The sequence below is a fragment of the Vulpes lagopus genome, chromosome 5 (assembly GCF_018345385.1).
Source record: "Vulpes lagopus strain Blue_001 chromosome 5, ASM1834538v1, whole genome shotgun sequence".
Taxonomy (NCBI): domain Eukaryota; kingdom Metazoa; phylum Chordata; class Mammalia; order Carnivora; family Canidae; genus Vulpes; species Vulpes lagopus.
The window spans coordinates 95,660,316-95,718,559 of NC_054828.1; the positions used below are offsets into that span (position 1 = coordinate 95,660,316).

At 42.5% G+C, this 58,244-nt stretch overlaps 2 protein-coding genes and 1 pseudogene across 6 annotated transcripts; 1 reads left to right on the plus strand and 2 right to left on the minus strand.

Moving 5' to 3' along the window:
• Nucleotides 1-1,184: 1,184 nt before the first annotated feature.
• Nucleotides 1,185-16,469, minus strand: CD8B (CD8b molecule). Its single transcript, XM_041756526.1, has 6 exons — nucleotides 16,017-16,469; nucleotides 12,718-13,077; nucleotides 8,916-9,005; nucleotides 5,777-5,866; nucleotides 4,219-4,255; nucleotides 1,185-1,906 (listed from the first exon to the last, which is right to left on the minus strand). Exons 1-6 carry the CDS (start codon nucleotides 16,390-16,392, stop codon nucleotides 1,894-1,896), a joined length of 966 nt encoding a protein of 321 aa, XP_041612460.1. The 5' UTR covers nucleotides 16,393-16,469; the 3' UTR covers nucleotides 1,185-1,893.
• Nucleotides 16,470-23,597: 7,128 nt separating this feature from the next.
• KRCC1 (lysine rich coiled-coil 1) lies at nucleotides 23,598-53,116 on the minus strand. 5 transcript variants are annotated; one of them, XM_041756127.1, is made up of 4 exons: nucleotides 52,879-53,116; nucleotides 41,868-41,970; nucleotides 41,316-41,428; nucleotides 36,476-37,819 (listed from the first exon to the last, which is right to left on the minus strand). In XM_041756127.1, the coding sequence occupies exon 4, from the start codon at nucleotides 37,798-37,800 to the stop codon at nucleotides 37,045-37,047; it is 756 nt and encodes a 251-aa protein (XP_041612061.1). In that variant the 5' UTR covers nucleotides 37,801-37,819; nucleotides 41,316-41,428; nucleotides 41,868-41,970; nucleotides 52,879-53,116; the 3' UTR covers nucleotides 36,476-37,044. The 5 variants fall into 5 exon arrangements, 3 of the variants coding, with proteins under 3 accessions (XP_041612061.1, XP_041612060.1, XP_041612059.1); XR_005987937.1 differs by lacking the exons at nucleotides 36,476-37,819; nucleotides 41,868-41,970 and adding an exon at nucleotides 23,598-24,682 and having other exon boundaries at nucleotides 41,316-41,490; nucleotides 52,879-53,113; XR_005987936.1 differs by lacking the exons at nucleotides 36,476-37,819; nucleotides 41,868-41,970 and adding an exon at nucleotides 23,598-24,679 and having other exon boundaries at nucleotides 41,316-41,490; nucleotides 52,879-53,111.
• On the plus strand, nucleotides 39,985-41,296 carry LOC121491327 (annotated as a pseudogene).
• Nucleotides 53,117-58,244: the final 5,128 nt, after the last annotated feature.

A 58,244-nucleotide genomic window follows, 5' to 3' on the forward strand; every position in this document is an offset into this window, starting at 1 on the left:
ATGAGATGTCTAAGAGCAAGAAGCCCACCTTATTTTTTACTTATTTATTATTTAAAAAAATTTTTTTAAATGTATTAATTCATGAGAGACACACAGAGAGAGGCAGAGACATAGGCAGAGTGAGAAGCAGGCTGTCTGAGGGGAGCCTGATGTGGGACTTGATCCCAGGACCTTGGGATCATGACCTGAGCCAAAGGCAGACGCTCAACCACTGAGCTACCCAGATGCCCCAAGAAGCCCACTGTAGATGTGAACCCTAGAGGAGTCGGGCCCAGGCCACCCTGGCTCCTTTCTCCCCTCTCCAGGGCCCTGGGAGGCAGCCTGTCCTGTCGTCCTCAGAGCTGATGGACAGGGGGCGTTTACTTTCCAAGCACCTCCTGCATCTACACCCTCCTAATTCCCACTCACCATACCTAGTCCTGTGCCGCTCACTCCACGGGCAGCATCTCAGATACTGTGAGAGGGCCACACTGCCCCCTCCCCTCGAGCCATCTTCCCTTTCCTGGTTTCTGTGGCTGCCAGAGGCCTCTGAGCAGAACCTGGTTTACCATTGCCCTTCTTCAAATGGACCTCCGAGGTACCTTGGAAAAGCAGGTGAGGCTCTGTTTTCTGTTGGCCTGTGCATGGTGCTTCTGTCAACAGATCCTAAGGCTGCACTCATTTTTGGCTCAGAAACTCTTATACTGCAAAAGCCCTGGGCGGGGAGCTAAGAGCAGATCCCCGGGGGTTTTTCAGAAGGCACAAGATCTTCATCTCAACTCCCTCTTCCAGCTCAGTGTTTTCCCCCTGCATTTTCTGTCCCTGTCAAAGCCAAGAGAGAGACTCTTATGCCCCTCACCTTCTCTTTAGGATAAGGTCACCAGTCTGTGGCTAGATGTCCATCGGGTTCCACTCTGTAGAACTGAACAGGTGCTAGTGAAGGTGGCATGGAGTGGCCAGAGGAGGTCAGCCCCTGGGGCCCCAGCTGCCTGGCTCTGGGTGCTTTGGGCGCTTCCCAACCTCTCAGACTCTCTCTGTGCCTACAACACAGATGACAACATGTTGTGGGGGCAAATGAGGACAGGCACATTTTATCCTTGTTATTTCTTTTCAGCTGAGCATCAACATCTTTGCCGTACAGATGGGCTTTGTGCTTTTACATCACAGGAGCCATTTGCATCTTTTCTTCAGGACTTTATTTTTACAACCAAGACATTTTCATAAAAAGAACAGAAAGGGAGAGAAGAAATATACAAGCCATGGGAGGGCAGAAATGAAAGCCGGAGAACTTCCTAATAGGAGATAAAATGACTTTCCATTCTCAAAGCCACAATTTCCCAGCTGCAGAGAACGTCCCCGAAGACTGAAATAACTATGGGAGTCAGGCTAGTCCTTCACAGAAAATGCATTTCCAAGCTGGGTCTGGTCTTTGAGGTTCCCGGTAAAGGTAGTCAGCCCCAGCCTGGGAAGATCAAGGAGGAGCCAGCCCAGCTCCATCCCATGAGAGACTCAGGACTCCAAGTCACTGCCCTACAGGGCAAAGCAACTTGAGAGACGGTGGCTGGACGGCCAACACAAAGGTCCTGGCCCAGCCCAGGGGGACTATGGGAGCTGGAACTGGTGTCATGGTGGCATTTCTGACTCACTCCTCCAGTGTGCTCCTAAGTTGCAGGAAGTGCCCTGGGGCCCTGAAGCTTTCTTTCTGAGACTTCCTAGGACCAACTAACAAGTTGCTCCTGTGCAAGAGGCCCATGGAAAGAACTTGCAGCAATTAAAAGCAGGCAACTTCAGCAGGTCTGTGAAATTTCCACATTGAGTGAGTTGAGCGTGGCCCTTCTCTCTCATTTTTCCAGATCTTTCTTGTTACTGACCAAAGTATTTTTGTAGCAGGACACCAAAAGCATATTTCTTTCCTCATTTATAAAACCTAAAAACAACAGCAAATCGAGACACCATTTATTTTCAGGGAAATGATATGAATTTCCTGTAACAAAGACAAATGACAAAGGAAGGATGCAGGGCTCCACTTCCAGTAAGGAGCCCAGGGCCAGGAGTTTTCTGTTAGTATGTTTTAAGGGCCCAACTTACTCATTAAAAAAATATAAGAAGCTCAAAAAACAAAGCCCAAAGAACTCTAGCTTTGAATAGTGTTACTTCCTGAAGTACCTTCTAAGATAAGCTATTCACAAATGTACATTAAGGGGTCAGAAGAAGGTGGCTGGTTGATGGGAAGATTTTCTAGGTTCAGTTACGGGCTGGGGAGTCTCTGCCCCAAATTGCAACTGGCGTTTGGCATAGCTGATCTGTGAGGCCCGTGGACTCTTTTGCCCACACCTGGATTACAGTAGTAAACCTAGAGGTGGTTTCCAAACTTTTTTAAAGCTGCAAACCCTCTTGTTCAAATGATATCTCACAGGGGAGTGTAACTACAGGTGGCTGATGACAGTGGTACTGTGAGCAGAGGATGAGGGAGTTCACGGCCCCCCATGACCATCCCCCAGTGCCTTCCCCACTTCAGTGGATCCTCAGAACCCCTGGGTTTGCCAAAGCATGAGGTTCCCTAAAACTGGCATCAAATCACTGGGGGAACAAGTTAAAATGATGGGGAGTAGTGCCTCAATGGGGACTCATTCTCCATTAGAAGTCATCATGGGGAAGATATTGGACAGGACATTCTGCAGATCTAAGCTCAGATGAATACACTCAGGTTACTATCTCTTAGGTAGAGGATAATTTCTAAATTCCAGCCCATAAAATTGTGAAAACTGTACAACATCAAAATTATAATTGAAAATCGCCCATAAAATACAGCAGACATGTCTCAGTGACTATCAAATAATCAAGCAAATATATATACAAATATAATGTATATAATAATGTAGAGAATATAATACAGAATTTATATGGAGATTAAATTTTTAAGTATTTAGAAATACATTTTCATCTTGGTTGTTTGGCTTGTAGAGTTGACTTTCGTAAGTGACATGAGTTTGTGTTTTGACTCCATGGGACCAAAGATTTTTACTTATTTATTTTTGAGAGAGAGAGAGAGAGAGAAAGAGAGAGAGAGAGAGAGAGTGAGCAGGAGGAGAGGCAGAAGAGAGACAGGGAGAAGCAGACTTCCCACTGAGCAGGGAGTTCTAAGAGGGAGCTTGATCCCAGGACTCTGGATCATGACCTGAGCCAAAGGCAGATGCTCAACAGACTGAGCCACCCAGGCATCCCAGGGCTGAGCACTTCATGAGTATTATCCCAGTAATATCCATAAGTCCTCACAAGAGCCATGAGGTTGGTCCTGTTTTCCTATTTGACCGATGAGGAATCAAAGGCTCAGAAGGGTGAAGTGACTCGCAGTCACATGGCTGGTGAGTGGCAGACAAGATTCAAACCCACAGCTGGAGCCAGACATCTTGAGCACAAGGCCATGTTGCTCTCTTCCATCTAGAGGCATGATAGGCTTTCTTTTTTTCCCAAATACCTCTAGATGGAGGGGATTGTCATTAATGAGCTAGGTAGACGTGAAAGAGTATTTCGAGGAAGAAAAAGCGATCCAATAAGACTGCCTGTGGCCCTACTGAGGCCTGGAAGTCCCTGAGGCTGGGAGCAGCCCGTGGCCGCTGGCCTCCCAGGGCCTCTGGGTGTCTGCTTGTGCTCACACAGCTCAGTGGGCCCAGAGAGCCAGTGCTTTTTAGCTCCCATGTCTATGTGACTCAGCCTTTTGATCTGCCAACTCCTGGGGCCCAGGTGGGGTGCAGGGTGGAGGCCAGGACCAAGGCAGCCCAACACCCCACACCAGCAGGGAACCGACTCATCTTCCAATCCAATTAGGTTCTTTATGATCCCAGATGCTTGAGCAAGTCTTTCAGCTGGTCTGTAAAAGTAACCCTTCTATGTTGTTTGGGACCAAGTCAAATGAAATGCTAGGTGGAAAGAATTTGGGGGTATCCTAGTGTATTCTATGCTAGCAAGAGTTGATTGTGATCATAAAGAGAGCTAAGAACTAAGTCTTTCTGTGCCTGAAATACACTTGAATGACTCATCAGTATTTTTGTTTGTTTAGACGATCTCTCCTCCTGAACTCTATCGCTCCATCTATTTATTCAGTCTAAAATTGTTTGCAGGTGGTGTCTGGTTTTGGCTCCCTGTAGGGGAGGCTGTGGCTGCAGCAGGGGCTGAGGAAGCCAGGGACCCCACCCAGGGCCACGTCACAGGCACTTTTCTGAGGCCCCAAGCACTTACTGTTGTAGGAGGCGAAGCCGGGCTCTCCTCCGCAGGCCTGGAAGAAGAAAACAAGAATGCGGGTTGGCATGGGCTGTGGGCTGCTGACAAGCCCCAGAAAGCAAAGAGGGAGATGACGGGGGCCGGAGTGGGGGGCAGCCGGCACCTCAGACCACTTCCCTGGTGCCAGGCTGTTTTCCAATGTTAACTCCCTTAAAACTCACAGCAAACCTATGACTACTACTCTTACTCTTATTACCTCTATTTGGTAAATGGGGAAACTGAGTCACAGAGCATGCGTGGTACTGAATAACTTGCCCAAGGTCATGCAGCTAGTAAGAAGTAAAGTCAGAATTTGAACTCAGTTAATCTACTCCTATGTCCTTAAACATGCCAATTTGTCCTTCACAGCAGGTCAGGAATGAGGGGTGTGCAGTCCGGGGGTCTCAAGCTAGGGGATGTGCATTCAGGGCATGTGCAATGTTTCCCATTGGGATGTGGGAAGGAAGTGTGAGCATGTCTATTTACAGGTCTGTATCATCCTTTATTACATTTAATAACATACTTAACATATGAAATAAGTACACCTAATTGCAGTTCGAGTTTATAATTTAACAATTTTTTACTAATGAGATCTATTTGCAGTTGGGGTTCATAATTTAAAAATTTCTTACTAATGAGATCTTTGATCAAAAAAGTTTGTAGAGCACGGAACTTTAACGGGGGCAAATGGATCCTTTTGTGAATGGCAATTTTATGCAAAAACGTGCTCTTGACACATTTCTTTCAGGAGAGGATCTATAATTGCTCTCATATGTTTAAAGGGGTCTGTGACCTATATAAAAGAGCCACTTATCTTGTCCATGCCCCTGCGAGCCACCATCTCCTATCTTATAGAAACCCAGAGAGGGTCAGTGACTTGCTTGTGGTGGCACAGGTAAGCAGAAGAGCCAGGGGTAGAGCCCAGGGCTCTTGGGCAGCCATGCCAGCCTCTCCTGAAGCTCCCCCCCTCCTTCTTATGAAGCCTGGGAGCCCAAGCAGATGATCTCAACTCCAGGTGGCTGAGGGAGGCTATCACCTACAGTCTCCCTGCAGTGTCACAGAGGAGAGCAGCTCAAGCTTCTGGGAACATAACCCAAATTCCACTGCAATGTCTCTGTGTACTGCTTCCATACTGACCACCCATGGGAGTTCCCACTTCCAGAGCTCATACCCCACAATGGGCCCTCTGGGTGGGACTTTACAAACAGCAACCCTAGGAGGTAGGGAACATTGCCACTCCTGGATGGGATGGCTGAGGCTCAGAGAGATCAGGGCATGTGCCCGAGGTCACTAGATCTGCAAATAGTGGAGCTGGATTCAAACCCAGGTTTATCTGACTCCAGAGCCAGGATGGTTTCTGATCCCAGCGGCAAGGCCTCTGTCCAAGAATCACCTCTGCAGCTAGCATGGGGTGGGGGTGGGTGTAAACTTCCACCAGATTGCCATCTGGCCTGCTTCCCTGGAGAAGGAAGGACTCTCACCGACACCTCCAACAGCAAAAGGAGTCACCATGGTGGCCCAAGAGGACACAACTTACGGTGTAGGTGGATGGCCACACCCAAGGACACCAGTAGAACCAGGACTCCCGCCACCAGGAGGCTGAGGGTGAGGAGGCCACAGGATGGGGCTGGAAAAGATGCACAAACCGAACATCTGAGTCACGCATATAAAAATACAAAGACCGAAAAATCACCTGGAACTCCCATCGTTTGCATACTTTTCTCATCTCTTTTTTCTCTGGATAGTTTATACACATTGAGATAATTTTACATAGAAAATTTTATGTCCCACACCATCATTTTAAAAATTAATTAAACTCAGGAGCTGCTTGTGTTCAAAGGAGATAATTTTCATGCCTGGTAATGAGATTTTTACGATTTATTTTTAAAACTTTTATTTTAATTACACAAGAGATAGCTGAATATATTTTCATGATAAAGGATTCAAGTATATGGTGAGAGTGTTCTTTGGCATGCTATCTCCTTCACAGGAAAAAAATGCCATGGTTAATTTGGGACCTTTCTCTGTGCATTTACACATACATAATTTACACAGACACATATAGGTTTTTCTAAGCATACAGTAGCTGCATATTGTACAAATTGTTTTCCAAACCATTTTTTTCCCTCACTTAAATATATCAAGGGAGCCTGGGTGGTGACTTTTGGTTTCATCTCTGGTCGTGATCTCAGGATCCTGACATTGAGACCGGAATTGGGCTCCACACTCAGCACAGAATCTGCTTGAGACTCTCTCCCTCTCGCTCTGCCCCTTCCCCTGCCTGTCTCTAAAATAAATAAATAAATAAATAAATAAATAAATAAATAAATAAATAAATAAAATTGTTTAAAAGAATGTGTCAGCACACTTTTTCTAGCAGAGTGACATTTGAAGTATGGACACACCGTGGATTATTTAGCCATCAGATGGGTATTTTTGTTTCCTATGTTTTACTTTTACAAATCACTCTGCAGAGAACATCCTGGTACATTTTTCCTAATGTGGGGGCCTGCCTGAGGCAGATACAGAAAACAGGAACCACCAAACCATAGACTGTCCATTTGAAGTTGTAATAGACACCGTGAAGTGCCTTCCCAAAAAAGCTGCACTGATTTTTTCATTCCTAACCACCAGTTGTGCACCTTGCTGGCCCTCGATATTATCAGAGTGTTTTGTTTTGGCCAGTATAGTTGGTTCAACATGACATTTCACTTCAATTCCCCGATTATTATTATTTCCACCCCTCCACCCCATCTTGCACCTCTCAGTGTCATCTCAAGGGACAGCCCTAAGCCTTAGGAAGCTGGTTCTTCTCTAGGGTGGCCATACAGTTTCATTCATGACAACACCTTTGAGCTCTATCTGGGTGCCCCTCAAGGTGTCCTCTGTTAGTCATGCCTTCCCTTCAGCCAGGCAAACATCCCTATTTTACAGATGAGGAAACAGGTTCAGAGATGCTGAATCACCTGCCCAAGGTCACATAGTATAGGTGTGGTAGACAGGGGTTCAGACCTATGCTTGGCTGACTTACCACTAGGGTACACTGTCCCATGGCCCCCACCCCCAAAGCAACCTCCCCTATTTCTCCCCCCACCCCCCACTTAGCCACTTTCACACACATCCTGGCTATTCTTACTGACCTATTAATATTGGATTTGCATTTTTGCCCTGGGATTTTACTGAGGGTCGATATAAGAAATGATGCAAGAACTTCAAAGACCTTCGTCTTCATCACTTATAAAAGTGTTAGTGAATTCACTATTGTTCAGTAGTCCTTACAGAAGATTGAACAGAGCAGATTTCTTCTCTAACTTAACATTGGGATGAAGGCTTTGAAGCCTGGAGCCTGGGGGTTGTTTCTTTATATCACTATGGGGGACAGGGGTTTTGTGCCATGTTATTAGGAGTATGGTCTTTGGTGCAGCTGGCTTTGCTGCTTCTCTAGGGCCACAGCACAGATCAGTTTTGGCACCCTCACCTTAAGGGCCCTGTTGTATTTGCCTTTTGTGTTTTTTTGTTGTTGTTGTTGTTGTTGTTGCAACCTACCTGAAATCCTATAGGCTAAGTTATGGGGCATACATACTTTATCAAATGAGGTCATTCTATCTCCACTTTTATGGTCCCTAAGACTTTGCCCTGTGGCATATGGGTTCTGATTTTCTTTTTTTACTGTGACCTCATGGGGTAGCTTCCTGCTCTCATCCCCTGAATCCCATTATATGCCTCTCCTAAGGCTCTCTCTGTTACTTTAAGTATTTAAGACCAAACAACCCCAGGTAGCACAAGTCAGCTCTAATGTGGTGGCTTGTCACCTGCTCCAACTACATAATTGAATGGTTTTTAGTATATGCACAGAATTATGCAACTAACAATCACCACAATCTAGTTTTAGAATATTTTCATCTCACCCCCTCTAAAAATACTGCATCTCTTAACAATCACTCCCCATTCCTTTCTAACCCCCTCCACCCCGGTTTTAGGCAACCATGAATCTACTTTCTATCTCTATGAAATATCATATTCTGGACATTTCTTACCAATGGGCTCACATAATACATGATATTTTGTGTCTGGCTTCTTTCACTGTGTAATATTTTCAAGGTTCATCCATATTGTAGCTCATATCAGTAATTCACTGTTTTTATGGGCAAATAATATTCCATTGTATGGATGTTCCATATTTAGTGGATCTTTTCATTAGTTGGTGGACTTTTGAGTTGTTTCTACTTTCGGGTGATTATAAATAATGCTGCTAAGAACACCAGTGTGCAGGTTTTTGGGTGGACATATCTTCCTTTAGGTTTCGCCTTGTGATGATTTGTGTGAGCGTGTCCCCCACTAGACTGTGAGCTGTTGAACAGCAGCACTGTGGTCACCCTCAACTTCCTTTCTGGCCCCAGCTTGCCAGAGAAACAGGCTGGAGTCCACACATGGGAAGGGCTGAAGGAAGGAAAGAAGGATAGAAAGGTGGAAGAAAGGATGTTCAGGATGGAAGGATGGAAGGAAGGAAGGCTGGATGAAAGGATGGATGGAACAAAGGATGGACAGAAGAGAGAATAGATGGAACAGAGGATGGAAGGAAGGAAGGATGAAGAAAGGAAGGAAGAATGGAAGGAGGGAGGGAAGGAAGACATCCTGCTATGCTTCTGAGGGTCCAGGAGGATGCGAGAACTCACCCTTTTGGGTCACTTGGCTGGGGAACCGGCACACTCTCTTCTTGGGGGTGGTCTTCCTGGTGGGCTGGGCTGTGGTGGGAAGGACATCAACTACAGGAAGCAAGTAAGACACATTTCTTAGCTAGGTAAACAGTGTGTAGATTTCCAGACAAAAGTTAAAATCTCATGTTTTCCATCCAGGTACTAAAGGCCCTATGATTGCTCCCTGGGTTGCTGCAGGGCTCCAAGGTTACAGAGCAATAGAACTTTCTAGGTGTTTCCTCAACTCTCATATTATCTGAGGGCATGGGCAGGGGGTTGTTTTGGTGTCCAGGAAATAGAGGGGCTCTGCACCCATGTGCTCCTGAACAGAACCCCAGCAGCCCTGATTAACCACTGTGTGACTTGGGCCTATCACTTTTCTGTGCCTCAGTTTCCACATCTGCTGAAATAAAAATGACTCTCAGTTCCTGCTCGGGGTTGTCATGAGAATTAAAGGGGACAGCATGCCCAGGAAATTGTGCAGTGGACATGGCTCCCCCTGGCCGAACACCTTGAGCTGAAGCCAGAGTCCCCAAACCCTTGAGAAGACCAACCCCTCAGCCAATCTGCCAATTTCTAAGTGATGGGAGAAAGCTCATAGAAAGGAGGTGGGTGCTCTTTACCGTAGGTCCAATACCATGCAGCTTGCAGTGGGGATTTTCTTTCCTTCTCAAGTGTCTTTACAAATCATTTACTATCAGATCTGGAAGGACCTCTAGTCTCAACCTTTAATTTCAAAGATGAACACCAGCCATGTGAGGGGCTGGCCCTGAGGCCCCATAGTTCAAAGCCCCCGCCTGGGCCCTCCGACCCCTCTCCTGACTCCTGGGTGGGTCACTCCTCTCTTTCATTCTAATCCAGTGTCACATTCTGATGTGTTGGGGCAGGGAAGTGGGACAAGCACACAGAGCAAAGGGAGACACTTGAGGCTTGGAGGTGCTAGGAATGTTAGGAGCGCTGGGTGCTGCTGAATCCAACACTTTTCTGTGTGTTCAACGTTGAGCAAAGACGTTTCACTACAATGATTTTCTGCAAAATGGTGAGAGAGTGATGGTGACACCATAAATTTAAACTCTAGTGTCAGGGAGACAGGGAGGGGCACTCTGGCAAAATGGTCATTTCGGAGATGGCATCTAGACGTAAAAAGCGCACATTTCGGGGCAGCCCGGTGGCCCAGCGGTTTAGCACTGCCTTCAGTCAGGGGCATGATCCTGGGGACCCGGGATGGAGTCCCGTGTTGGGCTCCCTGCATGGAGCCTGCTTCTCCCTCTGCTTGTGTCTCTGCCTCTCTCTCTCTCTCTCTGTGTCCATCATGAATGAATAAATACAAAATCTAAAAAAAAAAAAAAAAAAAAAGTGGACATTTCGGACCCTAGCCAGCCAAGCACTTCAACTTAAGCTTATTTAACCCAACAATTTGGGGACGGGTGCTAGTACCCCATTTTATCCCCAAGGTGGCCTAGGCTCAGAGAACTGAAATAGCTTGTCTGAAGTTCAGGAAGCCTTTCACAGGACTACCAGGATCTGAGCCGAGAGACTCGATTCTAGGCTCTCATGACACCACACTGCCTCAGGAGCAAATGCTTTTTGACAAAAAGTTAGGTACTTTAGGTCAAGGCCCTTGGCCACTGGAATGCTGAGGGAAAGGAGTATAAAAGAGAAAAAGACACTCAGTATGGTGCTCACAGACTGTGTGGGAGCCTGGCCCTCTGCTCAGGGGGACCCAGTATTGTTTTCTCCTTTCCTCCTCATGTCCCGAGAAAAAAAAGCCTTTTGCTTTATACACAAGAAGGCACAGAGGTCTCTTGGCTGATCAGTGGGAAGCCTGCAAGGGAGCCAGCTCTATAGGACCTTAGTGTCTTGGCTGGGCTCGGTGGTCTGGATCTGATGAGGGGTTTGCGGGGTGACTTGTTTCATTTTAATTTTCTCTTCCCCAGAGCTGGGTCCCCTTGATTCCTCCCGACTACCCCTGCTCCCTGTTCAAAACGTCCCACTTCTCTTTGAAAAGGACATAACTTTTGAGTCCATGATGTAGCTAAGCGGCCTCCTAAAGGCCTTGTCTTTCCTAGATGCTTTCTTTACCACCTGAGCTTCCTCCTTCAATAGGCACTGACCTCTGTGGGGAGGGGCAGGGTGTGGCTCTGGACACCCTGTCTCTGGGGAGGTGATGCAGTTGCAAGCACATTCTTTGGGAAGGGTCCTGCTGTTCTCAGGGAGCTGTGCAGTGTGAGGGGAGTTTTGGAAATAACAAAGCCAGGAGTGAGTGGGTGGTGGTGTAGGTAGAAGGGAAACTTCTAGAAATCAGTTTTGTTTATTTCATCATCTACCTTTCTCAGACCCCAAAATCTCATGAGTGGGAAAATGTGGGGCTTGTAGAGACAAAAACAATAAAACAAATAAAAACCCCAACTCCCCCCACCCAAAGCCCAATTTTCAGTACAGGAATCAGGCGACATCCTGCTGAGGATGTCTCAGCTTCTCGCCCAGAGATCTCACCCCCAACCCCTGCCTCCTGACCCACCGAGGACCCAAAGCTGGTGAGATGTGACAGCAACCTCACTCTGTTTCTGTCTTCCTGATTGTGCTGCTGTCCCAGCCATCCCTGCTCTTCCCCTGCTGAGTGGTCTAATTCCTGAGGGGGGGGGGGGATGTCATTCTTCAGCCCCCAGCCTGAGATAACCCAGGCAGGAGGTAAAGGCAGGACCCCCAGAGGAGCACAGGGGGTGGGCCGGCCATTGGCTACCCTGGGAAGGGAGGTAAAGCCAGGTGCAGGCCTTTGAGAATTTCTACCATGATTCCTTCACACCTCCCAGAGCTTAATCCTCACTGTCCAAGGGTGCAGCTACTTGCCACGTGTGCTACTGACCAGTCTGACTCAAGGTGTGTTTTGAACACTTAGTACGAAAAGGGAATGTGAGATATTTCTGTAATAATCTTTATATTGATTATAAGTTAAAATGATAATATTGTTGATACATTGGGTTAAAAATACAGTATTTAAATTAATCCCACTTGTTTCTTTTTATAATGTGGTATTAGATATTTTTAAATCACATCTGTGGCTTATAATATATTTCTATTAGGCACACTGACTTAACTGCCAGAGATGCAGCTTCTCAGGGTTCGAGGGGGTCATGGAGGCCAACAGCAGCCACATGATACAGATGGCAAAACTGAGGCCCAGGGAGGAGTGGGACAGGTGCAAATGCACACAGTGAATACACAGCAGGATTTGCAGCTAGGCCTGGGCTCCATTCTCCTACTCCCTATACCTCTGGGAGTAGGTTTGAGCCATAGCACCCCATTCAGAACATAAGGACAACTGCTGGCCCTAGAAATGCTTTCTCCGGGGATGTCCAGGCAGTAAGGACATTCTTTTCTGATGTGCACACTTGATGGGAATTTCTAAGGCCACTGTCAGGTCAGGGAAAGAAGCCCCATCTAGGTAGAGCCTCAGGTAGGGCTGATGTAGCTGAAGGACAGCACTGCCTTGTCCCCAGAAGAAGCAGTAATGCTTCTAGTCACCCTATCTGCAATAGGAATCGGTTTCCTACCTCCCAGGGTAGATGGCAGCAGGAAGTAAAATGCCTACATGAAACACTTGCATGTGCTTGGCCCTGGGTGAGTCTGTTCCTTCTAGCTACAGCACTATTGCTCCTGGCTGGCATCTGCTCCTGTAGACGGGGGCTCCCTGAGAGTGGAGGCAGCTCCAGTGCCAGGCACACACCCAGCACACAGTAGGTGCTCCACACTCCTCGATATCACTGAGTTAGATTCTTACCCACAGTCAGCCGAGTTCCCTTCCCGAAAGTCAGCTGGGGGTTCCCAATGGTCATGCAGAAGTAGACGCCACTGTCTGCAGGATTCAGTCTTGTGAGATTGAGAATGGACCGAGTTGTTCCCGGAAACACAGTTAGCTTCTCTTGCTCCGCCATTTGGTCATACACAATCCCTTTTGTGGGATCCCAGAAGGCCAGAAACTCGTGGTGGCTGTCCGGGCTGGGGGCCTGGCGTTGTCTCAGCCAGTAGACACGAGTGCTGGTGGGGGAGGTTCTGACTTCACAGGACATTGTCACCATTTGGTTGGTCTGAACCATTATGGACACAGGGACCTGCTGGAGTACTGAGCTGCCACGGAGAGCTACAAAAAGCAGAAGGAGCAGACATCATCAACGCGTTTTCCCTCTGAGTCAGACAGAGTCAAGCATCGAAAGGAAAGTTGTGGAAGAATCTGCCCAGTTCCAGGGTCCAGCTAACCGCAGCTGATGGCTCGTGGACTCAGAGCTCAAGCGCCCCACCTCCCCAGAGACCATCTGCAAGGCAGGTGTCTCCTATGGTCAGTTTGACAGAGGGGATGGGGAAAGAGCTGCTATTTATCAATTGCTTGCTTATATGCCTGGCTCTGCATAAATTATCTTAATCCAATCTCAAATTTATTTGGGGATTTTTTTATCCCCATTACACAGATGAGGATACCAAGGCATGAAATCACTTGTTCAAAGTCCCACCAACAGCTTGTAAGTGACCTTACTCAAAGATTCAAAGTCTGAAGTCAAAGCTGGTTGCTTTTCACCTTGTCCTGTTGCCATCTGTATACAGATCATCAACAGGCTCAAAGTGGGTAAAGGAGACTCAGGCAGCCCAGAGGAGCCCTGAACCAGAGGCAGCGCCCAGCGCTGGGCTGGCCAATCTTAAAGAGGACCAGCCACGCTTTCTGGACAGTGATGACAACCAGCAAGAGGAACTCATTATTGCCATAGGTGCAACTATAGCCTGTCACCCCTCAGCCTAGCAAGTGATAGGTCACTGGGTCCCCATTCCCAAGGCGAAGGGCAGACACCCCAGAAGCAGCACCACTGGGGTTTCATTTTCATCTCAAGATGGGAAGCACTGGCAAGTAGGGTGTAGTTCGTGGAGAACTAGACCAGAACTCCGAGACCTGGCCTTGAACCCAGGTTCTGCCCACTATCTGCAGTGGGATTGCAGGAAGTCAACTAGTTTGTTTCTGCCCTTTAAGAGAAGTGCAGCTTGGGGTCATTGTCTTGCTTGCCTCTGAGGGTTAGAATGTCCAAGAAAACCTACTGCAAACTGTAAAATACTCCACATGGGTAAATCATTGTCTAAGTGTCTCATTCAACAGGGGTTGTTATAGGCAGCAGATGACATCTTAGGAAAGATCTGAATGGGTCCTTCACAGCCAAGTCCAACAAACAGAATCTAGCCTGGTGAGCCTTCCATTTTAGTTGTGGGGCAGAGGGAGATCCTACAGACCCAGACAGAGACCCAGGAGCAGCAAGGAATGGGAGGGCACAGACTTGGGTGGGCAGAGGAGGCCAGAGGATGTGTGTGTGTGTGTGTGTGTGTGTGTGTGTGTGTGTGTTTACCCAAGGGGAGCTGGCCTATTGAGGTTGTGGCCTAGAGTCACACTCCTGCCAATGCTTGTATCTCAGGCTTCATGGCCCCATCGTGGGCCACAAATGTAAGCTTCTTGACTCCACTCACACACCACTCCGAGCTTCTGCGTTCATCAAGAATGAAATGGTACCTAGTGCCCAAGTGCCTAATGGCCCTGCTCTTTTCTCCCTAAACCCCATACTGTCTTTTCAGCAGAGCAGAGGTTCTTCACTGCTTGGGGGTCATTGGCATCTTGGGGAAGATAATAAGAAACTGTGATGCCTATCTTTACTGAATTGTGCCCAGCATTATGTCACTTAATCCTCACCAGATCTTGTTTTACACCCATTTTACGCATGAGGAAACAGAGGCTCAGGGAAGTTAAGAGCATGCTCAAGGTCACACAGCCTGAATATGGTGGATCCTGATTCAAACTAAGGTCTGGGACCCCAGAACCTGAGCTTTGACCTGCTTCCTGAATTGAGGAGACCTGTGATCCTCTCCTGAATTGCTGTCATGTTCCCCTGTGCACATAGTGAATCTGCAAACACACAGACGACTGAAGTTCTTCCAAGAAAGCCCGGAAGTGTCTTCTTAAGGGACAAAGGGACCCCAAAGGACCCTGGGCTTTTTGTGTATGTTCCCCTGTGTCCTGTGTCCTGACATGCAGACTTGTAAGCTGCGACACAGCCTGGTCTCTCTGTTGTGTCCCTGTTGTGCCACCGGGCTGTGGCTAAGCCCCATCAATGTGCCAGACACAGAGCCAGGCCTTGCTACCCAGGTAATCTCACATGATTCGTTTGACCCTCTCCCAGTGATTCCATTCTCAGAGGGACCTGCTGTTTCTAAGATGATCAGCTATAACCACTAGCTTTGAAGAGCCTCCATTAGCTTCTACTTGAGATATGGTTGAGCTCACTGGGTCAGAGCAGGAGGCTGACAAACCTTGCCACCTTTGGCAGGATGGCCAGCTTTGGGCTTTTAGGGTAAGAGAGCAATCAGCCACAGGTTAGGGGGCCATTTGGGTGCCTCCAAAAGGCAGTCTGATTGGGCTTGTGAGAGAGCTGGTGGAGATGCCCATTTGCAACATTCCAAATGGAATGGGCTTGTTCTGGGGGCCACACCACGCGGCGCACACACAAGCCAGGGAGTACTGGCGAAACGGGGAACCCCCAGACAATACTCAGTCCTACCTGTCCCAGAACTGGCAGTAGACTGGTGTTCAGCAGATTGTACCCCTGGAAGTACTAAAAATGTGTCTATGGACCCTGGGCCAAGTGTGGGACACCAAGGCCAGAACAGAGCCTCTGGAATCTTCCTGGGGTCACATCCGTGTAGGAACCCTAGACGAGGGCGTTTTTTCCTTCCTCTCTATTTCTCCTTCCCCTTTCTCTTTTCTTCCTTCTTAAATCCTATCCCCCTACCTCCCTCTCTTCTCTCTTCCCTCCCCCTCCAGGCTTTAGGGGCAAGTAGCCTCAATCCTGGGGCTCCAGGGATTCCTGAAGTAATGAATTCGGGGAATGGATTTCTTTTCCACCCTCAGGGTCTCTGCCTGCCACGCCGCCTCCTGCCTCTCGAGGGTCCCCACAGTCCTGGCCTCTGGGCTCTTTATCCTACCCGGACAGCCCTTCCCGGGTCCAGGGCAGACCACCCGCCCCGCGCGCCCCGCGAGTCTCGGCGTCTTACCTGTGAGCTGCGCAGCCAGGAGGAGCCAGAGCCCCGGGTGCATCTCGGCAGGCCTGGGACGCCAGGTCCCGGCGGGACTCGGCTCAGACAGTCCTGGCTGGCGGTGGGTGGGGAGCGGGACGGGGCGGGGCCGCTGGGGTGGGTTGGTTGTGGTTGGGGGGTGGGGATGGGGGGACGGGAAGGACGGACCCAGCTGGGTAGGGGAGGGAGTCTGGTGTGAGGCTGGCAAGGTCTCCGCTTCATCCTCCCGGTATTTCAGAGGTCTTGGGTGCGTTTCCAAAGAGCCCGCTGGGATCTCTTGCTTTCCAGTGAGGAGGTGACACCGCCGTCCTGCGCCAAGCAATTGCACGATCGCCTCCTGCCTTGGGCGGGTCATGACTCCCCAAGACAGCTGAGGCGACTGAGGCTCAGAAAAGTCAGGATACTCAAGGTCCCACAGACGTGAAGGGTGGAGCTGGACCCTAATTCTGGTCACTCTTTTCTCTTCCTCCTCTTCTCTCTGCTTTTTTTTTTTTTTTTTTTAACTTTTCTTCTTTTCCAGAGGCCTTCAGGCTCAGTGGGGTATAGAGTTACCAAGGCCCAGGCTTTGGCCTCAGAAGACATGAACAGATATTTCCCCAGAGAAGAAATACAAACAGCCAACAGACACATGAAAAAATGCTTAACATCACTCAGCATCAGGGAAATAAATACAGATCAAAACCACAATGAGATATACTAACTCACATTGGTCAGGATGGCTAAAATTAACAACTCAGGAAATAGCAGATGTTGGCAAGGATGCAGAAAGGGGAACCCTCTTACACCGTTCATGGTAATGCAAACTGGGGCAGCCACTCTGGAGAACAGTATGGAGATTCCTCAAAAAAGTTAAAAATAGAGCTACCCTACCACTCTGCAATTGCACTACTAGGTATTTATCCAAAGGATACAAACAAAGTGATGCACATGCGCCCCAATGTTTATAGCAGCAATGTTCACAATAGAAAAGAGCCTAGATGTCCACTGACAGATGAATAGATAAAAAAGATGTATTGTGTGTGTGTGTGTGTGTATATATATATATATATATATATATATATATATATCCTAAAGAATGTTAGCATCAAAAAGAATGAAATCTTGCCACTTGCAATGATGTGGATGGAACTAGAGGATATTATGCTAAGTGAAATAAGTCAATCAGAGAAAGACAAATACTGTATGATCTCACTCATATGTGGAATTTAAGAAACAAAACAGATGAACATAGGGGAAGGGAAAGAAAAACAAAATAAGATGAAAATTGAGAGGGAGGGCAAACTATAAGAGATGCTGAACTCTAGGGAACTCGAGGGTTCTCTAGATATTGAGGGTTGCTGGAAATGTGAGTGGGGTAGCTGGGTGATGGGCATTAAGGAAGGCACGTGATGCCATGAGCACTGGGTGTTATATGTAACTAATGAATCACTAATTTCTACTCTGAAACTAATTAAAAAAAAAAAAAAAAGACCCAGGCCTTGCCCTCAAGGGCTCACATTTGCGAGGGAGGAAGGGCTGCTCCTACAGCCCAGCCAGAGGCCTGAGTCTCCTTCAACAGTTTCCTTGTTCCTGTGAGCAAGTGTGAGACTGAGTACACACAGGGCAGACAGCCCTGGGGAGACCCACACTAGTGAGCTTTTTTTTTTTCTTCTTAATTGAAGTGAAATTGACATAACATAAAATTAACCATTTTAAAGTGTACAATCCAGTGGTAGTACATTCAGATTGTAATGCAAACACCTTCCTCTGTCTAGTTCTAAAACATTTTCATCTCCCCCAAAACAATCCCTGTACCAAGTATGTAGTCACCTTCTATTGTCCCTTTTCCACAAATCTTCAGTTCATCTCTATGGATTTACCTATTCTGGACATCTCATATAAATGGAATCATATAACATGTGGCCTTTTGTATCTGGTTTCCTTCACTCAGCATAACATTTCTGAGATTCATCCATGCTGTAGCATCAGTACTTCATTCCTTCTTATAGCTGAGTAATATTCTGTTGTATGTGTATAAGATGACTTGTTTATAGATTCATCTGTTAATGGACACTTTGGTTATTTCTACCTTTGGCTATTGTGAATAAAGCTGCCATAAACATTCTTGTACGACTATGTATTTGAGTACTTGTTTTCAGTTATTTTGGGCATATGCCTAGGAGTGTCATTGCTTAGTTGTATGGTATTTCTATGTTTAACTTTTTGAGGAGCTGCCCAACTGTTTTCCATAGGAGCTGTTACATTTTACATTCCCACCAATAATGTATGTGGGCTCTAATTTCCCACATCTTCACCAACACTTGTTACTTTTTTAAAAAATATATCTATCCTAGTGGCTTTGATATGTTATCTCATTGTGGTTTTGATATGCATTTCCAGAATGATTAATGTTAGATATCTTTTCATGAGCTTATTGGCCATTTATATCTCTTCTTTGTATGTCTATTCAAATTCTTTACTCATTTTAAGAATTGGGGGATCCGGGGATCCCTGGGTGGCGCAGCGGTTTGGCGCCTGCCTTTGGCCCAGGGCGCGATCCTGGAGACCCGGGATAGAATCCCACATCGGGCTCCCGGTGCAAGGAGCCTGCTTCTCCCTCTGCCTGTGTCTCTGCCTCTCTCTCTCTCTCGGTGACTATCATAAAATTAAAAAAAAAAAATAAAAATAAAAAAAATAAAAAATAAAATAAAAAGAATTGGGGGATCCCTGGGTGGCGCAGTGGTTTAGCGCCTGCCTTTGGCCCAGGGCGCGATCCTGGAGATCCGGGATCGAATCCCACGTTGGGCTCCCGGTGCATAGAGCCTGCTTCTCCCTCTGCCTATGTCTCTGCCTCTCTCTCTCTCTGTGTGTGACTATCATAAATAAATAAAAATTTAAAAAAAAACTTAAAAAAAAAGAATTGGGTTGTCTTTTTTTATTGAGTTATAAGAGCTCTTTATATATTTTGGATACTAGAGCCTTCTTTGATATATGATTTGCAAATATTGTCTCTTGTACTGTTGGTTGTCTTTTCACTTTTAATGTCCTTTAACACACAGAAATTTAATTTTGATGAAGCTCAATTTAAGTATTTTTCTTTTGTTCCTCATGCTTTTGGTGTCACATCTCAGAATCCATTGCTAAATCCAATATTTACTTTGATGTTTTCTCCTAAGAGTTTTATAATTTTAGCTTTTATATTTCAGTTGATCCATTTTGAGTTTGTTTTTGTATATAGTGTGAGGTAGGAATTCAACCTCACTCTTTTGCAAGTTGTCTTGGCATCAGAAGAGACTCTTCTTTTCCCACTGAATTCTTTGCAACCTTGTTGAAGGTCAATTGACCATAAATGTACGGACTTAGTTCTAGATTCTCAATTCTGTTCCACTGATCTCTATGTCTATCTTTATGCCAGCAGCACACTATTTTGATTGATATAATGGGATGCTCAATTTTATGTCAACCTGGCTAGGCAACGAACACCCAGATATCTGATTAAACTTTATTTCTGGGTGTATCTGTGAGGTTGTCTCTGGAAGAGATTAGTATTTGAACTGGTGTACTGAGTAAAATATACTTTACTGAGTAAAGTAGATTTCCCAATATGGATGACTACCCTCCAATTCACTGAGGGCCTGAATTAAACAAAAGGATGGAGGAAAGTTAGATTTGTCCTCCCTCTGCCTGTATGCCTAGCTAGGACATCTGTCTTCTCTTGCCCTCACACACTCCTGATTCTCAGGCCTTTGAGCTTGGACTGGAATTCACATCACTGGCCCCTAGGCTCTTAGGCCTTCAAACAACACCCTCTGCTTTCCTTGGTATCCAACTTGAAGATAGTATTTCATGGGACTTCCCAGCCTCCATAATTGCATAAACCAATACCTTAAAATAAATCATATGTGTGTGTGTGTGTGTGTGTGTGTGTATGTGTATGGCTCTAGGATCTGAAATATATAAAGAGCTCTTATAACTCAATAGCAAAGACAACCCAATTTTTAAAATGAGTAAAGAATTTGAATAGACACACAAAAGAGAGATATGAATGGCCAATAAACACATGAAAAGACGTCTAACATTAATTTAGTATCTCTAGAGGACCCTGACTACTACAGGTAGCTTTGTAGTAAGTTTTAAAATCAGAAGCGTGAAAAAAAAAATTGGGAAGTGTGAGTTGTTCAACTTTGTTCTTTTTTTTAAATGTTGTTTTACCTAGCTGGGGCCCCTTATATTTTCATACAAATTGTCATTTCTGCAAAAAAGCCTATTGGTATTTTGATGGGATTGCACTTAATTTGTAGATTGCTCTGGATAGTATTGCCATCTTAACAATATTAAGTTTTACGATCCATAAACACAGGATGTCTTTCCATTTCTTTGAATCTTCTTTAATTTCCATCAGCAATATGTTTTTTAGTTTTCAATGTACAATCTTTGACCTTCTGGTTAAATTTATTCTCCGGTATTTTTTTGGGAGGGGTGGATTCTATTATAAATGAAATTTAAAAGCATTTTCCTTTTTAGGTTGTTCATTGCTAGGGTACAGAAACAACTGATTTTTATGTGTTGCTCTTGTACCCTGCAGGTTGCAACTTTGCTGATTTTATTAGCTTTAGCAGGTTTTGTCTTTTTTTTTGGGGGGGGGGGGGATTGAGATTTTTCTATGTATAGGATCATGCCATCTGAGAGTATAGATAGTTATACGTTTTTCTTTCCAATTTGGATGCTTTTCTCTTTCTTCTCTAATTGTTCTGGTAAAACTAGCAATGTAATATTGAATAGGAGCAATGAGGGTAGGTATCTATCTCATTGCTGTTCTTAGAAAAGTTGTTAGTCTTCTGTCATTGAATATGTTAGCTATGGTTTTTCATAAGTGTATTTTATCATGTTAAGGAAGTCCCATTTATTGTTAGTTTTCTGAGGTTTTTTGTTTTGTTTTGTTTTACCGTGAATGGCTATTGGATTTCGTCAAATGCTTTTTCTGTTCAATTGAGGCTTTTTCCCCTTTGTTCTATTAATGTGGTAGACCGATTGATTTTTAAAGTAACATTTGGAAACAAAGGTGAGTGTAAAGAACAGTGGGTCAGGTCTCAGAGCATCTTGGTTAGACTAATTTCCTGGTTCTTCCAGTCCCCCAGCCTTGATTTCCTCATCTGATAAATGGGGATAAGGTACCAGCCTTGCCTCTTGCCTACATAACTGGGTTGTCACTGGGGACAAAGGGAATCAAGGTCTAATTTTAAACTCTCAGTTGAGCTTCCAGAGGCTAAGTCAGGCTTTCTCAGAATGAAGAGCAACCTCTGGGAGGGGGCCTGTGTTGATTGTCTCAACATTTAGGTAGGGAGAAGGAGCTACTGGCATTTTGTAGATGGGGATTAGGGATGCCAATGTTCAACAACTGTGGGATGGTGTCAATCAGCAAACAATGAGTACTCCCACAACCTCCAAGATCCTCAAAGTCCTTCCAGGCCTACATCTTGGTGAGTTACTTGCTCACTATGCCCAACAACTCAAGCCCAGAAACGAGTTCCATTTTATACATCAACAAAGCCTTCCTTTCTGTTCTCCGTCTGTGTTTCTCATCTATATTTCATTTTCTGCTTTATCTTAGTACCTGAAACAATATTTAATATTTGTTAACTAAATGTATAGGTAAATGCCTACTTTCCCCTTGAGTTGTATATTTTCTTATTAATTGGTAGGTGCTATTTGTCTATTAGGGCTGTATCAGTTAGGGCTCAATCAGAACACAAACCATTCCAGTAATTAATTAATTAAATCAAGATTTTATTTATTTAAAAAAATTTTTATTCATTTATTCATGAGAGACACAGAGAGAGGCAGAGGGAGAAGCAGGCTCCCTGCAGGAAGCCCAATGCAGAACTCAATTCTAGGACCCCAGGATCATGCCCTGAGCCAAAGGCAGACATTCAACCAAAGGCAACATTCAACCATTCAAGCAGATATTCAATCGGGCATCCCCCATTCCAGTAATTTAAAGAGAAAATTAAATAGGAAAAAATGTAAACAAAATGTTGTTAACTACCAAAAGTGGTACAAGAAGTCTCTGAGGCAAGGATTGCAAACTTTTTCTGTAAAAGGTCAGGTAGTAAATATTTTAGGCTTTGTGGAATATCATGTATAATAATATAGAATACAAATCTCCACAATATTTTATTGATAAAAATATAGTAGGGGTGCCTGGGTGGCTCAGTCAGTTAAGTGTCTGACTCTTGATTTTGGCTCAGGTCATGATCTCAGGGTCATGAGATGGAGCCCTGACTGGGATTCTGGGCTCAGGGTGGAGTCTGCTTAAGATTCTCTCCCTCTTCCTCAGCCCCTCCCCCATTTGTACTTACACTCACATGTTCTCTCTCAAATAAATAAAATCTTTTAAAAATTATTTTAAAAAAATAAAAATAGAATAGTAAGTGAGTACCAGCTTTGGAATAAAGTTCTTTAATGAGAAGAATGGGAATGATCCATTTTGTTGGGATAACATTTTGCTTGGTTGGGGTTCAAATGTAAGAACTATTCTTAAATAGGGGGCAGTACAGGAGCCAGAAGGCATCTAGATTTGGACTGCAAGCTGCCGTTTGCCCACCCTTGACCCTTTGAGGGAAGTGAACATGGAAGAAAGTGAGAAAATTAGAAGAGGAGTTCCCCACATGCCTGAGATTTGGACCTCTGCAGAGAGAATATGGAACACATTGATCACACAGTTCAATAGGGACCAAAATTTTGTCACAGGGCTTGGACTGCTGGTACATCACACACACAGAGGCAAGAACTTGCTGCTATGGGAAAACCAGCAACCTTGGGAAAAGGAAGGTCCTCCTGTCCCAGTTTACGGTGTCCCTCCAGCGCCCTCTACTGGCTGAGAATAACATCAAGCCAGCTGGCAAAGGAGACCAGTTTCTCTGTCCAGTTGCATGGAGGGGCAAAGGAGCTCTTTGGAGCTAAGAAGCAATAATTTGATAACTGACACAAAGATATTAATATAGATTGCTGCAAATGTTTTTTTTCCCAGTGTGTTGCTTGCCGTAAAAAATATTTGTTTATTTAAGTGGTAATAATCTTGGGGCACCTGGCTGGCTCAGTGGGTGGAGTGGGCAGGCGACTCTTGATCCCAGGGTTGTGAGAGATTCCTTAAAAATTTTTTTTAAAGATTTTATTTTCTTATTCATGAGAGACACAGAGAGGGAGGCAGAGACATAGAGAGAATCAGGCTCCCTCTGGGGAGCCCAATGTGGGATTCGATCCCAGGACCCCGGGATCACGCCCTGAGCTGAAGGCAGATGCTCAACCACTGAGCCACCCAGGCACCCCAATTCCTTAAAATTTTTTAAAAATATTTTTTAAAAAATAAAAGGTAACAAATATTACCAAATTCAAAACAAAAATAAGTGAACACTTTGAAAATTTAGTCTACTTGCCACCTCTGTCCCTTGCCCACTTGGTTTTTTGCCCCCAGAGCCAACAGATCAGTGTATCTTTCTGGAGGTGTTGTTCTGCACATATATACAATGTTTGTCTTTTAATTTGTTCTCAGAAGAATTTACAAAAAGAAATTCAGTTCTATAGATTTCAAATGTCTCTGCAATTACATTTATTATTTTTTCATCTTTATGGACCCTGACTAATGTGTCTCATTCAGGAAGGCCATTCACAGTCCCAAATTAAAAGCCCCTTCTCCTATCTTTTCTCCTAATAGTTTTACATTTTAGTTTTTACACTGACATCATTGAAACCATTTGTGTTTTACATTTGAACAGAATCTGAGGTGGGGATCAAATTTTATTTTATTTTTTTGAAGTGGTGGCCATTGAATTGCTTCAGTGTCATTTAATCCAGCCTTTCCAACATATCCACATCATTTTATATCAGGGCCCCAAATCCTCCAAAATCAGTAACAACTGCCGAGGATAGCTTCATCCCACAGATCCCTCTCCTGCGTGCTTTCTTTGCCAGGTTGCTTCTTCTCTCTCTGAGACCTTCTTCCCTCCTTTGTGGTATCTTGGTGGTGCTTCCTTCTGTGTTTCGGCTTCTCTGCGCTGACTGGCTGCACCCTGGCCTTCTTGCTCTCTTTGTGGGAATCTCCATCCTCATGATGCTTTGTCTTCCCCTCAACCTGCCCCTCCTTGCTGCGTCCTTCTCTCCCCTCCTCCCTGGACCTTCGCCTCCGGCCTTCTTGATCTCCAGCCTGATGGGCTCTAGTGGGATCCTGCTCCCAGAGGTGGCTGGTATCTTTTCTGTGTTGTGCAGCCTGAGGGACGGGGGTCTTTCCTTGCACAGGTGGGCTTGGAAGCCACAGATTCTTGAAGAAATGGTCATGTTTTTCCTGACAGTGGTTTAGAGACTCCAGTCTTTGTCTGGAGTGATGAAATTTGAACCATGGGGGTAACTGATTTTCCACCGCTCTCTGCCTTTCATGGGAACTGGAAAATGCGTGGGACCTCCTGAAGAAGGGTCTCTGCTCCAGCATTAGAGGTTTGGGTGCAGTGTGGCTCCTTTCTCTGTATGCAGAATCCTCTGTCATCTTTCTAAAGCAAACCTCTGGTTGTAACCCTCTGGCTTTCTGCTTTCTAACATAGTCCTCAAGTTCATGTTGAAAAGAGTCATAAATCTTAGAATTTTCCATTATGTTGACTATAGATGAATCTCTGCTAGGGAAGATGGAAGAAAAAGTTTATTAAATGTATCATTTTGCTACAAATACATTCTTTTGCCATTGAAAAGACTAGGCTCTCAAATTTCTAGTGGAGATTATATTATGTTCATATACTATAAATACAATGTAGCCATTGATATTGAAACTGCATATTTTTGACATAGGCTGAGAATCATAAAATGTAACAGACTAAGAAAACAAGTCCTAAAACACTATAAATCCAAGGATTAGAAATATAAAATTGATGTCTAAAATTTACCAGTGGTTATGCCTAGGTTTGGGCATTATGGATGTTAGTCTTTCTTAATTGTTTGTTATGATTTTTTGGCATAAATGCTATTAGTTGTGTATTGAAAAAAATCAAGTTATTTCTAAGAAAACAAAAAGATATCAAGCAACTAACTGAAACTAAAATCATTCATAAGTTCTATAAAGATAGAACTGGCTTGTCCCTGTGCTTATGCACCAAGAAATAATAGGGGTCCTCAAGCATTCTCTCTCTCTCTCTCTCTCTCTCTCTCTCTCACTCACACACACACACACACACACACACACACACATAACTTCATAGCTGGATGAAAGAAAAGGAAGATGCTATTAATTGTGGTAAAACCTGGACCTATCATGATTTTTTTTTAATTTTTATTTTTATTTATGATAGTCACACAGAGAGAGAGAGAGAGAGAGAGGCAGACATAGGCAGAGGGGGAAGCAGGCTCCATGCACCGGGAGCCCGATGTGGGACTCGATCCCGGGTCTCCAGGATCCGCACCCTGGGCCAAAGGCAGGTGCTAAACCACTGCACCACCCAGGGATCCCTGATTTCTTTTTTACAAATGAGGAAACTTGAGTTGGAGTTCAAATAACTTAAGGTCACACGACTAGGAAGGGGAAGAGCCAAGGTCTGAATCAGAGAGAGAGGGTCCAGAACCTATTCACTTAACTGCTCTAATATTGGTACCAACCTTATAGGTGTTGTGAGGTTTAAAGAGTAATTACAAATGAAGGGCTTGGAACCGTGCTGGGTACAGAGCAGCCTGTCATTGGCTGTTAATGATTAATACTCCCAGAGGTTGTTGGAATGATGTGGCAACATCCAATGGGCTACTGGTGGTCTAAAAGTTTGGAGAACTTTTATCAGTTCTACCTTATTTTGTCTTTCCATTTAATCAAAATAAATACCTGTTTGTGCTAAAAGTAAAAAACAAAAAACCCCACAAAAACCCCTAAAACAAATTAAAAAAAAAAAATCACAGTGACAATTATACACTGTAAAATCAGTTTTCCCTGGTTTCCCCTTCCAGAAATAACTACTGTATTCCTACAGACTTTTATCTAAACTCTGATCCAACAGGTGTGAAGTCAGATGGCACATTCTGGTTCTCGACTCAGCTTTTCATCCCAAACAATGTATTTAGGCTCATTTCCTATTTCAGTGCACAAAGGGTCATTTTGAGGAAGGGTTCTTGCCATGACAGAACAGGTGTGGACTGTGATTTAAAAAAGAGAGAAAGAAAAAGAAAGAAAAAAAGAAAGAAGAAAGAAAGAAAGAAAGAAAGAAAGAAAGAAAGAAAGAAAGGAGAAAGAAAGGAGAAAGAAAGAAAGAAAGAAAGAAAGAAAGAAAGAAAAAGAAAGAAAGAAAAAGAAAGAAAGAAAAAGAAAGAAAGAAAATTTATGTCTCACCTAAACTGAGACCTTTGTAGAGGTTCTTAAATCAATTCTGGATCCTGGCAAAATGAAATAACTTCAGAGAGGCCTCAGGTCCCCTCCTCAAGATGGAAGAATAAGGAAGAGTGAATCCTCCACCGGCAAAGGATCTGTTAGTACAGGATGGTGGTGAAGAGCACAGGGTGCCTAGCCTAAAAGAGGAGCGCAGGGTGCCAGAGTATATGCTCTAGGGCGTCCATGCCCTGGGAGGACTTGGCCCACAGGTGCTGGGCCAGGGCTGGGTTTCACTTCTGGTATGAGTGCCTTTGGGCAGGTCACAACTGCAGGCAGACATGGATTTGATTTGCAGCTGGGTTGGTTGCTTACCCATGGGTTGACTTGTATCATTGTCTTATGCTTTCAGGGTCTCTGCTTCCTCCTATATAGTGTCCCCTGTGGTGTGAGGTGTGCTACTGATCACTGCCCAGCTGGGACGCATGCTCAGTGGAGCATACACCCTGAGCCAGGTGGTATGCCTGGTATTGGGCAAGTATGTGAACTCAACAGGCATGGCCTCTGCCCTGGGGAAGCTGACAGTCTTGTGTGATGGCTGACATACCCCGCCCCCTCAATATGCAAAAGAGCCGAGACAAGTGCTGGCAGGGAGAGGAGAGGTCCTGGCTGTGTCCTGGAAGGCTGATGGAGGGCATGTGGGCAGGGGGAAGGCACACTGAGCAGAGTGAAGTAGGCCCTGCTTACAAAAGACTCAGCTGTTGGCAGATGTCTGTACCGTGAGATCCATCAAGTCTGGCCTATTTTACCTATGAAAAACACCCCTGCAATGTACTGCCTGCCTTCCATCCTCGCTGTCCCCTCCCTGTTCAAGCCCAGTCTTCTCTCACCTGCACTACAAATCAGCTTCCACTTTAACAAACTCTTGAGTCGTGCTCCAGGAAGCAGCCAGAGGAATTATATACTTTTTTCATTGTTTTTTTGTTCTTTGTTTTTAAAGTCAGTCTGATTATGCCTTCTCTATCAGACCCCCTATGTTTCCTATTGTTTTAAAATAGTTCCTTGTAAGACCCCAGGTCCCCCGCTGCTGGCCTGTACTGATTCCTGTCTCCAAGTACAGGCCACAACTATACCCCCTTTTTCCCAGACGCCAGCCTAAGAGCCACGTTTCCTCAGGCCATGGAACTCTGCTCCCTTACCTCAACTTCTACTTTTCTCCATGCTCTGCTAGCTTGTCACAGCCCTGCCTACTTCTCTGCCTCGTCTCTGCCCCTCTGGCTTTGTTTTCTTAGTTGGGGTGCTGTATATTAAGACAAACAGGGCTACACCATAGAGTAGAAAGCTGAACTGGCAAAATAACATCCAGGTGAAATCCAGTTCCCTAAGGCATTTCCTTCTGTGTAAGGCTATCGGCCCCAGACCCAGGCAATTCTAGTCTGAGCCTCTCCAAGGGAATTTACAGGATGTTTGGGGAGCTTCCCAGCAGCCAGAATAATCCTTTACATGATCCTGCTTAAAGTCACCCTTTCCCTCAAAGTCCATTAGATGTCCTGTCCTCCCTCACACAGAAGGAAGCCCAAATCCCCAAGTGCCCAAAAGCCCAGACACCACTGGTTGTCCCACTGATGGGAGGTTTCTGGTTTCTGACAGCATTCCCATGGCTCCTCCCGGGAAGCCACACCGTTTTCCAGGCTGGAGGGGAACAGGCAGGCACACCTTGCCCTCAGGGCCTTTGTCCTTCTCCATCAGAAGCCTACAAAGCTCTTTACCTACTTATCTCCTTCTGAAGACTCCTCCTTCTTGCCCTAGTTAGAATGTCACCTTCGCACAGCTTTGACTGACCCTCTCAACCCCTGGGACACTCTATGCTCCTTCCCCATTTGTTTTTCCCCCTGGCACTTTCCATGATCTAACACCATGCTTTGAGATTATTAAAATGTTGATTCTGAGTCACTGGTCTGGGATCGGGCGGGGTGGGGGGTTGGGGGCTGACATTCTACCAAACTCCCAGATGATGCCGATGCTGCTTGTACCCAGGCTACACTTTGAGTAGCAAGGATCTAAATACAACTTAAGTTGGATATTTGGTCTATTTGCTATCTCCAATACTTGAATAGAAGTTCCTTACCATATCAAAGTGTGTTTGACATACAGTTGATGCTTAGTCCAGATGAATGAATACGTGAGTGAGGAGAGGCCCTGACCTCCCCTGACACTTCATCCTCCATGTATGGGCCCAGTAGGAAGCCCAGATCCAAGAAGTCCTACCTGCCTGGGCTGGCCCTTCCCACCACCCTCCTCTGAGGTTCACTCCTCAGCCACCTTCCCTCCCAACTAGTGCTCCAAATGACACCAAACATAGCAAAAGACCCACATGTTTGGTTCATCTCTTACCTGCAATGTACTAGCTTACTGAAATTTCCACAAACAGATGGAACCCTTACCTCCTCAAGCTTACAAGTCTTTGAGGTCGTGTAAGGAGAAGTCCTGTGGTCCTACAGAGAGCAGAGGCCACCGAGCTAGAATCTCAAAGAGGAAATAAGAAGCCCTAGCATGGAAGGTGGAAGTTCTACTCTGAGCTCCAGGAGAAGAGTCCCAACTTCCTCATTGCTGACTTCTCAACCAGGTTCCTAGGAGCCGGGAAGCAGCAAGCCACGCCCCTTCCTTTGTCTCAGGGTTTTGGGTTTTGGACTTCATCATCCTACAGATCCAGGCTATCAGGAGAAACAAATCCCATCACAGTTTTTAAAGTGATTAAGGAACACCCAAGCCACCCAAGTGCATTACCTTGAAATGCAATCTGTCTCTAACCTAATCAACACTATTATATCTTGTTTGAAGCTTATTTTGAAAAAAAAAATTAAATTAAATTAAATACACCATTATATGGTAAAATGAGGCACACATGCAGAAATGTGCACAAAACAAAAATATAAAGCACAATGATTTATGACAAAGGAAATATCCACCAAACCACATTCAGGTCAGTAAATAGAACACTGCCCACACCCCAGAAGTCTGACTCCTTCCCTTCCACATCTTAACTGTGGGGCAAGAGCTTGACCTCTGTGGTAATCTCATCCTTCTGTATAGCTTATCACTTGAATAGACATTGCAAAATACAATAGTTTAGTTCTTTTGTTTGAACTTTACATAAGCCGAATCATACAGTATGCATTTCTTTATTCAACACACTTCTGGGGATCCCTGGGTGGCGCAGCGGTCTAGCGCCTGCCTTTGGCCCAGGGCGCGATCCTGGAGACCCGGGATCGAATCCCACATCGGGCTCCCGGTGCATGGAGCCTGCTTCTCCTTCTGCCTATGTCTCTGCCTCTCTCTCTCTCTCTCTCTCTCTCTGTGACTATCACAAATAAAAAAACAAAAAAAAAAACCAAAAAAAAAAACAAAAAACAACATACTTCTGAATTTTACCACATTGTGTTCCTTTTTAGGTTGCCTGGTATTCCATTCTTTTTTTTTTTTTATAAGATTTTATTTATTCATGAGACACACGCAGAGGGAGAAGCAAGCTCCTCAAAAGGAGCCTGCTGTGGGCTTGATCCCAGGACCCCAGGATCACAACCTGAGCAAAGGCAGATGCTCAACCACTTAGCCACCCAGGTGCCCCACCATTCTATTAACAAAATACATAATCATAGATCATTTATCCTTTTGTGGGCTCACAAATGTTTCTAATCTAGGGCCATTTTAAACACTGCTGTCATGAATATTCAGGTATACATCTTCTGATATCCATAAGTCTGCATTTCTAGAGGCTGTTTGCTGAAGAGTGGAATTTCTGTGAAATACGACGTTGCATATTCAGTGTTATCAAACACAGTAACACCAAATATTTTTTGAAAGAGGTTCTACTAATTGCAATCCTCCCCTAGAAGTGTTTGAGTGCTTCCCATTCTGTCTAATGCTTGGTATTATCAGACCTTAATTCTGTATCTAATTGTCAAAGTGAAATTTGGAATAAGAAAAGCCAAACCAAACCAAACAAACAAACAAACAAAAAACCCCAGGAATTTCCTAGTTTCCAAGAATATTGAGTACCTTTCTTACTATCTGCTGGCTTTCTGGATTTTCTCTTGTGAAATTCTGGTGGAGGTCTCTTGGACATTTTTCTGCTTGCATTTTCCCTATATTCTGCCAATGAGCCCTTTGCTGGTTCTACAGTTGTGAGATCTCCCACTCTGCCTTATGTTTTTATTCTCTTGGTAGCATCTTTTGATGGACAGCTCATAATAAAATGTGAAATTTCATGGTGCTTGGCTCCATTCTCCTCATTTGGAGGGAAACCTTCAAGACTACTTAGTCCAAGGCACTCTTTTTCTGCCTAGAAACAGCCCATCACCCCTTTCCCATCAGACTAAGACTATGACGTCACTTTTCAAGGCCTTCCCAGGCCTTCCTTGCCCTCACATCCTCTGCAGTCTCTCATATACACTGAGGTGACTCCCTCCTTTCCTTCAAGGTCTATGGTAACCTGTTTCCTCACTCTTGGTCCTTCTAGGAAGCCCCTAGATCCTCTGAAGTCCAGCTAGTACTCATCTTCCAGGTACCCCCATCCACCACGCCTCCTCCTGGATTCTATCCCAGCTCCCTAAAGGTCTAGGATTCAAACCTCAAACCTGGACGGAGATAGGGCTGGGTTCCAGTGTATCCCTGGACAAATTAGAGTGATTCTCAGAGTCTTGCTCTCTTCCATGTAAAAGGGCGCAAACAATGGCAGTTTCCTTTATGGTAGCTACAGGGATGAGTTGTAAAACAAAGTCAAATGGGCCCAGTTAGCATGCACTGTTAATAGGGACTCTGGTCTCAGGCAATCCAAGATACATTTGGATATCCATGCTGCCTATGAGGGTTGTCCTTTTCTTTGGTTTGTTTCCTGTCCATGGAGGTCCATACTTTATGCTCCCGGAGGAGCCAGCTGAACTGCTGAGTGCCCTTGCATCCATTGTTTCTGGGGCAGTAGCATGGGGGTGGGTGCCAGGGAAAAGCCTAGAGTGCACTCCCTCTCTTTCGTGACTAGAGTTGTGACCTGAAGCACACACCTTCATATCTTAGCCGCTACTGTCCCTTCTTCCTTCCAGTTCTTTCATATGCTTTCCCTCTGGCATCTGAGGCGTGAGGACTGCTTACAAAGTACTAAACCAGTGTGCCCCAGCCTGAGGGCTGCCCTCATTCCAGCCTGTAGAGATTGTTTTTATTATGTTAAGTATTTATGTTGTGCCCTGCTCTTTGCATATATCTTCTTATTTAATCCTCAAAATAGCCATGCAGGGGGGTATACTTGTCTTATCTCCAGTTAAGAAACTCATCTAAAATCACGTAGTGTATAAATCAGTTTTTGCAGCATCACACACCAGCCAACAACTTATAATTTAAAACAGCAAACATTTATTTCTTACAATTTTGTGAGCTGGCCAGCCTGGCTCAGTGGGGGTTGGAAGGCCTAGGTGCCTGGTATCTGGTGAAGAGGAGGAGGAGGAGTTAGTTCAATGTCAGCTGGGTGATGGAGACATGGCCACGAGTCTGTCATGATTCAACAGGGCTTGTAAAAGGTGGATGAGTTCCAAAAGTAGCATGAGAGGCAAGCACAGGCACTTTCCAAATCTAGCTTGCATCATATTTGCTATTCTCCCATTGGTCAAAACAAATCCCATGGCCAAGCCCACCAGCATGGGAAGGAACTAACTCAAGGATAATACAGGGAGAAAGAATTATTGCTGCCATTTGACCCAACAAAGAATGAACCATACATAGCTTTTAACTATCCAACTGGAGTTCAAAACCAAGTTTGTTAGATCTGAAAGTTCAAAACTCTCTTGGGGGTTATTGTCCAGAGTCTGAGAATCCAGAACACTCCATGCATTGCCTAAACAAGTCAACAACCTTTTGCATGCACACCCGCAACTGTTTTGCAAATGTATATACATATTGCCATTAATAAACACAAATTATACCCAATAAACAGTTTTAAGTGTTTGTTCTGCTTCATTGCTTGTTTTCTGCTTTAGAGACTCCAAGTCTGTTGGAGTTTCCTTTGCTTACTTTTTATCTTTATCAATTTCTTGCAAGTCTTTTGTATTATTTTACTTTTGTTGCATTATTTTCATTATCCTCCCATTTACCTTTTATTTTTTCTATGTTGTCTATACTGTCTTGTATTCCGTTTATTTCCAAAATGATTTTTTTTTCTTTTGCTAATTTTTTTCCTGTGTCTGTCAGGGTCATTGTTTTGTAATCAGGTCATTGATGTTCAATGAATATTTCTGACTGAAAAACAGAATTATTTTTAACTGTATTACATTTTATTTTCCCTAGAATTATATATATTTTTTCAGTTGTATAGTTGTCTGGCCATTTTATTGCAGAGCTATTTTTCTGATTGATGCACTTTTCTCAAAGCTTTCATTATTGTCTTATTTCAGCCCTTTTTGAAGTGTTAGGTCAGTTTTCATCTGTTTTGTGTCTGCATTTTTCTGGTATCTTCTTGTCAAAATATTTTACAGTTCATTTTTCTCTTGTAATTACCTTATGTGTGGCTAGATCACATTCTTCTCTTTTCCAAAATTTAAGCAAAATGTGTTAACCTTGACTACTGGAAGGACATTTCTGAGGAGAAAGGAATGGCTTGGGGTATTTTTCCCAGCTTCATAGCTCATACCTCTTTTTTACTGTGAAGGGTGCCAAACATGGTTACTTCTCTGCCTCTCAGGGCTAAACTACTTCAGAAAAGTCTGCTGTATTTCCTATTTTGGCTTCCAGGTCTACCCTGCCAAGGGGAGAACCTTAGATGTCGTATTTTGCTGTGATAGTAGTTTCTGGGTTTTGTTTCATGTAGGACCTTTCCCTGCTCCCTATTTGAACCTTCTCTTCTTCTTACTCCTAATGTTATTTCCCTGATCAATTTAGTTTCTCAATCTAGCAGGTTTTTTTGTTTTCTTTTGTTTTAAGGCAAAGTTTTGTCCTTTTAAAGGAGATAGTTGCTGGGTATTTCTGAAATCCTCAGGGTGGAGATGACCATAACAGCAGTTGATCTCCGGGTGCCTCTGTTGCAGTTTTACACTCACCAACTCAGAACCTGTGATGAGTTATTCCAGTTTTGCAGTTCTTTTTAGATTTATCTGTCCTGATGCAGAGTGCATCAACCAGAAAAACAGCTCTGCAATAAAATGGCCAGACAAGTATACAACTGAAAAAAAAAAAAAAAAAGTTCTAATTCTAGGGAAAATAAAATGTAATACAGTTTAAAAAAATAATTCTATTTTTCAGTCAGAAATATTCATTGAACATCAAATTTGAGCCAGACCTGGTTACAAAACAATGACCCTGACAGACACAGGAAAAAATTAGCAAAAGAAAAAAAAAATCATTTTGGAAATAAAAAGAATACAAGAGAGGTACAGGATAAAATGATGGTTTGGGACAGGATGGTGTCAATGAAGATGCAGAGAATTGGACAACAGGAGAGAGAATTTGATGATAGAACCAAGAGGAATGACTGATGGGTCTCATGTAGGAGAGGAAGCCTTGAACAATTGAGTTGGTGTTATTATTCACAGAGATGGAGAAACTGGGTGGAGAGGAGGTTGGTAGGAATGACTGGTGATAAGGGAAGCAAGTACTCTTTAGAGTTGCTAAGTGTAAATATCAAGTGCAGCTGGATATGAGTCTAGAACTCAGGGAGAAAATCTAGTCTAGATAGAAATTTAGAGGTCGTCTTAGACACTTTGGGCTACTATAATAAATTACTATAGACTAGGTGCCTAAGCTACCTCTCTTGCCTTCTTACAAAGGCATTAATCCTATCCATGAGGGCTCTACCCTCATGACCTAATTACCTCCTAAAGACCCTACCTCCATATACCATGACACAGGGGATTAGATTCCAACATAGGAATTTTGGGGGTGGGGAACATGTAGTCTACCACAACATACAGGTTACTTTAAAGCCATGGGTCTGGATAAGATCACTTAGGATGTGTGGTTACCGACTGTGGTCTAGGATTGGCTCCTGATGTACGATACATGGTGATGCATTTAGAGGTAGGTGGAGGAGGAACCAGTATGAGAAGGAGGAACCCATGAGAAGGAGGAACTATGGAGGTAAGGAAAATCAGGAGAATGTGGTGCTATGAGCCTAAGGGAAGAGCATTTCAAGAGAGAGGGACTGAACAATCACATGGGAGTTCTGAGAGGCTGGACTGAATACAAATAAAAACTATCCATTGGATTTGACAACATGGAAGTCATTGGAGACCTTGACTGACAAGAACAGCTTCAGAGAAGGGAGAGGGATAAAAATTAGATGGAACAGGTGGAGGAGAGAATGAGAGGTGAGGAAGTATAGATAGCTGGTATAGACAGTTTCATGTGAAAGAGAAAGAAGGTAGCTAAAAGAGGATATAGGGGTCAAGGGAGTTGTTTCTGTTTTTTGTAGAGGGGAAATAGAAGCATGTTTGCATACTAATGGAACAATCCAGTTAAGGGGGAAGAGATTCATGGTACAGGAGAGATGAAGATCTTGAGAAGGTAAAAGGGTGTAGAATCCAGTGCATGAAGGAAGACTTGTCTTTTTTTTCTTTTCCTTTTTTTTAAAAACTATTTTATTTATTTATTCATGAGAGACACAGAGAAAGGTAGAGACATATGCAGAGGGAGAAGCAGGCTACCTGTGGGGAACCTGTTGAGGAACTCAATCCCAGGACCCAGGTGTCCCGACCCAATTTATTTTAAACTAATGACCACAAACCTCCAATCCATTGAGTTTCCATATTAAGTTTCCACTCAAAGATACCATTTTTATACTCTTCTCTCTCCTCAAACCTTTCTCTTCCTTGTGCCTCCCATATAGGCGTCCTTTCTCAGCTGATGACCTCACTTCACACTTTAGTGAGAAAATAGAAGCTTTCAGAGGGGGACTTAACTCATTGTTGTACCGCCAGATTTATAAACTTCCCTCAAGGACTCTACTCTGTCTTCTGTCCTGCTACAACAAAGGTGTCCTGCTCTTACTAAAGACAAGTCTCCCCTCTGGGCACCTGGGTGGCTTAGTGTTTGAGCATCTGCTTTTGGCTCAGGGCATGATCCCAGGGTTCTGGGATCAAGTCCCACATTGGGCTCCCTGTGAGGAACCGGCTTCTCTCTCTGCCTGTGTCTCTGCCTCTCTCTGTGTATCACTCATGAATAAATAAAATCTTTAAAATAAAATAATAAAATAAAATGGGCCATCTACCCTCTCTCCCTCCCTTCACTTCTTCTTTCCTTCTTTGCTATTTGGGGCCCAGGGAGGTAGGAGATTAGGCAAGGTGGTGACCTAGAGAAGGGTCAGGGCTGAGTAAGGCAGCAGCCCAGTAAGGGTAGGGAGACTGGTTACATGCAAGGGGATAGGTTGGGGGTGTGTGTGGGGAATACATATATTTATATATTTTATTATATTATTATTATAAATATTATATATTTATTATATTTTAATATATATATACATAATATATATATATATTACGTATCTTTAAGCATATAAGCTAAAAGTGGTTTTAACAAATTAATCCTAATGTTAAAATTAAAATGGATGTGTAAGCACAGCATTGTGAATGCAAAGAGAGTTTTCGTATCACAGAATTTTGTTATCCAAGACATTTTAGAGGCCAATCCATCCAGTCATATTTGATAATGAGAAAAATGAAGTTAAGTGACTCTCTCTAGGTCACATACTGGCAGCATAACTGAGACTAGAATTCTGGGATTCCCAGGCCATTATTTATTCTACAAGGTATTGATGCTCAAAAACTTGATATTGATATGCTTTACATAAAAAAGGGGATTATCAGAATGACAACACTGGTTACAAAAGAATAATCTACTAGCATTTTATTACTTATAAATTCCTCTCTCTTCAATTTCATCTATTTGGAAAAAATTGTGGTCATTAACAGATTTCTATGCTAAAAAGTGGGTTTAAATATGAATAAGCAAGGCATAGTAAAGAATTTTTACAACTGTAAAGTGTGACCTACCCAAAATATCTTGCCTCTTAGGTACACATTGCTCAGCTATTTCTCTTTAAAAAAAAAAAAATTGTTGAATGGGAACAGATCATTGACACAGAACAACAAAATGCAGAAATTAGAACACTTTATTATAAATATTTCCAGAATATAAACTGATTTTGTATCAAGACTCTTTGAAAATTTTAAAACTATATGTAACCTCAGATTATTATTATTTAATGTATTTTATTTTCCACTAGAAAATACACTGCAAGTTAGATTTTAAAAAGAAAACAGTCAGTATAAATTGTGTCACAGAGAAAACTAATGAATATAAAAATACCCTATCCAAAACTAAAATAAACCCAATCAAGAAATAGATTCTGCAAAGCCTATTAATTCTCCAATTTAAAATAAATGACCTCCCAAGGGAAAAATACTTCTATAGCAATTTCATGAGTAAAAGCAGAGGCACTCTCATTAAGGGAAATTATATTATATAAGAAAAATGTAAGGATGCTTTTAGAAAATGAAGAAAAGTAATTTCCAGGTTGGAGAGTAAGCGTATTAATACGTTCTGTTCCCCTGGCCTGTCGTTAGACTTAAAGAAGTTAAGGTAATCTGAACACAAACGTCATAAAACCAAGCTCCTCAACTGTTTTTTCAATTTAACCTTGGGAGAACCAACTCAAGAGCTTCAAAATCCCAGGATAGACTGGTCCCAAAGCATTTCCTCCTCTGTCTTCTCTTTACCTTGTTCCTTTTTCTCTTTCCTACGCTTCCGTTCCTCTTTCTTAGAGGCTACATCTCGACTTTTTTTCTCCTTTCGATTCTTAAGCTTTTCTGTATTGACCCTGACTGTTTCCATCTGTGTTTTGTTTCTTTGGAAGTTCTTGTGTTTGTCTAAATCTGGTTCCTCACAACCTTTTTTTCTCTTATGCTTGGGCTGTTCCTCCTCTGGTTTTTTTCTGCCTTCCTCTGGGTGCCTTTTCCCCTTCTGAGGTAGCTGTTTATGACTGGCACTGTTTTCTGAGGAGAGGTGCTTGTGAACTCCAGATTCTATGCTGTATGAGCTACAGTTATACTCTTGCTGACTAACGTTCAGGGGTGCTGGTGTTTCTGAGAAACAGTCCCTGGTGAACTGACAGTAGCTCAGGGAGCCAAGTCTTAGCCTGCTGGCATGAGCTGGTAGCCACTGAGGTAACCGGTTTTCCACTTTTTGTGAACTAGGGCATGATCTTGGGTAGGTCTGCACAGTTTCAGATGAGAGTCTTCGATCAAACATTCTATACCTTGGTCTGTAATCAGCCTCTTTGTACCTACAAGTTTCCCAACAGTCCTCTCTCAACTTTCTGAAACAAGTCTTTGGCTCTAAGCCTCTAGCTTTCTGCACTTTGATATAATCTTCAAGTTCATCTTGAAAAGAGTCATAGGTCTTCTTTGAATGCTTCATTGGGTTGACAAGGGATTCTCTGTAGAGAAGATGGGAGAAAACTCTTCTTACTAGATTATTTCATTCTGAATATTTTCTAAGCTCTTGAAGAGAGTGTCAAAAAAACAAAACAAAGAAGCCCAAACGAATTAAAACCTAATTGAGCATAAAAGTTAAATATCATGACAATATATGTCAAAAAGGTGCATTAGGATAGTTAAATATCTCCTGGGCTACTCACAAGTAACTCTTTCTCAGAAATGGGATGAAGAAGGCAGAAGGGAGATGGCATATAGGGTTCTGTTGTATGGCTAAAAATGTAAGGCATATAGGGATGTATGGATAAGAACTACACATCCCTGATAGGTGGCCTGATCGCATGCTCATATGATTTCTAAAGCTCTGATTTAATCAGTTTCTTGTATATTGTTTTCTAAGAAAAGTAATAGACCACAGAGGGGTAATTTAATCTTTAAAATCTTCGGTTTACTCAAACAAAATAAAATAAACACATACTTACCTGACTAGAGTACTCTAAGACTTGATAAAAGGATATTTACAAAATAGTTTGGAAATGCTGGAAATTAGAAATTCAGCTATGAGACGAAACTACTCTTTAGTACGGGGCATGAGGGAAGATGAGGGAACAGAGTTCTGTACCTTCCGTACAGGGCTTGGATTTCATTCTGTGAGTTCTGATTGGTGAAAAAAGCATTCTAGAAGTCTTCTGGTTTGTTCTCTATTAAAGTACTGGTGGGAGCGTTATGGGAGGAAATAGAGGTGAAAGCTGAGAGAGGGTCAGACTGATGCAGAGCAAAGTTTCAGGAGGAATATAGAGCCGATAGGCTAGTTTTTCATTGGCTTGTTTGATAATTTTGGTGGAGGCAGCACTATTCCTGATTTCCCCTCCCTCAAATCCTGCGTAAGTGCAAATATAGTAGAAAACACACTACAAGACGACAATGCCCTAGATATTTTTGGTGATATACTCTGTCTCCCAAAATTAGGATGCAGCATAACCCATGTAGAAGAGAACATTTCTCCCCTTTAATTGAAAGAAAGAAACCTGATAATAGCACTCCAGGGTCACTAATAATCAGCTATCTTTTCTGGAAATTTGAGATTAATAATAAAGTCTAAATGAAGCCTCAGTTGGCGAGTCAGAAAATTTAGCTCCTATTCAACTTAAATAGTATAAAAATTCTAACAGAATAATGTAACAAATATTTGATTAAATATAGGCAAAAGATTTAAACAGACACTTCAGAAAAGAATACACACAAATGGCCAATGAACACATGAGAAGATACCATTAGTCATGGAGTCAATGTCCATTAAAAACCACAATGAGACACTACTATGAACAGGAACATTCACTACGGTGACTGAGATCAAAAGAATGATATTATCAGTGGTGTTGGTGAGGATATGGAACAATTAGAATTCTCATAAATTTCTTGTAAGGGATGTAAAATGGTACAACCACTAAGTATGATCTAGTTATTCCATTCCTAGATATTTCTCCCAAAAGAAAAGGAAATATATGTCCATACAAAGACTGATACATGAATGTCCACAGTAATTTTATTTATAATAGTCCCAGAAAGGGAAAAAACCAAAATGATGATCAACAGGTAAATGGAACAAATAGTGATATATACATACAATGAAATATTATCAGCAATAAAAAGGAATGGATCACTGATACAGTCAACAGCATGGATGAATCTCAAAATAATTATGCTGAGTGAAAGAAGCCTGACAGAAAGAGTATATAATATATGATTCAATTACATAAAACTCTAGAAAATGCAAACTAATGTATAGTAATAGTTTTTGCTTGGGGATGAAGCAGGAAGGGGTGGGTGGGATGATTATAAAGGGCACTTTTTGGGGTCTGGATGCATGTTTTGTACACTGATCACTTGAAGATATATACGTCTGTCAAAACCCATCAAAATATGTATTTTAAATACATAGTTTATTATACGTTAACTGTACCTCGATAAAGCTATTTTTACAAAGTCACTAACAAGATTAAAAAGACATTAATAGGGACCCCTGGGTGGCGCAGCGGTTTGGCGCCTGCCTTTGGCCCAGGGCGCGATCCTGGAGACCCGGGATCGAATCCCACGTCAGGCTCCCGGTGCATGGAGCCTGCTTCTCCCTCCGCCTGTGTCTCTGCCTCTCTCTCTCTCTGTGACTATCATAAATAAATTAAAAAAAAATTTGAAAAAAAAATAAATAAATAAAAAAAATAAAAAGACATTAATAATTGTTGAAACTGGATAATGGGTATATGAAGGTTCATTACACTATTTTCTCTACTTTTATGTTTAAAAAACTTTTATACTTCATACCCACAAAGATGGCTATAATAAAAAAGAGGTAGATGATATTAAGTGTTGGCAAAGATGTGGAAAAGTTGGTAACTTCATTCGTTGCTTGTGGGGAGGTAAAATGTGCAGCTATTTTGAGAAACAGCAAGGGCTTCTGGCCCTGTGCACACAGGTCTGAGCCTACCCAGAGCCAGTTAGACAGTCACCATGAAGTTCCACCCCTTTGTGACTTCAGATGGTAGCAAAAACCCCCAAATGCCACTTAAATCTCCCCTGCACATGCGCAGGAAGATCACGTTTTTCCTACTTTCTAAGGAGCTGTGGGAAAAGTACAACATCTACTCCAGGCCCATCTGCAGGGATGATGGGGTCCAGGCAGTTCAAGGACACTATAAAGGTTAGCAAATTAGCCAGGCAGTCCAGTCATACAAAAAGAAATAGGTCATCTATACCAAGTGAGTACAACGTGAGAAGGCTAATGGCACAACTGTCCATGTGGACACTCACCCAAGCAAGATGGTTATCACCAGGCTAAAACTGGACAAAGATCAGAATAAAATTCTTGAATGCAAAGCCAAATCTTGACAAGTTGGAAAAGAGAAAGGCAAATATAAGGAAGCTTACTGAGAAAAATGCAGGAATGAATACAACCTGTTATGCAACCATAGTAGATTTTTATCCTACTCTGTATTCCTTTGAGACTTTTCAAGATGTCTCTTAAGCATTTCATTTCCTTCCTGTTTTGTTATTGCTATGTGAATCTACTTTTGCTGTTTTGTAAATCTACTTTTTGCTGTTTTGATTAATAATTTTATGAATAACCACTGGAAAAAAGAAAACAGTACGGCAATTCCTCAAAACATAAAAAGTGTTACTGCATGACCCAGCAATTTCACTCCTAGGTACATACCCAAGAGAACTGAAAACCTATGCTCACACAAAAACTTGTACAGAAATGTGCACAGCAGCAATATTCATAACAGCTAAGAGGTAGAAACAACTCAATATCCATGAACTGCTGAATGGATAAAATGCAGTATATTCATACAATGGAATATTACTTGGCAATAAAAAGGAATGAAGTGCTGATACATGATACAACATGGATAAACCCTGAAGGCACGCTAAATGAAAAAAGTCAGTCCCCACAGCCCACAGGTCATGCACAGATCAATAAAGAGGTGAATGGAAACTTACTCGTATCAGGCTGAGAACTTGGTGAAGAAATCTGATCATAGTCACCCATTAATTGCTTCAGTTTTCTAGCATGAACTTTCCCCACATGGTGAAACTGTGCAACAATCAGCAAGCTAAAAAACACGATGCAGAGATCCCCAAATCGATTTCTGTGTAATACTCCATTCCCAGTCATCTGAAACCAAGTACAATCTTGTTATAATTTAATTATATTTAATTACATTAAATAGTTCAAAGTTTAGAATTTTACTATCAACATAGATCCATCATGTCAGAAATCCATCTCCAATTTCTTATTATTTCACTTCCTGTAAGTCTGAAAGTTAGGCTAACTCTCTGAGCATGTATTTTACCCCAGAATAATAAATATTTTGTTTTAGAACAAAGTGATCCCAAATTTCCACCTCTAAATTTGCAGATAGTATTCATGATTTTTAATATATTTAGTCTAGATGAAGAGTTTAGGAATAGAGTTTTGCTCACTCACAAATCAAAGTATCAGCTTCAGTAGAAATAATCCTATGATCTAGAAGATCTCTAGTTTCAACCCACCTCATAATGTCAAATCCTTTGCAATTCAAACTGTATCACTATTCCCCGTATGCCTTTTACAAAGGGTATCTGTAAAAGTTCAATATTTATTCATTCATGGTATCTATGAATAAAATAAAGGGAGATAAGATAGAAGATCGTATTAAATATTTAAGGTAATTTTTTTTAAGGTTTTATTTATTTATTGACAGAGAAAGAGAGAGTACAAGCAAGGAGAACAGCAGGCAGAGGGAGAGGGAGAAGCAGGCTTACTGCTGAACAAAAAGCCTGATATGGGGCTCCATCCTGGGATCCTGGGATCATGACCTGAGCTGAAGGCAGATGCTTAACCGAATGAGCCACCCAGGTGCCCTAAGATAATATTTTCAACCTTTAAATAGATATCATTTCATATACCATCTCAAATCTTAACTTCCTGAGAGGTTTCAAGGCTATATACTAGCTTTTTTGCTAATTACAATGAAATTTCAGTATGAAAACATTTAGGAAGCCTCTAGTCTTTAATATGGTAATATAGTTTTATTTAGTCCAGAAAACACCATTCTGAAAGAGAAGTTACTGGGTTACCAGTATGAGTGTATATCTTTTCTGATACCAATCATGGAACATCAAAATTGTACTTCCTATGCAGCCATTTATATATTTTTTTAAGATTTGTTCACCAGAGACACAGACAAAGAGGCAGAGACATAGGCAGAGGGAGAAGCAGGCTCCATGCAGAAGCCTGATGCACAACTCGATCCCGGGACTCCGGGATCATGCCCTGAGCCAAAGGCAGATGCTCAACTGCTGAGCCACCCAGGTGTCCCCTTATGCAGCCATTTAAATGAATGCGTTGGAACCACATATACTGTCATGGAGAAATGTCCATGATATATTAATGGGGAAAAACGATGTAGAAGTCTATCTACCTACCTATTTACCTATCTACTGATCAATCTAAGACCCAATTTTAATATAAAAACACTCAACATACAGAACCAAAAACTAAATAAATTCATATATGTATGTTGTAAAGGAGTCAAAGGAGCTAGGCTGCAGTCCATTAACTTCCTTTCTGGGGGCGGGGAGGGGTGAGGGAAGAAGGCAGGTGACTTCTGGACCCCTGACTAAAAGACCAATGAATGCTATTAGCTAGGAGAAGGGGAATTTATCTTTGACATACCCTTAGCAAGATGTCTCTGGTTAAGGATTATCTATAGTAAATAAATTCAGGACCTATGAGGCAAAAGCACTCCAAGGAATATTACATAAATGGAGATGATTCATAATTTAAATACTTTGTGTGAGGTGACCCTCACTTAGAAACCCCATCTAGGGGATCCCTGGGTGGAGCAGCGGTTTGGCGCCTGCCTTTGGCCCAGGGCGCGATCCTGGAGACCCGGGATCAAATCCCACATCAGGCTCCCGGTGCATGGAGCCTGCTTCTCCCTCCACCTGTGTCTCTGCCTCTCTCTCTCTGTGACTATCATAAATTAAATAAATAAATAAATAAATAAATAAAATAAAATAAAAAAAAGAAATCCCATCTATTATTTTGGGTCAGAGATGCATGACTAACGTAGGAAAACATAGTTTGAGGAGCCATCTTTCATGTTCTAAATATCTCTGATTCTTTAGAGTTGTCTGATTGCTTGTATCCTTGAAATATGTAGTAAACCTTGATACTAGGTAATATTACTGATTTGTGTTAGTTTTATTTATTTATTTTTTTTAATTTATTTTTATTTTATTTATTTTTTTTTATTTATGATAGTCACAGAGAGATAGAGAGAGGGGCAGAGACACAGGCAGAGGGAGAAGCAGGCTCCATGCACCGGGAGCCCGACGTGGGATTCGATCCCAGGTCTCCAGGATCGCGCCCCGAGCCAAAGGCAGGCGCCAAACCGCTGCGCCACCCAGGGATCCCTGATTTGTGTTAGTTTGATTTGACAGTCTAATCTTGTATCCAATACCCACAGGAAAAAAATCAGAAAAGATATACACTAAACTTAATGGGGCTTGGGAAATGGGTTTAGGAAAGGAGTAAGAGACATTTAACATTTTGCTCTCTGCACACATCTGTATTAATTTCTGCAAGTAACATTACTCTGTAACTAAAAACTCCATAAAAAGTTGATTTAAAGGTTCTACAGGGTATCTTCAAATTAAGCTTAATTTTCAGTTACCAGTATATAGAGTAAAAAAAGTTTGCTTAAAAATATTATGAGTTCAGGATGCCGGGATGGCTCAGTTGGTTAGGTGTCTGCCTCCAGCCCAGGTCATGATCCTAGGGTCCAGGGATGGAGGCCTGTGTCCAGCTGCCTGGTCAGTGGGGAGCCTACTTCTTCCCCTCTCTGCCAATCCCCCCCACTCCTGCTTATGCTCTTTCTCTCAAATGAATACATCTAAAAAAAATTATGAGTTTAAGAACTGTTAATCAAAAACATTTTAGAAAGGATGATGAATATTTTAAAATGTTTCTCTATTATATATAGTATCTCTCTAAATTACTTGAGTTGTTTTAAGGTTTATAACTTAATTACATATGGCTCTAAAGTTAAAATGAAAAGCAAGCCATAAAACAGGAGAAAATATTCCCATCTCACATATCAGACAAAGGACTTATATCCAGAATATATAAAGAACTCATATGACTCGATAAGACAAATCCATATTAACATGGGCAAAATATCTGGACACCTCAAAAAATATATATATGTAATTTAAAACCCTACACCATCACTGGAAATGATTAAAATTAATAGGATTGATAATACCAGAAGTTGGTAAGGATATTGAACAATTAGTTAGAATTTAAAATAGTACAGCTTTACAAAGCAGTTTGATAGTTTCTTTAAACATTAAACAGGGGATCCCGGGGTGGCTCAGTGGTTTAGCGCCTGCCTTCAGCCCAGGGTGTGATCTTGGAGTTCTGGGATTGAGTCCCACATCAGGCTCCCTACATGGAGCCTGCTTCTCCCTCTGCCTGTGTGTCTCTATGTGTCTCTAGTGAATAAAATCTTAAAAAAAAAAAAAAAAATTAAACATCTACCATATGACCCAGCCATTTCACTTGTATTAGCCCAAGAGAAATAAAAAGATACATCTCTGCAAAGACCTGTACATGAGTATTCATTGCAGATTTATAATAGCCCAAAACTGAAACCCTAAGGTCTGCCAATAGGCTAATGGATAAACAAAACATGGTGTATCTATATAATAATTATTCAGCAACAAAAAGAAACAAAAATATACACACAATGTGGATGAATCTCAAAACCATGCTTCCTGCAAGACACAAGAGCATGATTCTATATTTGTAAAAAGTTCTAGACATATAAACTAATCTATAGTAATAGAAAGTAGATTAGTGGTTGTTGGGGACAGAGGTAGAAGGAGGGATGGATTATAAAGAGGCCTGAGAAAGCTTTTGTTGTTGATGGAAAATATCTGGCATTTATTGTTTACAAATGGTTGTGTGGGAGTATACAACTGTCAAAAACTCACTGCCTTGTATACTTTAAGTATGTGTATATTTTAAGTATAGTGTATCTCAATAAAGTGTATCAGAGGAGCTTAAAGATCTGTAACAGATATTTTTGGAAAGGAATAATTTTACCTTAATTTGTTAAACTGGATTGTTAAATGTTGGCTTTGTTTCCAGGAAGATTGTTCACCTAACAAAGGCCAATTCACTTATGCAGAACTACTGCTGGTATATGTCACTTATCTCACTGCTTCTAGGAGCCAGACATAGGGACTCTGTAGTCAGTTCTGGCACTTATTAGCTGTGTAAGCTCGGTTAAATTTCTCAACCTCTCTGTGCCTTAAGTTCCTCATCTTTAAAATAGGGATATAACATACACCTCAAAAGCGTTGTGAGCCTTAAGGAAATGAATACATGTAAAATGCTTACAACGGTATATGGCCCATGGTAAGTGCTGAATGAATGAGCTACTTTCATTGTTATTTAGGATTTCATTTATTTAACTGACATAGTGAAATGTTCTCCCAAGCATTCTAGTAACTACAGAAAGCCAAATAAAGGAAAGGTTATATGTAAACAGAGCAGGAGTGCCTGACAGGAGTACCTAATAATTTTTATTTCAAGCTAACTCATGTTTTAGAGGGACTTTTTAAAAATGAAAGCTGAGGGGCACTTGGCTGGCTTAGTCAAGTGTCTGATTCTTGATAACGGCTCGGGTCATGAGATCAGGCCCCGAGACAGTCTCCCTGCTGCCTGGGATTTTCTCTCCCTCTCCCCCTCTCTCTCTAAAATAAGTAAATCTTAAAAATAAAATTAAAATGAAAGCTAAAAGTTAGACTTGATCAGTCAATATTGTCTTTTATGATTGCTGATTATGAACCAATTTTTTGAAGATTTCAGTTTATATCCTGTTAATGTGTGTCATGTATATTTTAATACTCATAGGAGTATGGACTATCAAGCAGACCTAAGATACTAGCTAATTTTACTATTTATAGGCTGGTACAAGGTCCTAAGCAAGAAACAGTTTGTCTTGACCAAAACTCATTTCTAATATTTTTGGAAAAAAATCTAACAAAATTCTGAAAACTTCCTATTTATACTGCACATATACCACAAACTTATAGATGAACACTCATAATGCTATTTACTCGCTCATTTACCTCTAGGAAATATATCATAGTGAAAAGAGCAAGAATATGGTATCTTTTATTTCAGAGAAATGAAACTATGTAGGTTATTCAATAGCTGGAGGCTTGGTCTTTATTTCAGTAAAAACATGGAAAGCCATTGTGGAAGTTAAAACACCATACATCAACTATTGTGTTAAATATGAAACACATGAGTAATATGAATTACTCATAATTCAAAACTGCCAAAAAGAGCTTCATATCTTAATAAAAAACTAAGAACCGCTCTACTTTAATTCTAAAACTGTCAAGAGAGAACTTGTTCCATTCCACCCACTCATTTAGAAATTGTAAAACCTGAACTTTGGCACTGTATGAAATGTTCTTAGTAAGTCTCGGGTTTGGTGAATAAATCAACTGATTTTAAGTGAAAAATCTTATTAAAAAATTTTATGCCCCACATCATTTGTGTTGTGCCATGGCATTTAAACCTCATACAGCATGAAGGTCTTAAAAAATGTTTATTAAATATTTCTGAAGAGAAAAATGGGCAAAATTAGGATGTTGATTTGGTTACTTTTAGTTCGATTCTTCCCCCTTAAAAAATACACCAAATAAATGGCATCATCTTATACTTTTAAATCTAATTCACTAAGAAGTATTAGGAGACATCTTGTATTTTTCCATTATTTGCATCTTTCTCTCAGAGATGTATTCGATTAAAACTATCTAAAAGTATTTTTTCTTAATGTATTAGTAAACAGTACTTTTTAAAATCTAAACTTGTTTGTTGCTAACATTCAGAAATACTATTTATTTTGTATATGGACCTTGTATTTTACTTTCTTGTTAAACTTATTCTAGTAGCCTTTTCCTAGATTCCTTGCTGTTTCCTACATATATGATCATATCATCTGCAAATAAAGACAGTGTTACTTCTTTCTCTCCAATCTGAACTCCTTTTGTTTTTCTTGTCTGACTGTACTGGCTAGGACCTTCAGCACAATACTGAATAGAAGTGGTAAGAATGGATATCCTTCCTTGTTCCTGCTCTTGAGTTTTGCAATCTTTTAACATTATTATAATCTCAGGAAAGATAAGCAGAGAATCGCATTAAGTTTTAGGACACTAGGTAATGGATTCTGTCTTACCTTTGCTATCTTTTGTAGTTGTTATCTTTGCATGTTTTTCTTTCTTTTTACCTGTTTTTTAGAGACCTTTTTTTTTTTTTAAGATTTTATTCATTTATTCATGAGACACACAGACATAGGCAGAGGGAGAAGCAGGCTTCATGTAGGAAGCTTGATGTGGAAGTCAATCAGGGGACTCCAGGATCACACCTGGAGCCAAAGGGAGACGCTTAACCGCTGAGCCACCCAGGCGTCCCTAGAGATCTAATTGTAATAGAAATGCATCCCTGTACCTGTTACCATCAAAAATACTCTTAGCTATTTTGGTTATTAACCTTGCCTTTTTAGGAAATGAGATTAGTATCTGATCTAGGAGTTTGCTAAGCTCTAGCTATTTCACACTAATACAACAAATCACAAAAATAATTAAGGGTTTACTACCATGGCATATTTCCAATGATAAAATACAAAATAATTAAGAAAATCATTAATTGGGAGTACTTCACATTTAATAGGCATTTAACATTTATGTCTCTAAGTCTGAACATCAATGGCTAGCTAGCTCAAGGATTCTGCTTGTGAAGTTAATTTTACTTGGACTCAGGCAGACATCCTACATCAGGATGCCACCAAATGCATTCCATTCCTTCCAAAGGGTTAGTAAATGTGAATAGGTCTGTAAGAAGGGATGCTCATGCCCTAACATATATTTGATGAAGTTAGTAATGGAAATCTTATTACTTGTTTTAACATGTTTAGTTAATATTTTCACATATTGACAGCTAATAAAGGCAACAAATCTGAAACAAATAATCATTAATGTCTCTCCAGACATCTTCCTCCTCAACCATTCTATCCAGCTGTCAACATTAGATTTACAACATAATGTGCTCTTGTGTGGATGTGGCAAATACGTCTTGGGCAGAGCACAAATTTACAAAAAACAATGAACTACTCCTAATTATTTCAGGAGTCCTGGCTAATCCGCATTTACAGCTGCATTTTCTCTAATGCATTCACCCTGCTGCTTCTTACCAATTTTAGAGGTTGTCAATTAACCTGTCTTCTCCCCATCCCACTACGGAGAATTTGACTGCCTTACACCACTATCCTACATTTTCTCTGCAGCCATTTCAGACTCAGAGATAGAAGTTGTGTGTCAGGAATGGCAAAGCAGCCAAACCAGCTCTGGAGCATTCAGCTTTACTGTAATTTGAGAGAGAAATAAACTTTTCTTATGTTTAAAAAAACCCTGAATTTTCTCCACTTTTTTCCCTAATTTCACTAACAAACATTAATACTAAGCTCTTTAAAAGAGCTGTGCCTAATTCATTTGTATGTCCTTAGTACTGAGCAGAGTACCTGGTACATAGCAGAAACTCAATGTTTTCTGAATAAATGTTAACATGTTAGCTATTAGCTAGATTTTTCTGTCATTTGATCTAAATCTCTGCTTAATATCATGAAAACAAAGGAAAACATTTTTAGGCAATTGCTATGTAAATGGGTTAATGATTCCATGAGGAGTCAAAAATATCCTTTATTCTAAAACTGAGCCCATTTAATTTTTTTTTTTTTTTTTAAGAGAAGCAAATAAGCAAGAATTGTCTGTTGTGGCTTTGTTTTTACTAATCCCTCAGGAATATCATTACTGAGTGAAAATTTTTTTTGAGTGTCAAAAATATTGAGAAACCTCACTGAATGAATTATAAAGTGTCCTGGAAAATCTTATGACACCTTCACCATAAATTCTACGTATATTTCTTTTCATAGAAGTCTGGTTAAGTGGTATTTCTTTAGGTTTCTGTGATAGAAGTCTAATTTCTCAATTTCCGGTTTGTAATCTTACACCTTATATATATTTCCTGTTTGCCAATATTTAATCCTTACATCTGTTCATTATCAAGTCCAAATCAGAAGAGCTCCTCTTAGAGGAGCTATAGGTGAAAATGGATTAAAGATGTTCTTCAAATCAGTTTTAATAGTCCTATCAGGATCTTGAGTGACTGGAATTTTAGTAACTAGATGCATGATTATTCTTTCATACCTTTTGCAAAAGCCGTTTAAGAAAAAAAAAAAAAAATACCGGATAAGTAACAAGTAACATTTTCCCCCCTCTTCTTATGTACTATTTTGATCGGCAATTATTTAGGGCTTTTACAAATATCTCAACTAAAAATATATTGACTCCCACCATTGTTTTAAATACTATAATATACCAAATATTGGCCATTTGTTAGGTAGCAGTTAACTGAACAGTTAATGAGGATATTTACTCAAAATAAAGAGACAAAAGGTAATTTTTTAGGTAAAGAATTATATTTTGTTTTTCAAATCCTAGTGAATGGTCTCAGTCTTAACTCAGAGACTTAATCACTTTGTCACCTGATAGCCATTACAGTTGGAAGTTTCATGTTTTATGAACTGCTGTTCTACACAGCCAACCCATGGAAAGATTATCAGTGTAGAACTGTCAAGTTAGTTCACAATTTCAATGCTGTCAAGGACCTTAGAGTTCGGTTGGTGCAGAGATCAACCTTGACACTGACATCTTGGGTAGGAAAATCATTTGTTGGGGTGGGAGTGAGGCTGCCCTGTCCATTTTGGGATGTTTGCCAGCATCTCTACCCTGTATCATATATATGCCAAGTAGCACCTGTGCTCACCACGCCCCTTCTTGCCCAGTGGTGGAAATCAAAAATGTCTCCAGACATTGCCAAATGTCCTCTGGGGTGGGGTTGCAAAAAGACCCCTGGTTGAGAACCACTCAACTGGGGTAATCCAATTCCCCCTCCCCACAGATGACAAATCTCAAAAAATAAATTTGGGACTTTGAGTTTGAAGGAAAAATTGGGGACTTTTCTCAGGTCATATAGCTAGTGGACAAACTAGCACTAGAACCTACTACTTGTTAGATCCCTATTCCAGCATTCTCATTATACCACCTTGAAGTTGTATAGAAAGGTTACTGCTAGCATTGTGTGAACTGACACTGTATAAAGTCCTAAGTAATCGCACACATTCAAAGTCATCATACACACACACAAAATGTTATCCAGCAAACTGTTTTTCTATGAGAAACTGTTTCCAAATCTTCCTGTGATCTGGCTATGAGAGTCAAACTGAATTGTAGTCTCAAAACCTATAAACGGCTCAGGCTTATTTGGTGAGGGGCAGTAAGTTTGGTATGAAAACAAATAAATCCAGATTTTTTTTCCTCAGAACGATAACCTAGGCTGACTAAAGATCCTAAATCTAGTCTTCCAAAGGTTGCTTTCATTAAGAGACCTTGAATAGAACATCATTTGGTTGCAATGACTTTCTAATTCCATTTTTAGCGTATGAAATTTTTGTAAGGTGCTTACAAAAATGTTTTAAGAAATGTATGCACTTTTTAAAAAAAAACTACTTTGCCATTCCTCCAAAGTGAAGTATGTAAAAGATTATGGAATAGCACAGAAAAATAGAATATAATCATGAAAGGGGGTAAAAATGAAATTATTTTCAAGAGGTTATTATATTTATTGATGTCTCTCTCCAGAAAAGAGGAACCTAAATTATTCTACAATATTTTGGCTTCCACCATCTTTTGCTCTGGAGACAGAAAGCAACATGAGGCAACACAGCATACTAAAAATTACGAGACTGAAGATGGTTAAATGTTTTACTTGAGATGTGCAATGTGATCAAGCTCCACCACCTAAAATCATTTCCAAAACTGTCTTTACAGCCTTACCTCCTTACAGGCTGTTCATAGGTATATAGGACTTGTAAGAACTCAAACAATGTTTGAGATGATTCAGAAATAACTTTTTGTGTTAAGGGGTAACGTGTTGGTGATAACTGTGAAAACCTTGGACAGAAACCACCTCTTCCAAACCCCTTGCACCGGAGCCTTGCCCCAATTTTAACAGGCCTCCAACAGCTTAAGGCGGAATCCTGGGATGACCCAATCCCCTTTGGAGCTCCTGCTAGAAAAAGCTCAGGGCTGTCAAAATAAATGTACTGTTGGGCAGCCCGGGTGGCTCAGCGGTTTAGCGCCGCCGTCAGCCCAGGGCCTGACCCTGGAGACCCGGGATCAAGTCCCACGTCGGGGCTCCCTGCATGGAGCCTGCTTCTCCTTCTGCCTGTGTCTCTGCCTCTCTCTCTTTCTCTCGCTCTCCCCTCTCCGTGTATTCTTATGAATAAATAAATAAAATCTTAAAAAAAAAAAATAAATGTACTGTTTTCAGAACCAGGCCCCTGATCTCTGTTTTTGAGTGTTTAACTCAAAATGGCTTTGGACTGTGAATCCTTCTGGTCTCTGAGATGATGTGTACCTCCTACAACTCCGAAGAGTCCCTCTCAGACACCGGAAGGCCGGCCGATCCTTTTGAGGTGTAATCTTCGGGAAGGTTAGGCCTAGGTCTCCCAGTGGTGGTGGGAGGGCAGAGCCCTAACTTCCTTACTTGCCAGCCAAGCACGCGGCTGGCCCGACACCATGCCCAAGGAACCACCTTTTGTAATTCCTCACCTCCCTGACTCTTCTTGAACCCCACCTCTCCTCCGGTCCCTCATTTTCCCTTTAAAACTCCCAGTCAGCTCCGCGCGAATCCGGACGGAGCTCAGCGCTTTCCCCCGCTGTCGGGAGCTTCAGGGACTTGTTTTTCACCGCTCTCCCTCACGTCCGCTTTGCTATCTTGGACACTGGCGGATCCGTACTGAGCTCAGGCCGCTATCAAGAGAGGCCTAAGAGATCTGAGCACCTTGTTCTACAGGGTGCTACCCTCAACAAGCCTAGGAAGACTCTCCCACGGGGCGTCTCCAATCCCTCTGCGCGCTTCTCTCCGCGCGGGCGCCCCCCCGCAGGGTTGGGCTCCCCGACACTCCCCCGGCTCGGCGAGGTCCTAACTCCACTCCGGCCTGAATACCTACTTTCCCGGAGGGGGAAGTGCACTCGGCCGAGGTTTCCTCGCCCGCACGTCTGCGGCCCTTCCTCGCCTCATCTCGGAGTTTCCTCACCAGTCCCGCTTCCCCGTCCCTGACACTCCAGGTCCGCACTTCCACCTCTCTGCCCGCTCGGGCCTCAGCGTCCCACTCCCCTCCACGCTCCACGCTCCACGCTCCACCTGGGAGCCGTGGCGCCACGTTCCGGCGGGTCGGCGGGGCTGAGGGAGGCGAGTGGACGCCCGCCCGGACCCCGTCGGCCATGGCGCACACTCGGGGCGCGCCCAGCCGTCACCGGGCCGCGGAGTTGAGGGGCTGAGGCCCGGGCCGCCCCCGCCGCCGGGGCGGGAACTCACCTTCTCTGAGGCAGGGGCGGGCGTCTACAACTACTGTTCCCCCTCCCCGCTAACGCCGCCGGCCGGGGGACAGGCCGGGGTGGAGATGGCGGAGAGGTAGGGACAGCAGCTGTCGCCACCGCCGCCTCCGCCGCCGAGCAGGCGGAGTGAGAGGAGGAGGCGGAGACCGGGCTTCCTGAGGGGAAGTCTCCGCCACCACCCGCGGCTGACTGGACGGCGCCGGCGCCATAGCGGGAAGGCGCGCGATTGCGCTTGCGCGGGCCGCCCCGCTTCCAGAGAGGCCCTGTGGCCCCTCCCCTTCAGGCCCCGCCCCCCTCGGGCCCCGCCCCCTTCGCTCCTCCTCCTTCGGGGCTCCGCTCTGACCGTGGCTCGCGCCCCTCGGTTCCCGCGGTCTTCGGCGGGGGCGGGGGGCTGTCTCCTCGTCGTTCGAGGGAAGGGAGAGCGCGTGTGGCTGCTCGCATGGGGTTAGTGAATCTAAAAACCGACTGGGAAAAAGTCTGGAAGCCTCTGGATTCCTCCTCCAAAGTATCTGAGAAATACATCATCTTTATCTGTCGTTCCTTTGTTAGGGTCTTTAACGTGCAGGATTAAGGTGAGCAAAAGCCTTGGTCGTGATACGTTGTGGTCATTGGTCCCTAAATGACTTTTGTCTCCCCTCCTTCGCACCTCATCTCATTCCCCATCTCCCAAAGAAACCGCGACCCTAGTTTGTAGTCCTCATTTCCTTTCATATATGTGTCTTTATCACATACACGTGTGGCTAAAGAAAGTTTATTTTGAATTTCATTAGATTGATAGCTTCCTCTATGCAGTCTCCTGGAACTCGTTTCTCTCAACATTTGGAGGATCAGCCAAGCTGTTGCATATAGGTGTAATTTACTTGTTTCACTGCTGTCCAATATTCCACCCATTTTCCTGTTGGTGGGCATGTCTCCTAGTACATGGCCCAAAAGTTTCTCTTGAGTAGACTCTCCTGTCACACTGCCCTCGCCGAGTTTCGGGTGATCATCATCTCTTGTTAGAACCATAGCAAAAGATGCCTAACTTACCCTTCTGACTTCACCAGTCCCACCTGCTCTTCATACTATTGCGAAAGCATTCTATCTAGAAGTCATTCCTGACTTTCCATTGTCTATTGGAGAAAGTCAAACAGCACTACTAGGCTTCTGGGCGCCTTGATCTCATTATCTTCCTACTGCTGTCACCTCCCCACCTTGCTTTCACTTTATGATTTAGCAACACTAAACCTTTACTGATTCCTATAAATACCAAACTGTTGTATATGCTACTTCCTCTTCTGAATGTTTTCTCTCTACTTCTAATGACCTCCTCCTCCCTCCAGAAGTAAATTGTATCCTGAATTCAGCATTTCTCTTTCCTGTTCGTTTCTTAATACTTTTGTTACATATGTATGTATCCCTAAATAACATGAAATCTTGCTTTGCATGATGTAAAACTTTATGTAAATGTTATACATATGTTTATTCACCTGCAGCTTACTTTTTTCGCTTATCATTATGTTTTGATATCTAAGGTATGCTGAGGTGTGAGGATCTAATTCATTCACCTTCACAGCTCTATAACATTTCATTGCATGACTACACCACAAGCTGGCCATTCTCCTATTGATAGACGTCAAGTTTGCTTCCAGTTTTTGCTTTTATAGATAGTACCGCTCTCATGTTCTTATGTAGTCATTTTATGCGCATGTGAGAGTTTCTCTGGGGTTTATACTTAGGAGATGCTGCTGTTTTTTAGCTAGGGGCCTCGGTAATACCCACTTCGAAAGTTATTATGAAAAACGAGGTAATGTTAATAAAGCACAATTCCGACATTCAATCATTTATAGTTTAAAAAACTTTCAAATGTATATGAAACACTGGGACAAAGGCTATAGTCTGGTGCTCGAATGACAAACAGATATAATATGTGTGCTTCTGAAGCTCCTACAATACCCAACCTATTGTCGTCTGTACATAGTGCTATTTCTTTTTTTTTAATTTTTTTTTATTTATTTATGATAGTCACAGAGAGAGAGAGAGAGGCAGAGACACAGGCTGAGGAAGAAGCAGGCTCCATGCACCGGGAGCCTGATGTGGGATTCGATCCCGGGTCTCCAGGATCGCGCCCTGGGCCAAAGGCAGGCGCCAAACCGTTGCGCCACCCAGGGATCCCCATAGTGCTATTTCTTTACCTCCATATCTCTGCTTGTGCTGCTATGTCCATGGGACTGAAATGGTCACCTGCAGCTCTGCTTCTCTTTCTGCCTTCTGTTAGCTACTTCTCTGAAATCTTCCCTGGCTCCTCAGGCTGCCAGGGATACCCCTTCCCTTTTGCTTCCTATATCTTCTCACCATCTTTACTTGCTCTTCCATAATTGTCTCTGGTCAGTCTCTTAAACACAGGGCCCACATTTTATTCATCTTTGTTTTGGGGCACTGAGCACAGTGCCTGATACATATGCCGATAAATGCATGTGGAATGAGCAAATTTAGGAATTCTTGGGAAGAAAGCAGTTTGTAGCCAGGGATTTCTAGGAGCCAAAGAAAAGCGATGGAAGCAAGCATGCTATTTTATTAAGAACACAGAGGCTAGAGAGTTTAAAGTTTTGCCAATGAGGTAGTTATACAAGATATAAGGGACTATTATGGAGGAAACCTGTCCCTGTCTGGAATGTGAGTGGTAGATGTGCACAAGAACTTTTTCTTTGTTTCTGTCACTCATAGTGATTATGAAACAAATTAATGAATCAGCCAGTGAATTCACCTGAGTGCAGTGAGCAGCGCCTGGCTTATTTAATGTTGCTAGGCATTAAGTTATTATTAGTTTAAAACAGGCATTGGCAAACAGTGTCTGTAAAAGGCCAGATAGTAAATATTTTCAGCATTGTGGGCCATATGGTCTTTGTTGCAAGTATTCAACTCTGCTGTTATAGTGTGAAAGCAACCATAGAAAATATGTAAACAGACGAGAATAGCTTTTTTTTTTTTTTTTTTTTAAGTAGGCTCTACTCTCCATGTGGAGCTTGAACTCACTTCCCTGAGATCAAGAGTCCCATTCTCCACCCACTGATCCAGCCAGGTGCCCCTCGTATGGCTCTTATTTAATAAAATTTATAGTCACTGAAATGTAACTTTCACATAATTTTCATGTGTCACAACATATTCTTCTTTTGACATTTCCCCCCAACTATTAAAGAAGGTACAAACCATACTTAGTTCAAGGTCTCAAAGAAAACTTGTTGACCCCTGGAGGAAATGAACCTTAGCACCAGTACAAAGGAGGTAGAATCTAGTGGTCAGGGGCTGTTCTTTTACTGAATAAATCTTGAAATTCTCTTGATTAGCCACTAGATGGTAGACCCTTGTAGGTGTGTGGCCCAGCAAGGGAGTCTGCGATAGAAGGGGTGATGATTGGAGTTTTCCCGTACAGTATGGTAGATGAGCCGCTGCCATGCTAATGCAGGCATGCAAACTGTCCCAATATTTCAAAACCATTCGTCTGGGTTTCATTTATGTCTCCACCTTCACACTTATTTGTACATATTCTCTCTATTGCAGCATATCCAACTGAAGGAAACGCAACCACTCTCAAGGCCTCTGAGATTATTTGCTCAGAGGCTCAGGAGAGATACAATGTGAATTCAGGCTGTGGCTAAAGATTTGGGGGCTGCAACTTGGGATATGGGAGCAGCTCCTACCCAAGATGCAGGTTAATAAATAAAATGGAGCTCATATTAAGAGGAAACTTGAAGCCCAAGTGTTGATATACTTAAAACTCCAAAACAGCCTCCATTCTAGGCTTCTTCATGTCACCTTCTCTAACCCTTAAGGTGCATGACAGGACCTGACATTACTCTGGCCCAGTATCTTCTGCAAGCTTCCCCACACGTTTTTTAGGGTGTGGGAGTGTTTGGTGGCCATAGTGACACTCTTGGCACAAAAGTGTGGCTTGCGGTGCAAGGGAAGTTCAGCTGAAATAGAGGTAAATAGAACCATGGCGGTTATTTCTGTCATAACTCTTTTCTGAAATCTCCCAGCTCAGATCTCTCTCCCAGACTGGGAGTCCTCTGGCTTGAGCTGTCCCATTTTCCCTCCCTTTCACACTACCCTTCTTTATCCAGACATATGAAGGAAAGAGACCGGATGGCTATTAAAATTGTTAACAGTATTAAATGTTTCCATTTTCTTGGAGTAGAAAACAGCTCCACAGAAACATGGCTTTAAAGGTATGTGAAGCTCAAGTCTGTGATCTTAGCCACCATACCACACTGTCACATGGTATGTCTACTCTCCCCCCAAGTTTGATCTTTTAGGAAACATAAAATAAATCTGTTTTTTCCATACCTCAATATATGGTATTGAAGAAAGCTCTTGTTCTACCTGAATCTTTTCTGCTAAACATCTCCAGTAGGGCAATAAGATGTCCTTCCAAAACTCTAGATGAGGGGGTGCTCCTGGGTGGCTCAGTCGGTTAAGTGTCTGCCTTCTGTTCAGGTCATGATCCCAGGGTCCTGGGATTGAACCCCGTATTGGGCTCCCTGCTCAGTGGGGCATCTGTTCCTCTTCTCCACCTTTCCCCTGCTTGTGCTCTCTCTCTCTCTCTTTATCTCTCACCTGCTCACCCTCTCTTTCAAATTAATAAATAAACTCTTAAAAAAAACCCCAAAACTCTAGATGGGTTTTTCCTGTTGATGAAGACCAACAGTTGTCATGAAGGCAGTTCCACCACTTAGGCAGCATTTTAGAAATGTGTGCAGGGGAAAACTTCTGGTTATACAGTGCTACTGGCATATTGTGGACAGGACTGAGGACACAAAGAAAGGTTTAGATCCCATTGCGGGGGGCGGGAAGAACTGGAAGGGGACAGGTGGGCAAAAATTTTTATATAGGATTTAGGTTGATAAGCAGTGGAATAGGACCATGTGCCCCCTTCCCTGTCACCAGCCTAATAACTAGAGCCAACATTCTCTATCTCATTGATCCTGCCAGAGATGCAAGTTATCCGGGGAAGCCTTATACATTGAAGATTTTTTGCCTGACCCTCACAACCTCAAATACACAGATGTACATCCTAGATAGGTGAAACTTTGTTTATAATTATCAGAGTCTAGAATTCTGTTTTATATGTAATCATAGAGTCTTTTTAATATTTGCTAAATTTTCCAGGAATGCAGCCTCTTGTTAACTGAAGGATTATACTTTTCTTTCATTCAGAACTTGGCTTAGAGTCATTCAACATTTCAGAAAAATCATGTCACAAACAACAGTGCCCTGTGTGGTGTTTGTGTCCCCAAAATCAATCTACATTTTTAGCTCTCACTATGACAGTGATTCTATGGGGGAGGTCCACACATCTGACCACTG

Coding starts and splice junctions, on each gene's coding strand:
- CD8B (XM_041756526.1), bottom strand. CDS start 16,392: ATGACCCGCCCAAGGCAGGAGGCGATCGTGCAATTGCTTGGCGCAGGA. Junction 9,006..12,717: donor GGGAACTCGGCTGACTGTGG/GTAAGAATCTAA, acceptor TGCTTCCTGTAG/TTGATGTCCTTCCCACCACA. Junction 5,867..8,915: donor CAGCCAAGTGACCCAAAAGG/GTGAGTTCTCGC, acceptor CATCTTTTCCAG/CCCCATCCTGTGGCCTCCTC.
- KRCC1 (XM_041756126.1), bottom strand. CDS start 37,800: ATGAAGCATTCAAAGAAGACCTATGACTCTTTTCAAGATGAACTTGAA.